The 72,089-nt window shown below is 39.7% G+C and overlaps 1 long non-coding RNA gene across 1 annotated transcript; it reads right to left on the reverse strand.

The window, feature by feature from the left end:
• Window positions 1–10,811: 10,811 nt before the first annotated feature.
• Window positions 10,812–55,867, reverse strand: LOC130866226 (uncharacterized). Its single transcript, XR_009056333.1, has 3 exons — window positions 55,815–55,867; window positions 44,037–44,098; window positions 10,812–11,165 (listed from the first exon to the last, which is right to left on the reverse strand). It is a non-coding gene; the product is annotated as an uncharacterized LOC130866226 (long non-coding RNA).
• Window positions 55,868–72,089: the final 16,222 nt, after the last annotated feature.

Consider the following 72,089-nt stretch of genomic DNA (forward strand, 5'->3'; position numbering starts at 1 on the left):
ACCAACTAACCAGTAACCAACTAACAAATAACCACCTAACCAGTAACCAAGTAACCAATAACCACCTAACCAGTAATCAGCAAACCAGCAACCAACTAACCATAAACCAAATAACCAGTAACCAGCTAACCAGTAACCATATAACCAGGAACCAACAAATCCAGTAACCAACAAATCCAGTAACCAAATAAGCAATAACCAACTAACCAGAAACCAAATAATCAGTAACCAAATAACCAGCTAACAAACTAACCAGTACCCAGTTAACCAGAAACCTACAAATCCAGTAACCAGCTAACCACCAACCAAATAACCAGTAACCAACAAATCGAGTAAGCACCTAAACAGTAACAAATTAACCAGTAATCAACTAACCAGAAACCAACTAACCAGGAACCAAGAAATCCAGTAACAAACCAACCAGTAACCAGCTAACCAGTAACCAGCTAACCAGCAACCGAATAACCAGTAACCAGCTAACCAGTAACCAACTAACCATAAACCGAATAACCAGTAACCAGCTAACCAGTAACCAACTAACCATAAACCGAATAACCAGTAACCAGCTAACCATTAACCATATAACCAGGAACCAACAAATCCAGTAACCAACAAATCCAGTAACCAACTAAGCAGTAACCAACTAACCAGTAACCAACTAATCAGTAAGCAAATAACCAGCTAACAAACTAACCAGTACCCAGTTAACCATAAACCTACAAATCCAGTAACCAGCTAACCAGCAGCCAAATAACCAGTAACCAACAAATCGAGTAAGCACCTAACCAGTAACCAACTAATCAGTAACCAAATAACCAGCTAACAAACTAATCAGTACCCAGTTAACCAGAAACCTACAAATCCAGTAACCAGCTAACCAGCAGCCAAATAACCAGTAACCAACAAATCGAGTAAGCACCTAACCAATAACCAATTGACCAGTAATCAACTAACCAGTAACCAACTAACCAGTAACGAAATAACCAGGAACCAACAAATCCAATAACCATCTAACCAGTAACCAACTAATCGCCTAACCAACTAACCAGTAACCAGCTAAATAGTAACCAGTTATCCAGTAACCAGCTGACCAGAAACCAGCTAACCAGTAACCAGCTAACGAGTAACCAGCTGACCAGGAACCAGATAACCTGGAACCAGCTAACCAGGAACCAACAAATCCGGTAACCAAGTAACGAATAACCAAGTAACGAGTAACCAACTAACGAGTAACCAACTAACGAGTAACCAACTAACGAGTAACCAACTAACGAGTAACCAACTAACCAGTAACCAACTAACCAGTAACCAACTAACCGGTAACCAAGTAACCGGCAACCAACTAACCGGCAACCAACTAACCAGGAACAAAAATCCATTAAGTAACCAGTAACCAACTAACCAATAAGCACCTAACCAGTAATCAGCAAAACAGAAACCAACTAACCAAAACCAAATAACCAGTAACCAACTAACCAGGAACCAACAAATCCAGTAAACAACAAATCCAGTAAACAACAAATCCAGTAAATTAGATCAATCTGTAAGAGCTAGTCAATAAGAGGGTGGAAATAAGGGGCCAGGCAGTGATTAAAAGAACAGTTTCCATGTTATTATTTTTGGTAAAGCCATGCGGACAGCCGGGTGCTGTTATCCCTGCAGTTATTGGCTGGAGGAGCAGAAGGACCTCCCTATACATCTCCTACATGGAATAATTTGAGGTGTCTGAATATTTCTGATAATAACATGTGGATAATAGGTAGCCAACAGTATTTCGAAATTATCCTTCATTTTCAGTGAGATTGCAGCACTACTTACACCTGATATTAAAATAGGCAAATCTCAGTCACCCTCAAAGACTCTAAGCATAGCCCATTACTGAAACTTGGGACAATGAAACTGGGACAATAAAACCACGTCTCTGTCCATGTGGTTTCCTCTTCTCTCAGTCGTTTTCAAATCTCCCTTGTAAGCGCAGTCCTTAAGCGGAGCAAAGCAGAGCATGCAGTTACCGGTTAACGAAAGCTGCAACCCCTTGGGACGACTCTGTCACGTGGAGGCCTACACGGCCTCCGGGTTACTCCTCTCTACCACTGGATTCTTGGTTTATGTTGCCGTGAACGGAACTGATTTAATTGCATTAACTTTGTTGAGCAACCTCAGTTCACAGTCTTTAACAAATACTTGGCGGACACTAAAACAGGACCCAGTATTCATCACGAATTGGCAACATCGCCACCTGCTGGATAATAACTAGGCGGACACTAAAACAGGACCCAGCTTTCATCACGAGCTGGCAACAGCGCCACCTACTGGATAACAGGTAATATATCAGTTTTCATTTCCCTCACGAATTTTATGGCTTTGCTTAACAAAACAATGGGTTCTGTCATGCAAGGTTTAGATAACTATGGTGATAACCTAATTTACTGATTACTAGGTTTCAGTATTCTTTTCAATATTCTATCATTTAGGAAAAATTTGGCACTCCTAAGAAACAAACAATCTTACTAGAAACACATTCAGGTCAGGATATTCAGGATTCAAAAGCTTGGGATTCAAAGGTGCAGACTGGGGACCAAAAAATTGACACCTAAGTAAAATCACTAGAAACACTTGTAGGTCAGGAGATTTTGGATTTAAGAGAGACAATGACAAAAAGTCTTGAAATGATTGCAGGAAGTATTGGACCTGGTGAACAGAGTAAGAAGGCACAAGGACAGGATACAAAGCTACACGACTACTTCTTGAATGTCTAGCTTTTGAGAATGAAACATAGAATGTAAAAAGGTAATTGGGCCTTTAAAGTTTAGATCAGCACCTATGGATGAATGGATGCAGCATACAATGAATGTTTAGCAATAATGATAAATCCTGGGTTGGAGAAGCGATTTCCAAAGCAATGAGGAGACATCAAACTGTCAGGTGATTTAATTGTGCTGAATTAGGAGATCTAAAAAGGGATTGCAGGCAAAGGATTTCTAGGAATATCATCCCTTCTGGGAATGACAAAAATAGGAGACCTCGCCCTTGAGGTATATGTAGGAGATGCAGTAAAGGCCTACATTGGTCGAACGAATGCAGGTCAACAACAGACAGACAAGGCAAACCGACACCGTCTGGAAACTCATTGAGGGGCCTCTCGCAGATCCCCAAGCCAAGCCAACAGTGGCCCAGTCATTCCCAGTCACAGTAGAGAACATGCCTCACCAAGAAAATTAAAAGCTCCAATTTCTGTTGTAAAAATTAATACTGGTCCAAATGATGAATTACGCATGGAGGATGAGTGAAAAAACCCAGTAGGAGAGAGTAAATGTATATTTTGGCAGACTTCTATTAATGATCAAAGACCAAAGCTAAGAGTCTGTATAAATGGCACTTTTATTGAAGGCTCATTAGACACAGGTGCGGATGTAAGTATCATTACTCCAGAATCTTGGCATGTGAATTGGCCTCTTCAAGAGGTAGATGTTCAGTTCCTGGGAAATGGAACCCTATCTCGTGAAAAACAAAGTACAAAAAGGGTTGAATGCATAGGGTCTGAAGGGCAAATAAGACCATATATTGCCAATATTGCAATAAATTTATGGGGCCATGACCTGCTACAGCAATGGAATAACCATATCAACATTCCCGTAGTTCCAGGAACACATAATTCTGGAAACGATATGATGAGATATTATGAGAAAAGGTCATCAGCCATTCAGGCTGTACAAGAACATACAGCAAATACAAAAACCTTTAGAGGTACCAACAGCCCTGCCTTTAAAATGGCTAACTGAGAAGCCACTATGGTTCAAACAGTGGCCTCTAGCTGAAGAAAAATTATAGGCATTGGAACAGCTGGTGCAAGAGCAACTAGATGATCACCATATTGAAGAATCGCCAGCCATTGGAATTCTCCTGTGTTTGTTGTAAAAAAGAAATCCGGTAAATGGAGAATGGTGGCAGATAAGAGCTGTTAACAAGGTAATTCAACCTATGGGCCAACTACAATCTGGAATTCCTTTGCCTTCTCTATAACGAATAGAATGGCATCTTATAGTTATTTATTTGAAAGATTGTTATTTAAACATACCGTTACAGGAAAAGGATAGAGAAAAATTTGCCTTCACAATGCATACTTATAATAATTTTCAGCCTAATAGGAGATATCAATGGACTGTACTCCCACAGGGTCTGCTCAATAGTCCAACATTGTGGCAATATTTTGTAAGTAGGCGGTTGGAAATAATTCGTAAACAATTCCCACTGGCCATAATTTATCATAACATGGATGATATCTTGTTATCTGATTCAAATAAAGATACTTTAGAAAGGATGTTTGAAGAAGTAAAGAAAGTCTTGCCTAGGTGAGGATTACAAATTGCCCCTGAAAAGTTTCAAAGAGGAAATTATATTAATTACCTAGGTTACAGAATAGGGTTAGAGAAAATTAAAACCCAAAAGGGACAAACTAGGAGAGACCGGTTAAAGACTCTTAACGAATTCCAAAGATAGTTAGGAGACATTTCCAGTCTATGACTAGCTGTTGGTATAACACCTGATCTAATAGTTCATTTAAACAAAACATTAGATGGTGGTAAAGATTTGAATAGTCCAAGAAACCAGCTGAAGCAGAAAAGGAACTGACAATGATTGATGAAAAATTACAGGAGGCACATGTGCATAAGGTGAACCCAAATCTTAGCTGCATCCTAGTCATATTGCCTTCCAGAATTTCTCATACAGGGATTCTAATGCAGAGGGAAGATATAATTTTAGAGTGGATATTCATACATAAGAAACCAAGTCAAAAATAAAAAACTTATGTTGAAAAATTCTCCTAATTATAAAAGGTAATCAGACTTCGTCAACTAGCAGGTATAGACCGAGCAGAAATTATATTACATTTTACCAATGAAGAAATAAAAAAGAAAAGGGAAATAAAAAAGTAAATGGCAAAGAGCTTGTGGTAATTTTTTGGGAGAAATTAATAGCAACTATCCCAAAAGTGGTAGACTTAACCTCATAAAGAGAACCTCTTGGATTCTTCCTAGAATTCTACGTGATGCTCCAATAACTGGAACACGTACGTTCTATACAGATGCAACTAAATCAGGGAAAGCAGGTTATAAGTCAGATGAATTGAGTAAGGTGGAACAAAGCACTTATAATTCTGTCCAGAAGGCAGAATTATATGCCATTCTTATGGTGCTAAGGGATTTTAAAGTACCTCTTAATATAGTTACAGATTCATAATATGAAGAAAGAGTTTTCTTGCACATTGAAACCGCTGGACTTATACCAGATGACACAGAGTTGACTTCATTGTTTATCCATGTACAAGACATAATCAGAAACAGGCTTTATCCGATGTACATAACAAGCATCACGTCCCATACTGGTATGCCTGGTCCTCTATGAAAAGGCAACGCTGAGATTGATCAATTATTGATTGGAAGCGTGTTGCAGGCCACAGAATTTCATAAGAAGCACCATGTCAATAGTAAAGACCTAAAGAAAGAATTTTCTACTACATGGCAATAAGCTAATGACATTATAAAGAGTTGTCCTACTTGTTCTTTCTATAATCAAACACCATTGCCTACAGGGAGTAACCCAAAGGGCACTAAGAGAAATGAATTCTGGCAGATGGATGTGTACCACTTTATGGAATTTGGTAAAATAAAATATGGACAACACACCATAGACACGTATACAGGTTGTCAATGGGCTACTGTCCTGAGCTCAAAAAAGGGTGATTGAGTAATCACACATCTATTGGAAGTTATGGACATCATGGGAATACCTGCACAAATAAAGACATACAATGGTCCAGCATATGTACCTCAAAAATGAAACGCTTTTTGGCTGATTATAATATAAAACACATTACAGGTATACCACATAATCCCACAGTCATAGAAAGATCAAAGGGTACTATAAAGGATATGCATAACAAACAGAAAGGGACCAAAAATACCCACAGAAATCAATTACATAATGTTTATTGACCTTGAATTTTATTAACGCTAATGAGAAAGCAGCAGAAAGACATTGGATAATGGAAAAGTATGCTGAACTAAATCCACCAATTTATTTCAAAGATGTGCTGACCTCTCAATGGAAACCAGTAGATGTGATACGTTGGGGAAGAGGTTTTGCTCTTGTTTCAACAGAAGAAAAATTGTGGATACGATAAAAATTAATAAAGGTTCAATTTGAAGAGGAGAAACCTCTTGGAAAGGAGAAATGACAACCCATCCACAATGATGATATTCATTTAGGTGTTAAGAAAAACATAAAATGGGAGCAGGGTTCTGTTCTTATCTTTAAGGGAAAAAAATAATGTTTGAAAAATTCAAGGGATCATGGATGTTTAGATGCTGACAGAGGGAAAAATATCTGCCCAATAGGAACTATCAAGAAAAATGAATAAGTTGTGTGATTAAAATATACTAAACAGTTTTTCTGAATTTATAGAGCTGGTTTTGAAGTTGGAATCTCGCTCAGTCACTCTCAGTCTTCTGGTAAGAGAAAAACCCAGAGTTTCTGGAGTTTCTGTCTCATGTCGAGAGCCATGATAGGGGAGTGAAACAAATATGAGATTAGAAAACATCCAAGCTTTTATTCAAATCTATCGTACTTTTAATATACGTATCATTCCTTTCATTGAGTATATCTATATACATATATATGTGTGTGTGTGTTTGTCTTTATATGTCTACATGATTAATGTTTAAGTTTTTCACAGTGAACAATGAGTTTTTCCTGAAGTGACATTTAAAGTTTCCAGGAAGAAGATGGGGACCCATAACATGGACTACTCCTGGTTCACATGGCGTCATGATACTGCTAGCATTACGACAAGACCTGTTTTGGGGACCAGCTGCACAAGACAATCCCAACTTGCGTAGTTATACAACACTCTGGACAGACCAGCACCAAATACTCAGAGGCTATTTGCAATTTTAAAAGACATTGATCTTGAAATTTAATGATCATTTTACTTTCACAGGTTCACCCAGAAAGAACGTCGCCAACATGACAGCTGGAAGTAACTCTAGAGGATGATGTGCCCTCTCCCAGTAAAGTTTGAACTTGGGTTTAGGGACATCATTTATGGTTTGATTATAATTGGTATATGGCTGAGGGCTGGGGAAGGGATTTTATAAGATCAGGGATCATTAAAAAAAAGGGGACAATTGTTTGGTACTTGTTGGTACATGTGAGTTATTGTTTTGAGACAAATGTTTTGGTATCGATTGTTATATATTGACACAAAGTGAAATTATATTGACTAATGTATGAATGCATGTTTCTGCCTCAGTGTAAAAACATTTTTTATGCATTGACATATATTGTATTTATACATATATATTGTATATACTTAACATATTGCAGTGTACATTTCTACCTCTGATTAAGATACTTACATATTGCTTGTATATTGATTTATATTTACCACACTACAATGTATTTGTACATTGCTTATACTTGGAGGTCATTGTCCTCATTTGTTTCACAGTTGTGAATTGTCTTACTCCTTAAGTTATATAGGTATTGAGAATTATATAGATCAATAGTATTCTAACCTTGTCATTTATAATTTGACTAATCAGGTTCTTCAGATACATAGAGATTATACTCAGTATCAATAAATAATGTTCAACATCTTCAAAGAGATATTGAAAATGTCCTTTAATCTACCTCAGAGTTTTGTGGCAGTGAAAAACAATTGCTCCTGGCAGCACAGCGACAATGTTGAGCACCAAAGACACTCTACCTAGAGCCTTTCTTCTTTGATGAAGTTGACTTTGGGTAAATAAATGCCCATACCTCAACCACTGACAGAAATACAGAGTCTCTGTGAATGGAAAAAACAGGACTGTCATATCCTGCAAAGACAGGGTACGATAGTTTTGAGAAGTTTCTTGACTTTGAAAATGGTATGTCAGTTAATTTAGGCCTTAGCCAAAGTTGGTTGCTTATACGCTGCAAACGTGACCTTGGGTGACTGGACAGATAGCTAGTTGTCTCTGTAATTTGTTGCATGTTTTCGAAGTTGTTTGATTGCACTTAATAATTACTCAGGTAGCATTATTTCCCTTCTCAAATCTTGGATGGGGTTGAAGACTACATAAATGTAGTTAATTTTGACTCATGACTTAGCCAAGCTAATAAATATATAAGACCTAAGCTAGTTAAAATAGGATATTTGAACTTATTGTATATAATTTCATAGTATGTATAGAACTCTCTTACTTAAACAAAAGGGGGAGGTGTTGTGGGGGGTACTTCTGCTCCTCCAGTCAATAGCCACTGAGATACCAGCCCATGGGGGCTTGGTCTATTTCCATTTTAAAAAGCGGCTACTTCCCAACTCGCTCTCTTTACTTCCTTCTCTGGTTCAAGAAACCAGACTTCTTCCTAATTTGGCAAAGGGCTGTTGTCAGGGACAGTGATCTGTAAGTTTATTCCCCTTTAAATAAATACCACTGGTGTTGGATTGTTTATGACTTGCGCCTTCATCTGTATGTCCAGATTTTACGTATTATAGCTTATAATATCAGTCATTTATAGGAAAAACTCGTTTGGGGAAATATGTAAAATATTAAAGAATAACTGGTCAATCTATTAACACTTGTTCTTAATGGTATATTAACTATGTGATATGGTTTATATTACCAGGATGAATCTAACAGAGAATGAAAAGATAAATGGAAGCAGTTTTCGGGCATGGGGATATGGAAGAATCAGTGATGATCGCAATGCGTTATTCACAGTCCCTACTGCATTACAGACGCATATTTCAAAAGTCATAGCTGCCTTATTAAAACCTGGTCATGTTTTTAATGGGTCATTACTTGAAACAGGAACAGAAGTATCCGCTTCTAATGATTGTGTGTCACTAACATATGTATTTTTATTTGGAAGAATCAATTTCACTAATGAAACTAGTTGATGTAGTTAATTGTAATCACGTATTAATTCATCTGTTATGTTTAATACTGAAAATCACTTAAGATTAAACAGAAAAGCACATATATTTGGCTGCCTATAAACCTAAGTCGTTATTTGCCTCCAGACTCTATAGCTGATATTGTTGTATCACTCTTCAATAAGATATTTGAAAAACTGAAGTTCATGTTAGGTTCAGCAATAGCTGTAATTCTTAACCTTATTGCTGTTGCTGCTACTGCCTATATGGCTGTTACTGCTTTACATACATCCTTGCAGACGAACATTTTGTAGAGCAATGTCATAAAGATTCTCATGAAATGTATTCAGCATGCTTAAACATATGCTCGACCTCATACACAGATTGATGTACTTTAGCAAACTGTGAGTAGGTTTGGAAATAAATTTACATTATTGCAAGAAATAATTACTTCGCATTATGATTATAATTTAAACACTTTCGGGAGTAGTGATATCTCTTAAAATGATTCTTTGCAGGAATGGAAGGTTATTCTAGGTTATCTTTTGGGCAATGCCTCTTTCAATGATCACTTACATGAAGATACAAAACTTTTGCTAAATCATTTCCTGAGTCAGATGGCTCTAACATTGAACATATTTTTGCCGACAAATTGACAGGATTAGAGTTTCTCACAAAGTAATAGCCATACCCCGGTGATATGTTTATTATAATCATGCTTTTAATATATATGGTGACGTATGTCTTATATTCAAACAAGACAAAATGTTAACATACTTTATGGTTAAAACTAATTTTTAGAAAAGTATGAAATTGTGGAGACACAAGCAATGGTCCAGAATTAAGGCAACTCCTGGGACAGATGAAATGAAGTTAGGAAACAATTGCTTGGGAAACCAAGAATAGACGAAAGCTAACTATGCACAATCCTAAAATGTTATGTGAGAATCTATACAATGGATAAAGAATTGGCTTGTGAGCTCAGTTCTTCACACTCTACCAGTTATAAAGGAGTACTTTGCTTCTGCATTCTTTTAGCCTGGTTTCTATGTACTTCATTTCGTTTTTATTGAGGTATTGTCTCTTGCAAAGAGAGTCAAAAGTTTCTCATGAACATGTATGTGAGTCAAGGGGGGTTTCAAAGTTGAAGCAATGCTTTTTAGTGAGTATACAAGTTCATAAGAAATCAATCTTATGCAGTTATTCATACACTTCATCCAGTGTCCTCACTTAAATGAAACCAATACCCAGGGACCAGAAAGCAATAAATGATAACCGATAAAACTAACTCTAGTTAAAGACATCTATGAAATTAACATAAAGCTTTTGTAGTAAAACACTGATGAATACAGCAGGAAATGGAAAGATCTCCCAATGTTCTTGAACAGAGGATTAACATGATATGAATGGTAATCATACCAAAAGCAATCTATATAATTGTAACCCACATCAAAATATCAATAAATTATTAATGTCAGTTTAGATAAAAACAATCACCTTCATCAATAATAAAAAAACCGAAGGTAGCAGACACAATCCTGTAAAGGAAAGGAACTTCCAGAGGCATGACAATCCATCAACCTCCACCACAGAGAGACAGTAATGGAAACAGCTTGGTAATGGTATAAAAACAGAGACTTGACTACTAGAATAAAATCCAAAACACACATAATAATCAACACTGATGAACAGCTCTTCTTTTACAAAGAAGGTAAAATTAGCCAAACAAACAAAGAAAGCATCTTCAACAAATGGTGCCAGCATAACTGGAATTCAACATTTAGAAAAATGAAAAAAGATGCATATCAATCAACAGGCACAAAACTCAATTACATAGATATACCAAAAATATAAACAACTCAAGAAATTAGACATAAAAAGGGCAAATTATAAAGTCAAATAACCAAAGTTAAAATTAAACACAAAAATAAACAGATCAATCAATGTAGGAATCACAAATGGCTGAAAACCACAATCTTGAGGAAGGAAACTAGGCAATCAGAATGTGGTTGAAAATGGTATGTCTGAGGCAAAATAAGGGGCCACTGGCAGTGTCACCGGAATTTAACTGTACTGCTTTTACTTGGTGTTAAGGAAGCTACTAGCTTTGAATGGACACCTTGTTCAATGGAAATATAGTAGAGCGGTCCTTGGACTGTCACAAAAGAAAGATGCCTTACCTTCTCTGACGACTGTATGGATGTGGTAGGGAAGCTGCTTGTTTGTTCACGGATGCTGATACCTAGGTAACAACACAGAAAACATATTATTTGTAACAGTGATTGGCAATTTGCTTAAGCATATGTCTGACTAAGTCATCATAAATGAACACATCAAAATTAATGTATACTATAACAAGGCTGTGGACTACATTGTGAATTTACTGCATCTGTCTCCAGCATAACTACAGTGTTTTCCTCTTAATCCACCTTCTCTCTGTCAGGATTAACTTCTATTTCCCAAATGACTATCACACAGCAAAGTTAATATCTGAAAGAGATTTCTCATTAAACAACGGAATTAACACCACACAGAGAGGACTCTGATATGACCTTAAACATGAGTGAAAGCAGCAAACAGAAATCAGGCACCCAAAAATCAGCTAAGTTTTCTGACCATTCAGAGGTGCTTCTCTCTGGCTAATAAATTTCTCTACCTACCCCATCACAGATAGAGTACAAGGATTCAGATGAACCTGCATGGTGCTGTGGACCATCAAATACTCCATGGTGGAGTGGATACAAGAGAATCAAGAGATAAAATAACTAAGAAAAGGAAGACCAAGAAAAAAATTACACAGGTTGCCACAGCAAAGACCGTAACACCAGCCAAGACTTAGCACAGATGTACATGCGTGTAAAACTCCCTCCGACAATCTGAAAGAGAGCTTAATAGCATGAGAATTCAGCAAACATACAACAGCAAGAAGGACACAACACCAGAAGCTTTTCCTGCTGCAGAAAATTCAGGACACAATGCGGTCACTGTGTCTCTTGCTCTCTCTGGGCAAACCTCTCCCCGCACTTGAGTAGGACTTGGAAAACCAAACACAGATTGACAGGTGGGCACTACCCTTAGCTCCACGCATATGCAAGCAGGGTACAATCATTGCGCGATAATAGCATAAGTCAGGACTAGCTGATATTAGGAGTTGATTATCACATAGAGCACTCGCTTTCATGATCACTGAAGGCAGGAGCCAGCACCATCTGGTGCAACTCCGCATAAGACTCTACACACAGACATCAGGTGTGACTCCACACGGCTCTCTACAGAGAATCTGAAAACGCTAATCGAAAGGATAAAGAAAGAAATGTACATTAAAGGTAATTTTATAAAAGAGATAGGGGCCATCAAACAATGAGAAAAAAAATTTTTAAAAATTGGATGACAAGAATCTCAAAAAATTAAGAAATGAAAAATCACTCAAAGATACCTTAGAAAAAGAAAACAAGAAAAAGGAATAAAACCAGAAATGGAAAGAGTACAAGACTTGAAAACTGAAATGGAGGAAATCTTTAAAAATAAAAAAGGAATGGCTGGATACATACAATATCGGCAAAAAAACAATGGATCCAGAGACAAGTATAAACAGTAGAATAGAAGAGATAGAAGAATCTCAGAAATCGAATATATTAGAGGAAATAAACACACTGATGAAAGAAAACAGCAAACAGAACAAATTCTTAAAGATAGAAATCCAAGAAATCTGGGACAACACGAAAAGAACAAAAATAACAATAAAGGTAAAAGGAGAAGAAATACAGCTCAAAGACCAAGAAAATAGATGGATAAAAATAAAAGTCTTTCCAAACATGAGGAAGGATATTCCTAATGAGGTACAAGCACATACGGAACACCTAATAGATCAGATTTTAAAAACCACCATAATTATTAATATCTAACAAGAATTACCTTAAACTTAAAGCATGCATAAGAGAATAAGATGGGCAGTTCATACTCATAGCATGAATCTTTCATCAGAATGAAATATCAATACCAAATATAAATTTCAGGAAAATAAAAACAAAAATATTACAAGATATCAGAGTATGTCTCAGAACACACTAATAGTAGGAGACACCGCAGCACTCCTCTCTCAACAATAGACAAAACAACCAGACAGAAAACTAACAGCAATTTCGAAGAATATACCTCCTGAGCATCTCACGGCACCTTATTATATATTGGCCCCATACCTGGTAACAAAGTAAACTTAACAGACAAAAAAAAGTTTTTGGCCGAGCCCGGTGGATCTCTGTGAATTCGTGACAGGGCTGGTATACAAGAGCTAGTCACCGAACAGGAACCAAAAGCAACAGAGAAACCCTGTCTAGAAAATAACTAAGGGGAGGGGGGGGAATACTGAGATGGCTCAGGTTAAGAGCCATTGACTGCTCTTCCGAAGGACCTGACTTAAATTCCCACAACCACAATGTGGCGCACAACCTACGGTAATCATCTCTGGCGCCCTCTTCTAGCCTACAGTCATACACACAGACTTTTGCAAACATAATCAGCAAATGAAGAAATATGTAAATAAATCCCTAAAATCTAAAGAAATTTTTGCCACCACATGAGCCTTATCAGATCACCATGGATCAAAGTTAGAATACAACAACAGTTCTAATACCAGGATACCGACAAACTTATGGAAACCGAACAGTAGACCACCCGTTGTTCTAAGAAGAATTAAAAAAAAAAAATAAAGTCTTCATGGAATTCAACTAAAATAAAGACACAACATAAACAAAATGAAAGCAGCTCTAAGAGGTTAGTTCATCGTACTAAGTGCACACATAACAAAAATAGAAGAAGCTCACATTAAACACTTAACAGCACTGCTAAAAGAGCTTGAGAAAAAGGAATCTCACACAGAAAATCATCAACTGAAGGAGTGAAACTAACAAAATTTAAACACAGAAAATACAAAGAAATCAATGAACCACAGAGCTGGTTAATCGAGGAAAAACAAGATTGACAAGAGGGTATCCAATTTAATAAACAGGCACAGTAAGAGAACATGGAAACTAACTAGATAATTAATGAAATGGGGGAAATAACAGACTCTAAGGAGACCATGAAATAATTTGATCTTGCTGGAAAGGCATATATGACACAAAATTGGACAATGTAAAAGAAATGGACCTGCTTGTAGAAAAATAACATATACCAATAATCAATAAGACGAGGGGAACAATGAAAATGGACTGAGAAGCAGTCAGGAAATATCAGGAGCCGTAAAAAACCTACAAACCAAGAAAAGCACAGGTCTAATTAGCTTTAATGAAGAACTTTAACAGAAATTCAAAGAAGAGGTGAAAATCCTTAAGCTGTTTCACATAATAGAAACAGAAGAGTCATTGAAAAGCTTTCTATGAAGCTACATCATTGTCCTCATATCAAAACCCCAAAAAAACTCAACATAGAGAAAATCACCAAACATGCATGCTCATAAACATAGATGCAAAAACAGTGAAACATCTAATACAAAAAAACACAAACAGAAAATATATAATGATATAAGAGGATTGAGATCATAGATGCAGGGCTGACCGAAAACATGAAAATCTATAAATCAAAGCTGTTATACAGATATAAGCACAATGCAATACATATAAATACACTGAAAGAAAAAGAAACCATACAATAATTTCATTAGTTGCTGGAAAAGCATTTGTTAAAGATAAACACTATGTAATGATAAATTGCTTGTAACCAAGTAACAAACTAACAAACTAACCAACTAACACTAACCCCCAACCCTGACCCCTAACCATAACCCCAATTGTCTAACCCTATAACCAAAATACTAACCACTTAACCAACTAACCCTAACCCCATAACCATAAACCACTAACCAGCTAACAAAATAACCAACTAACAAACTAACCAACCAGCCAACTAACCATAACCCACAACCCTGACCGCAACCCAAACCCAACCCCCTAACCCACTAACCAACTAACCAACTAAAACTAACCACATAACCCTTACGCAAAACCCCTAACCACCTAATCAACTAACCAAATAATCAACTAACCAAATAACCAAATAATCAACTTACAAAGTCACCCTAATGCCATAACAGTAACCCCATAACCCTAACCCCAACCACATAACCAACTAACCAAATAACCAATCATCCAACTAAACCTACCCCTAACCCTAAGCCTTTAAGCCTAACCCCAAACACCAAACCACATAACCACCTAACAAACTAACCACCTAAAAACTAACCAACTAAACAAATAGCCAACTACCCAAATAGACAACTAAACCTAACCCACAAACTTTACCACTAACCCTAAACACAAACCACAAACCTCATAAACAGTTAATAATCTAACCAACTAACCAACTAACCAATTTACCAACTAACCCTAATCCCCAACCCTATCCCCATAACCCTAACCACAACCCCATAACCACATAATATGACAGCCAAATAACCAACTAAGCAACAAAACAACTAATCAAATAACCAACTAAACAACTAAGCCTAACCCCATAACCCTAACCGCAACCCGCTAACTAACCAACTAACGCTAACCACATAACCCTAACGACATAACCGTAACCACATAACCCTAACCACCCTACCAAATAACCCCCTAACCATCTAACGAACTAATCGACTAACCAGGAACCAACTAACCAGAAACCAACTCACCAGTAACCAGCTTACCAGTAACCAGCTATCCAATAACTAGCAAATCGAGTAAGCACCTAACCAGTAACAAAATAACAAGTAACCAACAAACCAGTAACCAAACATCCAGTAAGCAAATAACCACAAAGCAACTAACCAGTAACCAACGAACCAGTATCCAAATAAACAGAAAACAACTAGCCATTAACATACTAACCATTAACCTGCTAACCAGTAACCAACTGACCAGTAACCAAATAATCAGAAACTTGCTAACCAGCAACCAACTAACCAGCAACCAACTAACCAGGAAACAATAAATCCAGTAAACAACCAACCAGTAACCAACTAAACAGTAACCAGCTAACCAGTAACCAAATAGCCACTAACCAAATAACCAGTAACCAAGTAACCAGTAACCAAATAACCAGGTAACCCACTAACCAGTAACCAGCTAACCATTAACCAGCTATCCAGTAAGCAACAAGTCCAGTAACCAACGAACCAGTAACCAGCAAACCAGTAACCAGCTAACCAGTAACCAGCTACCAAATAACCAACATATACATTAACCTCATAACTGGTAACTAACTAGCCAGTAGCCAAATAACGAGTTACCAACTAACCAGGAACCAACAAATACAATAACCAACTAAACAGCAACCAACTAACCAGAAACCAACAAATCCAGTAACCAAATAACCAGTAACAAACTAACCAGGAACCAACAAATGCAGTAACCAATTAAGAAGTAACCATACAAACCAGTAACCAACTAACAAGTAACCAGTTAACCAGTAACCAGCTAACGAGTAACCAACAAATCCAGTAAGCAACTATCTAGTAACCTATTACCCATTATTCAACTACTAGTAACCAACAAACCAGTAGCCAACTACTCAGTAACCAAATAACCAGCTAACAAACCAACTAAACAGTAAACAACAAATCAAATAACTAAACAAAAACCAAGTAACCAGGAACCAACAAATCCAGTAACCAACTGACCAGCAACCAACTAACCAGTAACCAACTAACCAGTAACCAACTAACCAGGAACAAAAAATCCATTAAGCAAGTAACCAGTAACCAACTAACCAATAACCACCTGACCAGTAACCAACTAACAAATAACCACCAAAACACTAACCAACTAACCAATAATTACTAAACAAATCCAGTAAACAACAAATTTAGTAACCAGATAACCAGTGACCTGCTAACCAGTAACCAACTGACCAGTAACCAACAAACCAGGAACCAAAAAATCCATTAACCAACTAACCAGTAACCAACTAACCAATAACGAACCAGTAACCAACTAACCAATAGCCACATAACCAGTAATCAGCTAACCATAAACCAACTAACCATAAAATAACAAACATCTAACCAGTAACCATCTAACCAGTAACCATCTAAGCAGTAACCATCTAACCAGGAACCATCTAACAAAGAACCAACTAATCCAGTAACCAAAAAATCCAGTAACCAGCTAACCAGTAACCATATAACCAGTAACCAACTAACCAGGAACCAACAAATCCAGTAACCGGCAAATTCAGTAATCAACAAACCAGAAACCAACAAATCCAGTGACCGGCAAATCCAGTAATCAACAAACCAGAAACCAACAAATCCAGTGACCACATAACCAGTAACAAACGAATAGTAACCAATTAATCGTTAACCAAATAAACAGTAAGCAACTAACCAATTAACCAACTAACCAGCTAACCAACTAACCAAATAATGATAACCGCACCCTAAATCAACCTACTACCCACTAACCAACTAACCAACTAACCACTAAACCTAACACCATTACCCTAACAACCACTTAAACAACTAACCAACTAACCAAACAACCCTAACCACAAACACCCTTAGCAACTTACGAGTAACCAGTTTACCAGCAACCAACTGACCAGTATCCAACTAACCAGTAACCAACTAATCAGCTAACCAACTAAACATATAACCACAATCCCAAACATGACCCCAAACCTTAACCAACTACACCTAACCCCATGACCCTATCACAAACCTACCAAGCCACTAAAATGATAAACTAACCAACTAATCAACTTTCTAAACTAACCTACTAAGCAACTAACCCTAAACCCGCAGCCATAACCTTAACACCATAACCCTAATCACAACCACTAAACCCCTAATCAACTAAGCAACTAACCAAATAACCAACTGACCCTAACCCCGTAACCCAAACCCCATTACCCTACCAACAACCCACAAACACCCTAACCAAATAACCAACTAACAAAGTAAACAACTAACAAACTAACAAACTAACCCAAACCACCAACCCTGACCCCTAAACATAACCCCAACCACCTAAACCCCTAAACAACTAATCAACTAACAGACAAACCATAACGCCATAACCCTAACCACAAAACCATAGCCCCATAACCCTAACCCCATAACCCGAACAACAAACAGCTAACCTGACAAGCAACTAAACAAGTAACCAACTAACCATTACCACCAACACTGACCACAACCATAACCCCAAACACATAACCAACTAACCAACTAACCAACTAAGCAACTAAGCAACTAACCCAAACCCCATAACCCTAACCCCAACCAACTAGCCCATTATGCAGCTAAACAACTAATCAACCAACCAACTAAACAACCCTTAACGCCCAAACACTAACCACATAACCCTAACCACAACCCATAAACCCATAAACAACGAAACTAACCAAGTAATCAACTAACAATAACCACATAACCCAAACTGCATAACCCTATCACCAACCCACAGATACCCTAATCAAATAACCAACTAACCAAATAATCAAAAACGAAATAACAAACGCCATAACCCTAACCCCAACCACCTAACCCGTTAATCAGCTAACCAACTAACCAACTAACCAACTAACCAACTAATTGTAACCCCCCAACCCTAACCCCTTAACGAACAAACCCAGAAACACCTAATCAACTAAACAACTATACAACTAACCATAACCCCCTTAGCCAAAACCCATAACACTATCCCCAACCCCCAAACGCCCTAAACGAATAACCAACTAACACAAACTCCAAACCCTGACACCTAAACCTAACCCCAACCCCGTAACCCCCTAACCAAATAACCAACTCACCAACAAACCCTAACATAACCATAACCACAAAACCCTAACACCATAAGCCTAATCCCATAACCCTAAGACCATAACGAACTAACCAGCTAACCAACTAACAAGCTAACCAAATAACCAACTAAACAACTAAACAACTAACCCTAACCCCCAAACATGATTCCTAACACTAACACCAACCCCCTAACCAACTAAGCAACTCACCAACTCACCAACTAACCAACTAACCATAAACAAATAATCCTAACCCCACCCCCTAACCACCTAATCATCTAACCAACTAACCAAATATCCAACCAATCAACTAATCAACTAACCAAGTAACCAAATAATCAACTAACCATAACCCCCTAACCCTAACAAAAAAACACTAAAACTATTATCAACTAAACTGAACAACTAACCACAACCCCATTACCCAAAACACATAAACCTATCCAAAACCACCAAACTCACTAACCGAACAACCAACTAAAAACTAACCCAAACCGCCAAACCTGACCCCTAACCCTAACCTTAACCCCCTAACCCCCTAACAAAACCACTAACCGACTAAACAACCAAACCTAATCCCATAACCATAACCACCGAACAGAACCCCATAACCCTAACCCAATAACCAGCTAAGCAGCTAACCAACTAACCAGCTAACCAAACAACCAACTAACCCTAACCCCCAAACATGACAAACACTAACCCCAACCCCATAACCCCCTAACCAACTAACCAACCAACTAACCCTAAACACATAATCATAACCCAAACACCCTAACCCCCATAATCAACTAACCAACTAGCTAACTAATCAACTAATAAACTATCCAACTAACCAACCAACCAACTAAACAACTAATCAACTAACCCTAACCCCATAACCCTAACCATAACCCCGTACCCCCCGAACCAACTAACCAACAAACAAACTAATCAAATAACCCTAATCCCCTAACCCTACCCCATAACCCTATCCCCAACACAATAACCAACACCCTAACCACAACACCCTAACCCCCTAACCAACTAACCAACTAACCATAACCACAGACCCTAACACATAAATCCTAACATCTAATACATAAACCAGAAAAACATAAACACAAGCAAAAATACACTAAGTGACACCCTAACAAAAATACTAAGAAAAAACAAAATACCGACAAGAAAACAACAAAACAGTAGATCAATACATGAACCCAAACCAAAACACGTCATTACTTCCACATCATGATCCCTAAACATACAACAGACCATAAGCAAAACTCAAATACAAGACAAAACACTATCCAAAACCATAACCCTAACCAAAACCTGAGACATAACTAGAATTAAAAAAATTAACCCCTAAACCCTAAAAATAAACCATAATTTTAACCCAATTCTAGCCCAGCACAAGCACAACTGTAACTCCCTAGGCAATAGCCATACACCCTAACCCTTAAAACTAGACTTAACCATAGAACTTAGCACCAAACCCTAGCCATAGAACCTTATCCTAAGCAAGGACCAAGAACGGAGTGTGCAGGTAACCGGTAGGACAACCAAACATCTAGGACATTCATTCTGGGTCTAATCCCCAGGCCCCTTCCCAAATGGCTTTTCTTCTCTAGCTACCTAACAGGAGAGAGTTGCCTGAATGCACTCTGACCTAATACCCAAAAAAATCACAGTACCCTGGAAGCTGCTAATCACATGGGACACAAAAAGCTCACCGTTTCTCGTGTCACAGCGATGTGTTACAATACAGAGAGAAACAAGCGGTGCATGACCAGCAACAAAGTACAACACCACACACTGTAGGACATCAAAACCCCCCACTCTCTCTGACATCCACAGTAGGAAAATTATTTGGGGTCCTACCCAACATGCCTCAGGTAAGAAAAAAAAGAGAGGAACTCAAAAACCAAGCCATTAACTCACAGAGTAGACCAAAAGAGCAACTCAATAAAATAAAACAAGAAGACAAGCTAAATGACACCTCTGAGACACAGAGCAGATCAAGAACAGTTGCAAAATGACAGATAGCCACGTTAAGAATCGGAACAAGATACAAAGAAGCTGCCAGGATCAAATGAAAACAAAACATGGGCATACTCCAATGAAAGAATTTATCAAAAAACCTAAAAAGCATGACAGTAACATCAGAATCAGGTGATCACAGACCAGGCAGACATCATAACCAAGAATAATCAGACTAAAGTCATTTTAAAAAAAAATTATAAAGAGTATAGAGATCTTTAAAGTGAAAACGGCCCATTAAAATTAAAAAAAAGCAACAGCAAAAAACTGAAAGACATTAATGAACCACTGACAGAAAAACCCAGAATATCAAGAAAAAAATTCAAACTTTTGAAGGAAATGTTTAAGACTTAAGGCTGAAATACATGCAATAAAGAAAGACTGGATATGAAAAACAAGGGAAAATTGACAGGAATTATAAAGGGAATTTTAACACACATAAGAGATGGAAGAGAGAATCTCAGGGTTTGAAGATAACTAGATCAGTTCATGAAGAAAATAAACAGTAAACCTAACAAATTAACAAAACGTACAGGAAAAATAGAAAAGACGAACCCTAAGAAAATTTTGGATAAAAGACACAAAAAATATAATGACGAATATTAAAGAAAACTTTCCCAACTTAAAGGATATCCCTGTGGAGATAGAAAAAGCATAAAGAACAAATAGATTTAAACCATAACGCTAACCCAAAAGCCCCTAGTCCCCTAACCAACTAACCAACAAACCCTAACCGCATAACCCTAACACCTAACCAGCTAAACAGCTAATCATCCAACTGACCATATAACAAACTAACAAAATAAACCTAATACACAATAACCTGATCACCCTAACCCCCCTAAACTGCTAAGCAGCTACCGAACTAACGAAATAACCACTAAACCACTAACCAGAGAACCATAACCCCAATCCTCTAACCCCCTAACAAACTAACAATCTTAACAATTAACCTACGAACCCTAACACCAACACCCTAACCACCTAACCAACTAACCAGGTAACAAAATAACCAACTTTTCCTAACCCACAATCCTAACCCTATAACCCTCACCAAAACACCCCAATCCACTAACCAGGTAACCGAATAACAAACTATCCAACTAACCAACTTACCCTAACACAATAACCATAAACCCCATAACCCTAACCCCCTAACCAACTAACCAACTAACAAACTAACCAAATTACCCTAACACCCTAACCCTATAACCCTAACCCCTACCACCGTAACCCACTAACCAACTAACCAACTAACCAACAATCTCTAACGCACTAACCCTAACCAACAACCTAACCCGCTAACCAGCTAACCAACTAACCAACTAACCAACTAAAGCTAAACCAATAACAGTAACAACATAACCCTAAACAAAAACACGTAACCCCCTAACAAACTAAGCAAATAACCATTTAACCAACTAACGCTAACCCACTAACCCTATAACCCTAACACCAACACCCTAACTCACTAACAAGGTAAACAACTAGCCAAATAATCCTAACCCACTAACCCTTACGCCAAATCCCTAACCCCCTAACTAACCAACTAACCAACAAACACGAACCCCATAACCCTAATACCATAACCCTAACACCTAACCATCTAAAAAGCAAATCAAAAACTGACCAAATAATTAACTAACCAATTAACCCTAACCCACCCTAAAACCATAACCATAACCCACTTACCTGCTAACCAACTAACCAACTAAACAAATAACCAACTAACTAACGAACCCTAATCCTCAACCCTGACCCCTAGCAATAACACCAACCCTATAACACCCTAACCAACCAACAAACTAACCAATTTACCAACTAATCCTACAGCATGACCATAAACCCCTAACCAACCAACTAATCTAAGCAATTAACCAACGTACCCTAACACCATCACCCTAACCACCTAACCAACTAAACAACTAACCACCTAACCAAATAACCAACTTAGCCTAACCCACTAACACTAACCCTATAACCATAACCCAGTAACCAGCTAACCCACTAACCAACCAACTATCCAACTAACCAACTAAACCTAACCCACTAACCCTAACACCATAAGCCTAACCCAAACCACCTAACCCACTAACCAACAAACACGAACCCCGTAACCCTAACACCTAACCAGCTAAACAGCTAACCATCAAACTAAATAACTGACCATATAATGAAATAACCAAATAACACAAACCCATTATAACCCCATTACCCTAACCACCCAACCTGCTAACCAGTTAAAGACCAAACGAAATAATCATCTAAAATAATAATCAAGTAACCGATGAACACTAACCCTCAACCCTGACCTCTATCCATAAGCAAACCTCTACCCCCCCAAACAAGTAACAAACTAACCAATTAACCAACTAACCCTAACCACATAACCCTAACACCATAACCAACTAACCCCCTAACCAGCTAACCGAATAAACTTACCCTAACCCCCTAACCCCAAACACACTAAACAGCTAGCCAAATAAGCAACAGTACACCTAACCAACTAACAGTAACACATTAAACCTAAACCCCTAACCCTATAATCAAACAACTAACCAACTAACCAACTACTCATCCCTAATCCCCTAACACTACCCTATAAGCACAACCCCTTACTGACTAACCAACCAACTAACCCTAACCCACTAACCCTAACCCCAACACCCCAAACCCCTAACCCCATAACCAAATAACCAACTAACCAACAAACACTAACCCCATAACCCTAACCCCCTGACAAACTCGCAACAAACCAACTAACCAAATTACCCGAACCACCTAACCAAATATCCAGCTAACCATGGAACCAACTAACGGAGCAAATTACGAACTACCCAATTAACTGCCCAACCAACTAACAAATTAACCAACTAACCAGCTAACCAAACAATCAACTTACACTAATCACCTAACCCTAACCCTATAACCCTAACCCCAACCCCCTAACCGACTAACCAGCTAACTAACCAACTATACAACTAACCAACTAGCACTAAGCTGCTAACAATAACCAAAGCCCCTAACCCCCTCAGCAACTAACCAACAAACACTAACCCCATAAACCTAACCCAATAACCCTAAAAACCAAACCAATTAACCAACTAACCAACTTACCCTAACCCCCTAACCCTACCACTAAAACACTAACCACCTAACCCACTAACCCACTAACAAGCAAAACAACCAACCAAATAAGCAACTTACCCTAACACCTTATCCTTAACTGTATAACCTTATCCACGACCCCCTAAAACACTAACAAGCTAAACAAAGAACCAAATATCAAACTAACCAACTATCCAACTAACCAACTAACCGCAAACCACCAACCATACCCACTAACCTCAAACCCATAACCCTAACCCGCAACAACTAACAAACTCAACTAAGAAAGTAACATACTGACTAACTTACCTAACCCCCTAACCATAACCCTATAACCCTAACAAACCCATAACCCACTAACCAGCTAACCAACTAAACTATACAACTAACGAACTAACACTAACCCACTAACCCCAACCCCATAACCCTAACCCAAACCCCCTAACCCCTAAACAACTAAGCAACTAACCAACAAACATGAACCCCATTACCCTAACCCCATAACCATAACCCACTAACCAACTAACCAACCAAATAACCTACTTACTCTAACTCCCTACCCTTAATCCTATAAGCCTAACACCAACCCCATAAACCACTAAGGAACTAACAAACTAAACAACTATCCAATAACTAACCCAAACCACTAACCACAACCAATTAACCTAACCCAAACCACCTAACCCCATAACCAAGCAACTAACCAAATAACCAACTTACCCTAACACCCATCACTAACCCTATAACCCTGACCACAACCCCGTAACACACTAACCAGGTAACCAACCAACTATCAAACTAAAACTAACCCTGACATACTAACCCGAACCAAACAATTAACCAACAAACCTTAACACCTTAACCATAACCCCAAAACCCAAAACCCCAACCAGCTAACCATGGAAATAACCAAATAACTAACTACCCAATTAACCATAACCCACCCTAATCCCCCCTAACCTGCTAACCAGCTAACCAACTAATGAACTAACCAACTTAACCAACCAACCCTAAACCCCAACCCTAACACCCAAATATAAACATAACAAACATAACATAAAAAAACAAAACAAACTCCTAACCCCCTAAACATATAACTAACCAAACAACTAACCAACAAACCCGAACCGCATAACCCTAACCCCATAACCCTAACCTCCTAACCAGCTAACCATCCAACTAACAAAATAACAAACTAAGCAATTAACACTAAGACATCCTAACCCCATAACTCTAACCCCCTAACCTGCTAACCAGATAACAAACTAATCAACGACACAACTAAAAAAAAAAACCAACTAACCAACTAACCCTAACCCCAAACCCTGACCCCTAACCATAAACCCAAAGCTCTAACGCCCTAACCAACTAAAAAACTAACCACTTAACCAACTAACCCTAACCCCCAATGAGATAACAAACTAACCAGCTAACCAACTAACCAACTAGCCAACTAAATATAACCACATAGCCCTAATAAAACCATAACTTGCTAAGCAACTAACCAACTAACCAACTAACAATAACACCCAAACCCTAACCCATTAACCCTAACCACAACCCCCCATAAACCCCTAATCAACTAAACAACTAACCAACTAACCATAACCCCATAACAAAAACCCATCCCTATCCACAACCCCCAACCCCACTAAACAAACCTACTAACCAAATAACCATAACCCCCAACCCAGACCCCTAACCGTAACACCAACCCCTAAAACCCTAACCCCTAACCAAATAACAAACTAACCAACAAACCCTAACCCCATAACACTAACCACAAAACACTAACCCCATAAACATAACACCCATCCAGATAACCATCTAACCAGCTAATGAAATAACTAGCCAACTATACTTAACCACCAACCCTGAACCGAACTCTAACCACAACCCCGAACCGCCTAACTAACCAACTAACAAACTACCCGACTAACCAACTACACCTAACCCCATAACCCTAACCCCAACCCACTAAGCCCTAATAAATGAACCATGAACCAACTAACCAACTATCCAACTAACAAAATAAACAACTAACCATAACCCCATGATCCTAACCCCAACCCCCAAACCCCCTAATCAAATAAACTAACCACCTAACCAACCAACCGACTAATCGACTAAGGAATAACCAACTAACCAACTAACAAGTTAACCAAGTAACAAACTAACAATAACCACATAAGCCTATCCTAAACACCCAAACCCGCTAACCAACCAAATAACCAATTTAAAAACTAACCAAATCACCCAAGCATGATCCCTAACCCTAACCACAAACCCCAAACCCCCTAACCAACAAACCAACTAACCAACAAATTCTAACCCCATATTCCTAAACAAAAAGCCATATCTGCCTAACCTGCTAATCAGTTTGCAAGCTACACAACTGAACAACTAAAACAACCAACCAACTAACCAACCAACCAACTAAAACTAACCACATAAAACTACCCAACCCAGTAATCCCCTAATCAATTAACCAATTAAAAAACTAACCCTAACCCCATAATGCTAAACAACCCACAAACCCCCTAATCAGCTAACAAACTAACCAAATAGCAAACTAATCAAGCAATCAACTAACCAACTAATTGACTAACTGACTAACCAACTAACCAACACTAACCACATAACCCTAACCACAACCCCATAACCCCCTAATCAGCTAATCAGCTAACCAACTAACCAACTAATCAACTAAACAATTAACAACAAACCCATTACCCTAACCCCCTAAAACTAACCACAAACCCCTAACCCTCTAACCAACTAATAAAATAACTAACAAACTAACCAATCAACCCATAACCTAACCCATAACCCTAACACCAGCCCCCTAACCAGATAACCAGATAACCAACTAAAAACCAACCTTGACTCCTAACCCTAGCCCCAACCCCCTAACCGCCTAACCGCCTAACCCCATAAGCAACTAACCAACTAACCAACTCACCCTAACCCCATAAGCCTAACCACAAAACCCAAAATACATAACCCTAATCACATAACACTAACCACATAACACTAACCAAATAACCAGCTTACGAACTAACTGACCCTAACACCATCACCCTAACCAGAAAACCCTAAACACATAACCTAATCACATAACACTAAGCATATAACACTAACCAACTAACCAGCTAACGAAATAACCAATTAACCCTAAACCCATAAACCTAATCCCAAACCCTTAAACCCCAAACCAACTACCTAACTAACAAACCTACCCTATCCCCTTAAACTTAACCACAACCCCCTAACCCCCTACCGAACTAATCAACTAACGAACAAACTCTAACCCGACCCTAACCAATAAAGCCTAACCCCTAACCATTTAACACCGTAACCCTATACATCACCATACACATCACCGTAAAACATTACACTTTCCTAAACCATGACCATGACAACCTAACAGTAACACACTAACTAACCAAATAACCAGCTAAACATAACACCCTAACCCTAGCCACAACCCCATAATCAGCTATCCAACTAACCAATTATCCAACAAAGCAACTAACCAACTAACCAACAAACCCTAACCCTACTAATCCTAAGCCCAACCCACAAACCACCAAACCACCTAACTAACCAAGTAACAAAAATAACTAAGCAACTAACCCTAATTCCCAACCTTGACCCCTAACCCTAACCCCAACCAACACCTTAAACAGCTAACCAATTAACCAACTAACAAACTAACAAACTAATAAACTAACCAACCATCCCTAACACCATAACCCTAACCCCAACCCCCCAACCCCCTAATCAACTAACCAACTAACCACCTAACCAACTAACACTAACCCCAACCCACTAATCACCTAAGCAACTAAACAAATAACCAAGTAACCAACTAACCAGCTGAACAAATAATTAACCTTAACCAACAACACTAACCCCATAACCCTAACCACAACCCACTAACCCCCTAATCGGCTAACCAACTAACCATAATCCCATAACCCTAACCTGAACTCCCTAATCAGCTAACCAACTAACCAAATAGCCAACTAACCAACTAGCCCTAACTCCCAACATTTACCCATAACACTAACTCCAAACCAATAACCACATTAACAGCTAACAAGCTAACCAACTAAACAACTAACCAACTAACCCTAACCCCCAACCCTATCCCCATAACCCTAACCACAACCCCGTAACCCAATAATCGGATAACCAACTAACCAATTAACCCACAAACCAAATACCCAATTAACCAACAAAACAACTAACCAACTAACAAACTAACCAACTAACCCTAACCCCAACCCTCTAATCAGCTACACAACTAACCAATTTGCCAAACGAACTAAGAAACTAATCAACTAACCCTAACCCCCTAACCCTAACCCCAACCCCATAAACATGTAACCAAATAACCAACTATCAAATTAACCCCAACCACTTAACCCTAACCCCATAACCCTAACCGCCATAACCAACAAACCAACTAACCAAATAACCAACTAACAAAATAACCAACCAACTAACCAGTTGGCCAAAACCCCATAACCCTAACCCAAACCCCCTAAACCCATAATCAACTAACAAACTAACCAACTAATCAACTGACCAACTAACAAACTAACCAACTAAACCTAACGCCATAACCCTAACCACAACCCTGTAACCACAACCCCCTAACCCCCTAACAACTAACCAACTAACCCTAACCCCATAACCCTAACCCCAATCCCTAACCAAAACCCCAAACCCTAGCCCTAAAACATAAACCAGAAAAACCTAAACACAAGTAAAAAAAACCCTCAGTGACAACCTAACAAAAACCCAAGCAACAAAACTCAAGATCAATACATGAACCCAAACCAAAGCACATCATGAACCATAAACCTACAACAGACCCTAAGCCCAATCCAAACACAAAACAAAACGCTACCCAAAACCGGAACCCTAACCAAAACCTGAGACATAACTAGAATTAAAACCTAAACACCTAAACCCTAAAACTAAAACCTAACTCTAACCAAAATTTTGCCCAGCAAAAGCACAACTGTAACTCCCTAGGCACTAGCCATAAACACTAACCCTTAAACCTGGCCTTAACCCTAAAACTTAGCACAAAACCCTAGCCATAAAACCTGGTCTAATCCCAAGGCCCATTCCCAAATGGCTTTTCTTCTCTAGCTAACTAACAGGAGAGAGTTGCCTGAATGCACTCTAACCTAATACCAAAATAAATCACTGTACCCTGAAAGCTGCTAGTCCCATCGGACCCAAAACACTCACCGTTTCTCGTGCCACAGCGCTGAATCAAAGAAAGCAATGTGTTACAAAACAGAGAGAAACAAGAGATGCATGATCAGCAACACAGCACAACACCCCACTCTCTAGAACATCCATAGTAGGACAAATATTTGGGGTCCTACCCAACCTGCCTCAGGTTAGAAAAAAAAGAGAGGTACTCGGAAAAAAAGCCATGACCTCACAGAGTAGACCAAAAGAGCAACTCAATCAAATAAAACAAGAAAGCAAGCTAAATGACACCTCTGAGACACAGAGCAGACCAAGAACAGTTGCAAAATGACAGATAGCCACGGTAACAATCGGAACAAGATACAAAGACGCTGCCAGGATCAAATGAAAAGAAAACATGGGCATACTCCAATGAAAGGATTTATCAAAAAAACCTAAAAAGCATCAGAGACATCAGAATCAGGTGATCACAGACCAGGCAGACATCATAACCAAGAATAATCAGACTAAAGTCATTTAAAAAAAATTCTGGAGAGTATAGAGATCTTTAAAGTGAAAACGGCCCATTAAAATTAAAAAAAAGCAACAACAAAAAACTGAAAGAAATTAATGAACCACTCACAGAAAAACCCAGATTATCAAGAAAAAAACTCAAACTTTTGAAGGAAACGGTTTAAGACTTAAGACCGAAATATATGCAATAAAGAAAACACAAAATATAGAAAGACTGGATATGAAAAACAAGGGAAAATTGACGGGAATTATAAAGGGAATTTTAACACACATAAGAAAAGAGATGGAAGAGAGAATCTCAGGGTTTGAAGATAACTAGATCAGTTCATGAAGTAAATAAACAGTAAAACTAACAAATTAACAAAGCGTACAGGAAAACTTGAAAACAAAAGACGAACCCTAAGAAAATTTGGGATAGAAGACACAGAAAATATAATGACGAATATTAAAGAAAACTTTCCCAAATTAAAGGATATCCCTGTGGAGATATAAAAAGCATAAAGAACAAATATATTTAAAACATAACTCTAACCCAAAACCCCCTAATCCCCTAACTAACCAACAAACCCTAACCGCATAACCCTAACACCTAACCAGCTAAACAGCTAATCATCCAACTGACCATAACGAACTAACAAAATAAACCTAACACACCCTACCCCCTAACCTGCTAACCAGCCCACGAACTAACGAAATAACTAAGTAAACCAACTAACCAACTAACCAAAGAACCTTAACCCCCAACCCTGACGCCTAATCGTAACCACAATCCTCTAACCCCCTAACCAACAATCTAACCAATTAACCAACGAACCCTAACACAATCACCCTAACCAACTAACCAACTAACCAACTAACCAGGCAACAAAATAACCAACTTTTCCTAACCCCCTAATCCTAACCCCCTAATCCACTAACCAGAAAACCAAACAACTATACAACTAACCAACTAAACCTAATCCACTAACCATAACCCCATAACCCTAACCCAAACCCACTAACCCCCTAACAAACTAACCAACTAACCAAATTACCATAACCCCCTAAACCTATAACCCTAACCCCCACCCCCGTAACCCACTAACCAGCTCACCAACTAACCAACAATCACTAACGCACTAACCCTAACCCCAACCCACTAACCCACTAACCAGCTAACCAACTAACCAATTAAAGCCAAACCAATAACCCTAACACCATAACCCTAAACCAAAACCCCTAACAAACTAACAAATAACAATCTAACCAACTAACCCTAACCCACTAACCTAACCCCCTAACAAACTAACCAACTACCCAACTAACCCTAAACCACTAACCCTATAACCCTAACACCAACCCCCTAACCCACTAACCAGGTGAACAACTAGCAAACAGTAAAACTAAAAAAATAACCCTAACCCAGTAACCCTAACCCCAAATCCCTAACCCCCTAACTAACCAACTAACCAACACTTACCCCATAACCCTAACCCCATAACCCTAACACCTAACCAGCTAAAAAGCTAACCATCAAAAACTGACCAAATAATAAACTAAACAATTAACCCTAACCAACTCTAAACCCATCACCCTAACACACTAACCTGTTAACCAACTAACCAACTGACGAACTAACCAACAACCAACTAACCAACGAACCCTAACCCCCAACCCTGACGCCGAGCCATAACACCAACCCTATCATACCCTATCCAAATAACAAACTAAGCAATTTACCAACTAATCCTAACCCCATCACCCTAACCCCCTAACCAACTAACAATATAACCAATTAACCATGAGCCCTAACACCATCACCCTAACCACCTAATCAACTAAACAACTAGTCAGCTAACCCACTAACCAACCATCCAACTAACCCTAACCAACTAACCCTAACACCATAAGCCTAACCAAAACCACCTACCCACTAACCCCCTAAACAACTAACCAACAAACACGAACGCCATAACCCTAGCCCCATAACCCTAACACCTAACCAGGTAAACAGCTAATAATCAAAATAAATAACTGACCGTATAATGAACTAACCAAATAACCCAAACCGATTCTAACCCCATTACCCTAACCACCCAACCTGCTAACCACTTAACGAACTAACGAAATAATGAACTAAACTAATAACCAAATAGCCAACGAACCCTAACCCTCAACCCTGACCCTAACCATAACCAACCCTCTATCCCCCCTAACCAAGTAACAAACTAACCAATTAACCAACTAACCCTAACCCCATAACCAATGAACCAGCTAACCAGCTAACCAAATAAACAACGTACCCTAATGGCCTAACCCTAAAAACCTAACCCCAACCCCCTAACCCACTAACCAGCTAACCAAATAACCAACCATACAAATAACCAAGTAACAATAACACACTAGCCCTAAACCACTAACCCTCTAACAAACCAAACAACTAACCAACTAACCAACTAAACAACTAACCAACTATCCCTAACCCCCTAACCCTAACCCCATAACCCTAACCACAACCCCTTACCCGTTAACCAGCTAACTAACAAACAATCCAACTAACCAACTAACCCTAATCCACTACCCCTAACCACAACAACCCAAACCCCTAATCCCACAACCAAATAACCAACTAACCAACAAACACTAACCCCATAACCCTAACCCCATGACTAACTAGCAACTAACCAACTAACCAAATTACCCTAACAACCTAACCAAATATCCAGCTAACGAAGGAACCAACTAACTGAACAAATAAGAACTGCCCAATTAACTACCCAACCAACTAACAAATTAACCAACTAACAAACAAAATAAACAAGTTAAAATAACCAACTATACAACTAACCAACTATCCCTAAGCCCCTAACCCTAACCCAAAGCCATAACCACATTACCAACACTAACCCCATAAAACTAACACAATAACCCTAACAACCTAACCAAATAACCCACTAACCAACTTACCCTAACCCCCTAACCATACCACTAAAACCCTAACCACCTAACCCACTAACCAGCTAACCAACTAACCAAATAACCAACTTAGCCTAACACCCTATCCTTAACTCTATAACCTTAACTAAGACCCCATAAAACAATAACCATCTAACCAACTAACCAGCTAACCAACTACCAAACTATCCAACTGTCCAACTAACCCACTAACCCCAAACCCATAACCATAACCTGAACTAACTAACAACCTCAACTAAGCGAGTAACAAACTGACCAACTTACCCTAACACCCTAACCCTAACAATATAACCCTAACCACAACCCCATAACCCACTAACCAGCTAACAAACTAAACTATACAACTAAACAAATAACCCTAACCCACTAACCCCAACCCCATAACCCTAACCCAAACCCCCTAACCCCCTAAACAACTAAGAAACTAACCAACAAACATGAACCACATTACCCTAACCCCTTAACCCTAACCAACTAACCAACTAACCAACCAAATAATAACTTACTCTAACCCCCTAACCTTAATCCTATAAACCAAACACCAACCCCCTAACCCCCTAACCACATGACCACCTAACCAACTAACAAACAACCTTGACCCCTAACCTTAGCCCCAACCACCTAATCCCCTAACCCCATAAGCAACTAACCAAATAACCAACTTACCCTAAGCCCCTATCCCTAACACTATAACCCTGACAACAACCACGTAACACTAACCAGCTAACCAACTAACCAACTATCCAAATAACCAACTAACCCTAACATACTAACCCTAACCAAACAACCAACAAACACTAACACCATAACCCTAACCCCATAACCCTAACCCCTAACCAGCTAACCAACTAACGAACTAACCAACTAAACAACCAACCAACCCTAAACACCAACCCTGACACCTAAACATAAACATAACAGAAACATAAACCCAAACAAACCCCTAACACCCTAACCAAACAACTAACCAACAAACACGAACCACATAACCTTAACCCCATAACCCTAACCTCCTAACCAGCTAACCATCCAACCAACGAACAAAATAACGAACTAAGCAATTAACCCTAAGACAAACGAAACCCATAACTCTAACCCCCTAACCTGATAACCAACTAACCAACTAATCAACGACGCAAATAACCACTAACCAACTAACCCTAACCCCAAACCCTGACCCCTAACCATAAAACCAAACCTCTAACGCACTAACCAACTAAAAAACTAACTACTTAACCAACTAACCCTAACCCCAACGAGTTAACCAACTAACCAGCTAACCAACAAACCAACTAGCCAAATAAATCTAACCACATAGCACTAACAAAACCATAACCCGCTAAACAGCTAACCAACTAACCAACTAACCATAACCCCCAAACCCTAACACCATAACCCTAACCACAACCCCATAAAGCCCTAATCAACTAAACAACTAACCAACTAACCATTAGCCTATATCAAAAAACCCCATAACCCTATCCACAACCCCCAAACACCCTAAGCAAACCTACTAACCCCACAACCAAATAACCAACTAACAAACCAAATTACCCTAACCACCTAACCAACTATCCACCTAACCATGGAACCAACTAACTAAGCAAATAACAAACTACCAAATTAACTACCCAACCAGCTAACAAAGTAACAAATTAACCAACTAACCAAATAACCAACTTATCCTAACCACCTAAACCTAACCATATAACCCTAACCCCAACCCCCTAAACAACTAACCAGCTAACCAACTAACCAACTATACAAATAACCAACTAACCCTAATCCCCTAACCCTAACCCAAAGCCATAACCACATTACCAACCAACTTACCAACACTAACCCCATAAACCTAACACAATAACCCTAACAATCTAACCAATTAACCAACTAACCAACTTACCCTAACCCCCTAACCATACCACTAAAACCATAACCACCTAACCCACTAACCAGCTAACCAAGTAACCAAATAACCAACTTACCCTAACACCCTATCCTTTAACTCTATAACCTTAACCACGACCCCCTAAAACACTAACCAGCTAACCAACTAGATAACCAGATAACCAAATAACCAACTATCCAACTAACCAACTATCCAACTAACCCACTAACCCCAACCCACTAACTGTAACCCACTAACCTCAACCCCATAACCATAACCCGAACCACCTAACCCACTAACTAGCTAACAAACTAAACAACTATACAACTAACCAACTAACCCTAACCCAATAACCCCAACCCCATAACCCTAACACAAACCCACTAACCACCTAACGAACTAAGCAACTAACCAACAAACATGAACCCCATAACCATAACCCCAAAACCCTAACCCACAAACAAACCAACCCTAATCAGCTAACCAACTAGCCAACTATCAAGCAATCAACTAATCAACTAAAAAAATAAACAGTAAACCTAACAAATAAACAAAACGTACAGGAAAAATAGAAAAAACAAAAGACAAACCCTAAGAAAATTTGGGATAGAAGACACAGAAAATATAATGACGAATATTAAAGAAAAGTTTCCCAAATTAAAGGATATACCTGTGGAGATATAAGAACCATAAAGAACAAATAGATTTAAAAGATCCCGTCGTCACATCATAAAACATTAAACACCAAAGCCTACAGAATAAAGAAAGAATATTAGGAACCAAAAAAGACTAAAGCCAAGTAACATTTATGGAAACCTAAGAATTACTCCAAACTTCTCAATGGAAAACATGACAGCCAAAAGATCTTGGTTACATATGCAGCACACAATGCGACTTTGGACATAAATACACACTACTAAAACCAGCCAGGCTTTATTTCACCATTGGAGAAAACAAGATTTCACATGACAAGAAATAAACCTTTTTAAAATATGCATCAAAATACCCAGACTAACCAGAAAGAAAACCCAAACAAGTAAGCCAATTTCAACAAAAATTCCAAAGCAACAAGCAAACTCACATCAGCAAAACTCAAGAAAGGTAAACACACAGCCGCTATGTTTAAAAAAATATATATATATATATATATCAACTACTCGTCATTAATATCTCTTAATATACATGAACTAAATGCTCAAATAATGACAAAAGCTAAGAAAACAGGAAAACAAGAATCAGCCATCTGTTGTATACAGGAAACACACCCACCTCAACCTCAAAAACAGACAGTACCTCAGAGTAAAGGGTAGTGAAAAGGACCCAAGAAACAAGCAGGTGTGGCTATCTTACAATATAAAATTTGATTTTATCAAAACACATGGAGGAGGACACTATGTTAATAACAAAGTCAGTCTATCACGATCAATTCTCAATCGTCATCTATGCCCATAATACAAGAGCACTAACACATATAAAAGAAACTAACTAGAACTCAAAATACTCATCAAACCACACACAGTAATGGTAGGGAATCTCAGTACTCCTCTCTAGAAAACGGACAAGTCAAACAGGCAAAAATTTATCAGATAAATAAGAGAACAGATGTAATGAATAAAATTGGCTTATCAAACTTCTATGGAATACTCAACCCAAACCAGAAAGAATACGGCATATTCGCAGCATATCATGAGACCTTCTATAGCACTGACCAAACACTGTGTAATACAGCAAAAATTCAGACACAAAAAATTTGAACAACTACATTGTGTCTTATGAGATCACACAGTTTAAGGTTAGAACTTGACAACAACAGTACTCTCAGAAATCCTACAAATTAATGTAAACATAAAACTATTGAACCAGCACAGAGTCAAGTAAGTAATGGAGGTGGGTCTTGTATTTATCTGTTGCTTTCATTTAGGTGGGTGGAGTAAACAGAACAGAATGCTGGGGGAAAGAAGCCAAATTTGGGACTCACCCTGACAGACGCAGGTTAAGATCTTTCCTTGTAAGCCACCTCGTGGTAATACACAAAATATTAGAATGGGTTAGATAATTATGTAAGAGATAGCCACTAAGAGGCTGGAACTCATGGGCCATGCAGTGTTTAAAAGAATACACTTTCTGTGTAATTATTTCGAGTAAAGCCATGCATGCGGGATGGTGCCGGGGACGCAGCCCTGCCGCTCTTAATTCAACAGTGGCACCCACCGAGATAATGAACTACACATAAAACCTGAGGGCTTAAAAAGGAGAGAGAGAAAATTTAAGACAGCTTGTTGCTGTTTCTGTGTTGATTGCCACAAAGAAATTATCCTGACTCAGCAGCAGGAAAATACTGGCAGCTTTAAAATTAACGGAATTAACAACACACAGAGGGGACTGTCATATGACCTTAAGCATGAGTGAAAGCATCAAACAGAGAACAGGCACTAAAAATCTGCTAAGTTTTCTGACCATTCAGAGGTGCTTCTCCCTGGCTACTAAAATTATCTACCTACCATCCCAGATAGACTCCAAACACTCATATGAATCTGCATGGTCCTGTGGTCCATCACCTACTCTATGGTGGAGTGGATACAAGAGAATACAGAAATAAAATAACTAAGAAAAGGCAGACCAAGAAAAAAACACAGGTTGCCACAGCAAAGATCGTAACACCAGCCAAGACTTAGCACAGATGTGTAAAAATACCTCCGACAATCTGAAAGACAGCATATTAGCATGAGAATCCAGCAAACATACAACAGGAGAACTATGACGGACCACCTCGTACAGCAAGAAGGAAGCAACACCAGAGCTTTTCCTGCTGCAGTTTATTCAGGACTTTATTCACAATGCGGTCTCTGTGTCTCTTGCTCTCTCTGGGCAAACCTCTCCACGCACTTAAGTAGAACTTGGAAAACAAAACACAGATTGACAGGTGGGCACTACCCTTAGGTCCACGCATATGCAAGCAGCGGACAATCATTGCGCGATAATAGCATAAGTCAGGACTAGCTGATATTAGGAGTTGAGTATCACAGAGAGCACTAGCTTTAGGGATCGTGGAGGGTGGGAGCCAACACCATCAAGTGCAATTCCACGTAGCTCTCTACACATAGCCATCAGGTGTGACTCTACGCAGCTCTCTACTGAGATTTTGAAAACGCTAATCCAAAGGATAAAAAAGAAATGTACATTAAAGGTAATTTTATAAAAGAGATAGGTGCCATCAAACAATGTGAAAAAAAATTTAAAAAAAAATAGATAAGAAGAATATCAAAAACTTAAGAAATGAAAAATCACTCAAAGATACCTTAGAAAAGGAAAACAAGAAAAAGGAATCAAACATGAAATGAAAAGAGTACAAGTCTTGAAAACTGAAATGGAGGAAATCTTCAAAAAAGAAAAGGAATGGCTGCATAAAGACAATATCGGCAAAAAACCAGTGGATACAGAGACAAGTATAAAGAGTAGAATAGAAGAGATAGAAGAATCTCAGACGTTGAAGATAATAGAGGAAATAAACACACTGATGAAAGAAAACAACACACATAACAAAATCTTTACACTAAAAAATCCAAGAAATCTGAGACACCATGAAAAGAGAGAAGAAATACAGCTCAAAAATCAAGAAAATAGATCCATAAAAATAAGTCTTTCGAAACATGAGGAAGGATATTCCTATTAAGGTACAAGCACATACGGAACACCTAATAGACCAGATTTTTAAAAACACCCAAAATATAATAACAAAAACATAAAGCATGCGGAATTAAGAAAGAGTATTAATAGCTGCAAAGGAAAAAGCTCTATTACGCATCACTAATACCTAACACAAATTACCTTAAACTTAAAGCAGGCATAAGAGAATAAGATGGACACTTTATACTCATAGCAGGAATCTTTCATCAGAATGAAATATAAATACAAAATATAAATTTCAGAAAAATAAAAACAATATTACTAGATATCAGAGTATGCATCAAACCACAATAACAATAGGACACCGCAGCACTCCTGTCTCAACAATGGACAGGACAACAAGACAGAAACCAAACAGAGATTTAAGAGAAATAATGGAGATAATGAAACAAATGGACTTAACAGAAATCTATATTACATTCGAAGAATATACCTCCTCAGCATCTCACGATACCTTCTTAAATATTGACGACATACCTGGTAACAAAGTAAACTTAACAAGCCAAAAAAAGTTTTTGGCAGAGACAGGTGGATCTCTGTGAATTCGAGACTGGCCTGGTATACAAGAGCCAGACACAGAACAGGAACAAAAAGCAACAGAGAAACCCTGTCTTGATAACGACAAAGTGGACGGGGGAATACTGAGATGGTTCAGGCTAAGAGCATTGACTGCTCTTCCAAAGGTCCTGACTTCAATTCCCGGGAACCACAAGGTGGCGCACAACCTGCTGTTATTACCATTGGCGCCCTCTTCTGGCCTACAGCCATACACACTGACAGACTTTTGCAAACATAATAAGTAAATGAATAAATAAACTCTAAAAGAATTTCTGCAACAACATGAGCCTTATCAGATCACCGTGGATCAAAGTTAGAATATAACAACAGTTCTAAGCACAAAAAACTGACAAACTTATGGAAACCAAACAGTGGACGAATAAACTAACCATGGGTCAGGGAAGAATTAAAAAAAGGAAAATAAAGTCTTCATGGAATTCAACGAAAATAAAGACACAACATAAACAAAATGAAAGCAGCTCTAAGAGGTAAGTTCATCGTGCTAAGTGCCCACATAACAAAAATGGAGGAAGCTCACAATAAACACTTAACAGCACAGCTAAAAGACCTTGAAAAAAAATGAATCTCAAAAAGGAGAAGGCTGGAAATCATCAAATGAAGGAGTGAAACTAACAAAATGTAAACACAGAAAACAATCCAAAGAAATCAATGAATCAGAGAGCTGGTTGTTCATGGAAAAACAAGGTTGACAAGCGGCTATCCACTTTTAATCCACTGTGATAAAAAGGCACAGAAAGAGAACATGGAAACTAACAAGATAAGAAAATAAATGGGGGAAATAACAGACTCTAAGGATACCCAGAAATAATTTGATATTGCTAGAAAGGCCTATATGGCACGAAGTTGGACAATGAAAAAGAAATGGAACTGTTTGTAGAAAAACAGCATATACCAGTAATCAATAAGACGAGGGGAACAATGAAAATCCCCAATCCTCTAACCCCCTAACCAACTAACAATCTAAACAATTAACCAACGAACCCTAATACCACCACCCTAACCACCTAACCACCTAACCAACTAACCAACTAACCACCTAACCACCTAACCAACTGACCAAGCAACAAAATAATCAACTTTTCCTAACCCCCTAATCCTAACCATATAACCATAACCAAAACACCCTAATCCACTAACCAGCTAACCGAATAACAAACTATCCAACTAACCAACTAACCCTAACACACTAACCATAAACCCCACAACCCTAACCCAAAACCCCTAACCCCCTAAACAACTAACCAACTAACGAACTAACCAAATTACCGTAACTCCCTAACCCTATAACCCTAACCCCTACCCCCGTAACCCACTTACCAACTAACCAACTAACCAACAATCCCTAACGCACTAACCCTAACCCCAACCCCCTAACCCACTAACCAGCTAAACAACTAACCAACTAACCAACTAAAGCTAAACCGATAACCGTAACCACATAACCCTAAACCAAAACCCCTAACCCCCTAACAAACTAAGCAAATAACCATCTAACCAACTAACGCTAACCCACTAACCCTATAATCCTAACACCAACCCCCTAACCCACTAACCAGGTAAACAACTAGCCAACAATCAAACTAACCAAATAACCCTAACCCACTAACCCTAACCCCAAATCCCTAACCCGCTAACTAACCAACTAACCAACAAACATGAACCCCATAACCCTAACCCCATAACCCTAACAGCCAACCAGCTAAAAAGCTAACCATCAGAAACTGACCAAATAATTAACTAACCAATTAACCCTAACCCACCCTAAACCCATCACCATAATCCACAAACCTGCTAACCAACTAAACAAATAACCAACTAACCAACTAACCCTAACCCCCAACCCTGACCCCTAGCCATAACACCAACCCTAGAACACCCTAACCAACAAACTAACCAATTTACCAACTAATCCTAACCCCATCACCCTAATCCCCTAAACAACTAACCAACTAACAATCTAAGCAGTTAACCAACGAAACATAACACCATCACCCTAACCACCTAACCAACTAAACAACTAACCAGCTAACCAAATAACCAACTTACCCTAAACCACTAACACAAACCCTATAACCATAACCCACTAACCAGCTAACCCACTAACCAACTATCCAACTAACCAACTAACCCTAACCCACTAACCCTAACACCATAAGCCTAACCCAAACCACCTAACACACTAACCAACAAACACGAACCCCATAACCCTAACCCCATAAACCCAACAGCTAAACAGCTAATCATCCAACTAAATAACTGACCATATAATGAACTAACCGAATAACCCAAACCCATTCTAACCACATTACCCTAACCACCAAACCTGCTAAACAGTTAATGAACTAACGAAAAAATCAACTAAACTAATAACCAACTAACCACGAACCCTAACACTCAACCCTGACACCTAACCATAACCAACCCTCAACCCCCCCAACCAAGTAACAAACTGAATTAAACAACTAACCCTAACCCCATAACCAACTAACCAGCTAACCAGCTAACCAAATAAACAACTTACCGTAACCCCCTAACCCTAGAACCCTAACCCCAAGGCCCCAACCCACTAACCAGATAACCAACTAACCAACCATACAACTAACCAACTAACACACTAACGCTTAATCCCTAGCCCTCTAACTAACCAAACTAACCACCAACTATCCCTAACCCCCTATCCCTACCCTAACCCCATAACCCTAACCACAACCCCCTTACCCACTAACCAGCTAACCAACTAACCAACAATCCAACTAACCAACTAACCGTTACCCACTAACCCTAACCCCAAAACCCAAAATCACTAACACCACAACCAAATAACCTACTAACCAACAACACCCCATAACACCCCCTGACCAACTCGGAACTAACCAACTAACCAAATTACCATAACCACCTAACCAACTATCCAGCTAACCATGGAACAAACTAACTGAGCAAATAACGAACTACCCAATTAACTACCCAACTAACTAACAAATTAACCAACTAACCAGCTAACCAAATAACCAACTTACCCTAAACACATAACACTAACCCTATAACCTTAACCACAACCCCCTAACCAACTAACCAGCTAACCAACAAACTATCCAACTAACCAACTAACCCTAAGCCCCTAACCCCATAACCAACTAACCAACAAACACTAACCCCATAAACCTAATCCAATAACCATAACAACCTAACCAATTAACCAACTAACCAACTTACCCTAACCCCCTAACCCTACCACTAAAACCCTAAAGACCTAACCCAATAACCAGCTAACCAACTAACCAAATAACCAATTTACCCTAACACCCTATCCTTAACTCTATAAATTTAACCACGACCACCTAAAACAATAACCAGCAAACCAACTAACCAACTATCAAACTAAACTATCCAACTAACCAACTATCCAACTAACCCACTAACCAACTAACCCACTAACCCCAACCCACTAACCATAACCCACTAACCTCAACCGCATAACCCTAACCCGAACCACCTAACAACCTCAACTAAGCAAGTAACAAACTGACAAACTTACCCTAACCCCCTAACCATAACCCTATAACCCTAACTACAACCCCTAACCCAATAACCAGCTAACCAACTAACCAAATAACCAATTTACCCTAAGAGCCTATCCTTAACTCTAACTTTAACCACGACCACCTAAAACAATAACCAGTTAACCAACTAACCAACTATCAAACTAAACTATCCAACTAACCAACTATCCAACTAACCCACTAACCAACTAACCCACTAACCCCAACCCACTAACCATAACCCACTAACCTCAACCGCATAACCCTAACCCGAACCACCTAACAACCTCAACTAAGCAAGTAACAAACTGACAAACTTACCCTAACCCCCTAACCATAACCCTATAACCCTAACTACAACCCCTAACCCACTAACCAGCTAACCAACTAAACAACTATACAACTAACCAACTAACCCTAACCCACTTAACCCCAACCCCATAACCCTAACCCAAACCCCCTAACCCTGTAACCAACTAAGCAACTAACCAACAAGCATGAACACCCCATTACCCTAACCCCATAACCATAACCCACTAACCAACTAACCAACCAAATAAACAACTTACTCTAACCCCCTAAACTTAGTCCTATAAACCTAACACCAACACCCTAACCCAATAACCAGCTAACAAAGTAAACAACTATCCACTAACCAACTAACCATAAACCACTAACCCCAACCCAATAACCTACCCGAAACCACCTAAACCCCTAGCCAAGCAACTAACAAAATAACAAACTTACCCTAACCCCCTATCCCTAACCCTATAACCCTGACCACAACCCTGTAACACACTAACCAGATAACCAACTATCCAACTATCTAACTAACCAACTAACCCTAACCTACTAACCCTAACCAAACAATTAACCAACAAACCCCAACACCATAACCCTAACCCCATAACCCTAACCAACAAACAGCTACCAGCTAAACATCGAACTAACCAAATAACAAACTACTCAATTAACCATAATACACCCTAACCCCCTAACCTGCTAACCAGCTAAACAACTAACAAACTAACCAACTAAACAACCAACCAACCAGAAACCCCAACCCTGACACCTAAACATAAACATAAACATAACATAAACATAAACCCAAACAAACCCCTAACTAACTAACCAAACAACTAACCAACAAACCGGAACCACATAACCCTAACCCCATAACCATAACCTACTAACTAGCTAACCATCCAACTAACTAAGCAAATAACTAAGCAATTAACCCTAAGACACCCTAACTCCATAACACTAACCCCATAACCTGCTAACCAGATAACCAACTAATCAACGACGCAACTACAATAATAAACAACTAACCAACTAACCCTAACCCCAAACCCTGACCCTAACCATAACCCCAAACCTCTAACGCCCTAACCAACTAAAAAACTAACCACTTAACCAACTAACCCTAACCCCCAACGAGCTAACTAACTAACCAACTAACCAACTAGCCAACTAAAACAAACCACATAGCCCTAACAAAACCATAACCCACTAAGCAGCTAACCAACTAACCCTAACCCCCAAACCGTAACCCTATAACCCTAACCACAGCACCATAAACCCCCTAATCAACTAAACAACTAACAAACTAACCATAACCTCCTAACACAAACCCCAAAACCCTATCTACAACCCCGAAACCCCCCTGGCAGTGTCACCAGAATTTATCTCTACTGCTTGTACTTGCTGTTACGTAAGCTACTAGCTTTGAATGGACACCTTGTTCAATGGAGATATAGTAGAGCGGTCCTTGGACTGTACCTAAAGAAAGATGCCTTACCTTCTCTGACGACTGTATGGATGTGGTAGGGAAGCTGCTTGTTTGTTCACGGATGGTGATACCTAGGTAACAACACAGAAACCATATTATTTGTAGCAGTGATTGGCAATTAGCTTAAGCATATGTCTGACTAAGTCCTCATAAATGAACCCATCAAAATTAATGTATACTATAACAAGGCTGTGGACTACATTGTGAATTTCCTGCATCTCTCTCCGGCATAACTACATTGTTTTTCTCTTAATACACCATCTCTCAGTCAGGACTGACTTCTATTTACCGAATGACTATCACACAGCAAAGTTAATATTTGAAAGAGATTGCTCACTAAACAACGGAATTAACACCACACAGAGAGGACTCTGATATGACCTTAAGCATGAGTGAAAGGAGCAAACAGAAATCAGGCACCCAAAAATCTGCAAAGTTTTCGGACCATTCAGAGGTGCTTCTCCCTGCCTAATAAATTTCTCTACCTACCCCATCCCAGATAGAGTACAAGGATTCAGAAGAATCTGCATGGTGCTGTGGACCATCAACTACTCCATGGTGGAGTGGATATAAGAGAATCCAGAGGTAAAATAACTAAGAAAAGGAAGACCAAGAAAAAAACACAAGTACACATGTTGCCACAGCAAAGTAAGTAACACCAGCCAAGACTTAGCACAGATGTACATGCGTGTAAAAATGACTGACAATCTGAAAGACAGCATAATAGCCTGAGAATCCAGCAAACATACAAGAGCAAGAAACACCAGAAGCTTTTCCTGCTGCAGAAAATTCAGGACACAATGCGGTCTCTGTCTCTCTTGCTCTCTCTGTGCAAACCTCTCCACGCATTTAAGTAGAACTTGGAAAACCAAACACAGATTGCCAGGTGGGCACTACCCTTAGGTCCACGCATATGCAAGCAGCGGACAATCATTGCGCGAGAATAGCACAAGTCAGGAATAGCTGATATTAGGAGTTGAGTATCACAGAGAGCACTCACAGAGAGCACTCGCTTTCGTGACCACTGAAGGCGGGAGACAGCACCATCTGTTGCAACTACACATAGGACTATACACATAACCATCAGGTGTGACTGCACGCGGCTCTCTACAGAGATTTTGAAAACGCTAATCCAAAGGATAAAAAAGAAATGTACATTAAAGGTAATTTTATAAAAGAGATAAGGGGCATCAAACAATGTGAAAAAATTTTTAAAAAAATAGATGAGAAGAATCTCAAAAACTTAAGAAATGAAAAATCACTCAAAGATACCTGAGAAAAGTAAAACAAGAAAAAGGAATCAAACCGGAAATGGAAAGAATCTTTAAAAATAAAAGAGGAATTGCTGGATATAGACAATATTGGCAAAAAGACAATGGATCCAGAGACAAGTATAAACAGTAGAAGACATAGAAGAATCTCAGAAATCGAAGATAATAGAGGAAATAAACGAAATGATGAAAGAAAACAGCAAACATAACAAATTCTTAAAGATACAAATCCAAGAAATCTGGGACACCACGAAAAGAACGAAAATAACAATAAAGGTAAAAGGAGAAGAAATACAGCTCAAAGACCAAGAAAATAGATCGATAAAAATAAAAGTCTTTCCAAACATGAGGAAGGATATTCCTGTTAAGGTACAAGCACATACGGAAAACCTAATTGATCAGATTTTAAAAACCAAACTAATCACTAATATCTAACAAGAATTACCTTAAACTTAAAGCAGGCATAAAAAAATAAGATGGACAGTTCATACTCATAGCAGGAATCTTTCATCAGAATGAAATATCAATACCAAATATAAATTTCAGTAAAATAAAAACAAAAATATTACAAGATATCAGAGTATGCCTCAGAACACACTAATAGTAAGACACCACAGCACTCCTCTCTCAACAATGGAAAGAACAACCAGACAGAAACCTAACAGCGAATTTGAAGAATATACCTCCTGAGCATCTCACGGTACCTTCTTAAATATTGACACCATACCTGGCAACAAAGTAAACTTAACAGAACAAAAAGAGTTTTGGGCCGAGCAAGGTGGATCTCTGTGAATTCGAGACTGGCCTGGTATACAAGAGCTAGTCGCCGAACAGGATCCAAGAGCAACACAGAAACCCTGCATAGAAAATGACAGAGGGGAGGGGGGAATACAGAGATGGCTCAGGTTAAGAGCCATTGGCTGCTCTTCCAAAGGTCCTGACTTCAATTCCCAGCAACCACAAGGTGGCGCACGACCAACGGTAATTATCTCTGGTGCCCTGTTCTGGCCCACAGTCATAAACACAGACAGACTTTTGCAAAGCAGCTCTAAGAGGTAAGTTCATCACACTAAGTTCACACATAACAAAAATAGAAGAAGCTCACATTAAACACTTAACAGCACTGCTAAAAGATCTTAAAAAAAAGAAATCTCACACAGGAGTCGAAGGAAGAAAATCATCAACTGAAGGAGTGAAACTAACAAAATTTAAACACAGAAAATACAAAGAAATCAATGAACCAGATCTGGTTATTCGAGGAAAAACAAGATTGACAAGCGGCTATCCAATTTAATAAACAGGCACAGAAAGAGAACATGGAAACTAACTAGATAAGAAATGAAATGGGGGAAATAACAGACTCTAAGGAGACGCAGAAATAATTTAATCTTGCTAGAAAGGCCTATATGACACTAAGTTGGACAATGTAAAAGAAATGGACCTGTTTGTAGATAAATATCATTTACCAATAATCAAAAAGACAAGGGGAACAATGAAATAGACTGAGAAGCAGTGAGGAAATATAAGGAGCCGTAAAAAAATTACAAACCAAGAAAAGGACAGGACTAATTAGTTTTAAAGAATAATTTTACCAGAAATTTCAAGAGCTGATACTTATACTCCTTAAGGTGTTTCACATAATAGAAACAGAAGAGTCATTGCAAAGCTTTCTATGAAGCTACAACATTGCCCTGATATCAAAACCTAAAAAAAAAAAATAAATGGACATAGAGAAAACTAAAAAACCTTCTTGCTTATAAACATAGATGCAAAAACAGTGAAAAACCTAATCAAAGAAAATACAAAGTGAAACTATATCACGATATAAGAGGCTTGATAACAGAGATGCATGGCTGACAGGAAACATGAAAACCTATAAATCAAAGCTATTATACATATATACATACAATACAATACATATAAATACACTGAAAGAAAAAGAAACAATTCAATAATTTCTTTAGTTTCTGGAAAACCATTTGACACAGTTAAACAGTACGTATTGATAAATTGCTGGGAGAGGGTATGTATACAATGATGACATCTAAATATAAAAAAGCTATATAAAGCAAACCAACAGCTGATATAAATTAAATGGAGAGCAACTCAAATCCATTACACTAAAATTAGTAAAAAGACAAATCTGTCGACTCATACTATGTCATAAACATAATGTGTAAAGTTATAACAACAACAAGTAGACGAAATACAGAGATCAAGGGTATTAGAATAGGTAAGGAAAAAGTAAAACTTACTAACTAAAAAAATTGTATGATCTCATACATCAGTATCTGCAGTGATGTGGCTGGACACAAGATGAAATCAATAGAAATCAGAACAAGGAAATAAGAGAAAATTCATATTTCACAGCAGCAAAAGAGAGCATAAAGTATCCTGCAGTTACAGTATTCAAAAATTGAAGGTCTATTTGATAAGACTTTAAGGCTTTGAATGAATAGGATCAACACAGTAAAAATGGGAGTTAAAGCAAAGGCAATAAATAAATTTAATGCATTACCAATTAAAATCTCAACAAAATTCTTTAAGAACCTTGAGAAAACTTTCTTAAACTCAATATAAAAAACCAAAAAGCAAGGATAGCAAAGAAATCATGTAATATTGTGGGCTGGCTATTCGTTGTCACTGTGTCACCCGGTAACCCAAAACAAAAATGCCACAGAGAAAATCAGAGATGTCACTAGGTCGTGAGACTAACTCGCCAACTACCTCATTCTTATCTCCTGTAGCTTAAACTCATTACTCTCAGAACCTTAAACTGTGGGACAGATCAAATATTGCTTCTTCAGAGTCTGTGCTGGAGTGGGGGAGTGTGCTTTCTCCTTTCCAACATGATCCAGTTATCATCACCATGCATCTACTTCCTGTGTGCTTTAAATGCATTTTCCTCCTGCCTAGACAATCAGCGTTTTACTGAAACACATGATTGACAGAATACAGATAATCCCATAGCACAAATTTAATTATTTTGGTTAAACAGAGGAAAATACAGAGTGCATTTTTGGGAAATGTTTGCATAGCAATACTGGCTAATTCCTTATCGTTTACGGGCACTGATAATCCTTTAAGGAAAAAAAACTGTACAGTAATTTCTTTAACATCAGAATGAATCCATAATCTCTCATTTCATGTGAAAAAAGAAGAAAATTCTATTCTCCAAACTAACTATCTATCTTAGGATTTACTTAGCAGCATTTGTCAACAAATATCTTTTCGCAGAGATAGATACTCCACATGAGTAAAAAAAATTCAAAGATCGAAAAATAACAAAGAGGATAAAGATTCTCTGTGTATTTTCCCTCTTTGAGCGGCTTGATTTTAAATTCTAATTCCTTTATTTTCAATTTTAATTTTTGAGAGAGGCTCTCTGTATATCTTTGGGAAGGAATAACACTGTGGACCATGCTGTCCTTGAACTCACAAAGATCCTGGAACCCCCAAGGTTTGGGATAAAAGGCGTATACCACCAAACCAGAAGTAGGCAAGTCCCTGCCTGCCAGACATTGGGATTAAAGGCCTGTGGTACCACATGTACCTTGAAGTCACTGGTGTTAATCTACCTGTGACCCTCGACGTCACAAGGTCAATCTACATCAGACTGCCAAGTGTTGGAATTAAAGGTGTGTCCCACCGCACACAAATATTTTTAAGAACTTTAAGATCTGCTTCTCTATCACAATCACACATGTTTTTATAAAACAGTCACCACTTAGGGATTTTGAGGAACACAGTGAGTCTGGTTGCCATCAAAGAGATCGTAGTACTTTACTCCAAATACACAGGAGATAGACAGAAAGCAAGATTGCAAAATTACCCTGAAAATGGTACATAAAAAAAGCTACAAACTGGAAGACCTGATCATGCTGCCTACTCAAGCAGGCATAGCCGAGCAATGGGCATGGTCTCAGCTAATTTATCCATTAAATGATAAGAAACGAGGCGCAACCGGAATTTGAACCAGTGGCAGGTACAAGAAAGCATAGCGTTATCTCTCCTTTTCTGAATAATTGATTTTCTACAGAGATAGTTCAAGATGTTGCTCTGTAAGCAGGATCAAGCACATTACTTAGCTTTACAACCTCATGTCAGAGTTACATGCTGTGGACATTTTCATGGGCACAACTCTGTGCCATTTAAAACTCAATGCCAGTAAGCAAGGTGAAATATAACAATCACAGACCACGCTCTTTGGGACTGCCTGCCCATTAGCATGCATTTGCCATAATAGAATATCACAGAAAGCAGTCATTGTAAAACAAAACACACAACTGAAAAAATACAGAAAAATCTCAGGCACAACTTCCCTTTTGTTAAGAAAAGGAAAATACCCATAATACAATTTTTGGGATTATGGGCGTATTCCATTATATTTCCTGCTTGATAGGAGCACAGATAATAGGTTTACTCTGTCTTACTGGGTTTTTTGACCCCTCCACCTTGCGTAATTCATATGACCTTTTTCAGCAGAAAATGGAGCTGTTAATTTTCTTGGTCAGTAACGCTCTCCATTGTGAATAAAAATGACTGGGCCAATGTAGGCTTGGGAGCATGGGAGAAGCCACTCAAGGAGTTTCCAGAAGGTATCGGGTTGCCTTGGCTGTCTGTTGTCGACCTGCATTGGTTGGGCCAATGTCAGCAAGAAAAGAGCAAACAAAGCTGGAAGTGACTATGTGGGCCTGTGTAGTTTCAATCCACGTGGGGAGGCAAACGGTAGGGTGATTGAGGAATAGAAGTCAATATGAGGTGTCTAAAGGGATAATACGAAGAACTGAAGGAAGAAAAGCCACAGCGTGATAATTAATATTAAACTGCAAGCTCGATGCACAAGGCACAGGATACAAAGCACAGGCCAAAGCTAAGATAGGGAGGGAGGGGTCTGGCAGACAGCCACCAGGGGAAAGGAGGGATCATAAAACCAAATGTTTTATGAGGGGGGAAATACTGAGATGGCTCAGGTTAAGAGCCATTGACTGCTCTTCCAAAGGTCCTGACTTCAATTACAGGCAACCACAAGGTGGCGCACAACCTACGGTAATTATCTCTGGCGCCCTCTTCTGGCCTACAGTCATACACACTGACAGACTTTTGCAAACATAATCAGTAAATGAAGAAATAAGTACATAAATAAATTAAATCTAAAAGAATTTTTGCCACCCACCACATGAAGCCTTATGAGACCACCATGGATCAAAGTTAGAATATAACAACAGTTCTAATCCCTTGAAAACGACAAACTTATAGAAACCGAACAGTCAACAACTAAACTACCCGTGGATCAGGGAAAAATTAAAAAAAGAAAAAGTCTTCATGGAATTCAACTAAAATAAAGACACAACATAAACAAACTGAAAACAGCTCTAAGAGGTAAGTTCATAGCAATAAATGGCCACATTACAAAAATTGAGGAAGTGTGCTTTCTCCCTTCAAACATGCTCCAGTTATCCTCACCATGCATCTATTTCCTGTGCGGTTTAACCGCATTTTCCTCCTGCCTAGACAATCAGAGTTGTACTGAAACACATGATGGTGGAGCCATGATTGCCGCAAGGGAAGTGAAGTGCCCATGGGGGGGGGCAGCATAGGGAGGAGGCGGAGCTCTGGGTACCAGCTGAAGCAGCCCTTCGAGACACTACCAGGATCAGGGAAACCAGGATGGGGCGAGCGGCGGGGAGGAGGGGTGAAGGGGGCTTCGAGGAGCTAGCCAAGAGGATTCCTGGTACTGGGTGCTCTCAGGGCCAAATGCCTGCTGGCACATGACCTGCCACCACTGCTCAGGCCACCACTCTGGGACCAGCAGCTCACAGGGCCTGCTGTCTACAGAGGCATGCCCACTACCAACATTTTGGGACCTAAAGCATTTCTGCTCCCTACTGCCGCCAGGGATGCTGAATCAGTTTTTAAAAAATTATTTTAAAAAGGGGGGCTGCATAACTTTTAAAGGTACTGGAGAGACCAGTAGTCTCCGAGTTTGGCAAGTTTGGTGATATATCTCAACATGCGACAACATAAGCACTAGAGGCACCACCATTTGCGGCTACAAGCACACTGCACCATGCAGACACAGCCCAGGCAGTGAAGTTATTCAGAGGCCTACAGGAGAATGTTGCAAGGATCACTTAGGACTTCTTGGAAACTACATCACTAAACTTTATGATTGTCCACAGGCTCCCGCCCAGCCAGGGAAGGACACACCACACCAGCCACAAGTCTCAGGAAACCACTCCACCGAGTTTGGGAACAGGGAAGCCCCACCTCACCCACCAAGCACAGCCACTCCTCTACACATGGAGATAGCAGCAAAATGCACCAAGGCAGGCCACTCATCCCCACTTGGTGACTTTGGCCCCTCACTCACCTTAGCCCACCACTCCTCCCATCTATGGAGAGCAAACGCTAATCATGGTGCAGCTGCCGAGCTGATAACTCTCTTACAAGAGGCATTGCTAAACTGAAAGCATGGCTCCCGGAAGAACACTACTAGAGGCTATGATTTAGTAGTGAGGTAAGAGTGACAGAACCAGTTGAGCAGAAAGGGACATAGCACAGCATTCCCAGCACTGTCTGCTAATCTAAAGACAGACCTATCACAGATTGAATGGAGGTTTCAGGCAAATACAACAGAAAGGGTCTTGCTAATGTAAAACTGTATTAGGTTTTAAAAGGAAGCATACAAATTCAGAAAGGAGCTAATCAGACAATGTTGTACAAGAGGAATATTGGGTAAATCAAGAACATTCTAAACAAAGTCTACATTGGAATTGGAAATAATAACCATAGTTTACAACCTTCTGTGAAAAGTCTTGGGTTGAGAATCTGAAACAACCCTCACTATTCATTTTTACCAGCTCTCTCAAGATTATTCCTGATTGCTCTATACATCAGGGCCTTAGAAAAACCTCCCAAAGCATGGGCAGATAATCCAACATCATACAAGAAAAAGTTCCAAACTTAAAGGATAGCCCTCCAAAGATAGAAGAAGCTTACATAACACAAAATTACTTCAATGTGAACCTTAAACAGTTGTTTCAGACCTTCCAGCTACTGTTATTTCTTCCAGAGAGCCCTCATGCTCTAGAGCCCTCGCTGCAAAAAGAGATGATCTACTGCTATGGTTATGCAGCCCATTAGACCTCCTTTTATTTTCAGGTAAACCCAGACACACTGATGCCCAATCACAAAACAATAGAGAATAGCTTCTGCTTCCTGACAAATGGATTGTAGCAAAATATATAGATTCTGCTCTATCGACCTGCCAAATACCATAAAAACCTAAGAAACATCTGTAGCGCAGAAACTCCCTTTGTCCCCTGGAACTAAACATCAATGAATTACACCATTGCAGCTAGCTAGTGGTAGCAGAAAGTTAGAAACATTTTAATCATGTATTGCTAAAAGACAATCAACATCACCGTAGTTCTACTAGCTTTTAAACTATTTGAGACATTTATCAGACAAACTTGAAAGTAGACTGTAATATTCATAACTTATAGAAATCAGATCATTTTAAATTTGTCTTTCCACTGCACACCAAAAGCATGGCTCTGTATGTACACTGGACAGTGATATTACAAGCACAATATCACACCATGCCAGGGCTGCAGAGTCTCCCTCTCCACGGGAAATCCATACACAGGGAAGCTCAAAAGACAAACATGGGTCACATTTATAACTGTTGTTAAAGAAAAATAGGCCATGAATTAGAAGATAATAAGGGGTCATGGTAAAGATTGGGGACAGGAATTAGAATGTGAATATGATAGTTATAATCTCAAAGAAATATTTTGAAAAGTTGAAACAGGATTCATGGCCATGTGCTTCAGAAACCAGAGATTTATATTAGAGCACATCAAAGATTTCTCAAACCTTTCATTTCCAGATATATATTTAAAACCAGTACAATATAAATCATGTTGGGCAAGGCCACATATTACTCAGATCTATTTTGGTGGAACTACTATAATTATAGTAATTTGGTTTCATGAGAAGATTAGTTCTTTGTTCAGATTCTTGATTGTCCTGGCCTGTGGTCAACAAGAAATGGCCACCAGGACATTTATGGAGCATCTAAAATTGGATTACCGAATCCCTAATTAGGTAATTAGTAAATAGCTAAGCATTGTTAATCTCAAATACTATTGAAGTAGGAAAGTTCTCAACCACTAAAAGACTGAGATACTGGAGGTCACTCACTAGATGGTCTATTTTTCCTTCTCACAGACCAGTCAAATCCCTGTCCTAAAGGAGTTTCCGGACTATCTACCCAGGACTGGGCAGCAGAGGCAGGATTGAGTATTTAAAGAAATTTTCAATTAAACAGGATGAGGCAACAATATTATAAGCTCATAGTCTCCCACACCAATATGGCAGAGCCTCCCCTTCACCCAGGGAATACACACTCAACAAAGCTCAGAGGCCAAGGGCAACTACACGGATCACCACACAAAATAACAGAACCTGTCCGGATTATGGTCCATTCCTTTCCAAGCAGCTAATAGCTCAGCGAACCTGCTCTTCCTGGGCTGGGGACAGTGGCCACTACATTTAACATTGCATGGCTTTGTGGTCCTCCTTACAGCTCCCTTCAGCAGAACAAGAGAATCCTGAAAAGAACCTGTGAACTACCTCCTACTGATGCTCCTGACTGCCAAGTACAGTCTTTCATTAGCTAGAACCACCCATTGTGCTTCAAGACAATAGCAGATCAAATGTCTCAGAGAGCAAAAACCCTCCAGGTTTGCCTTTTCACAATATGGTGAGACAATATGGTGAGACAATCTGGTGAGAAAAGACCCTAATTTGTAGTTTAATAAAATCTTCTACTCTGCCAGAGCACTTCCTGTTCCTCCTCCAAGGAAAATAGCCCTATGTGTACACATTCCATTACACAATGTCCAGTGTAGCCAACCCTTTACTTCATAGCTGGGAGGTCCTGCAACCAAACACAGGTCACATTCAAGCAGTAATTGTTAAAAAGAGGCAATGGATTAGAAAACAATAAAGGGTCCATGGGAACAAATGGAAGCAAGAAACAGAGAGTGAAAATAATGTAATTACAATAACAAAAGAATACGGTTAAAAGGTTCGATCAAGCTTCATAGTCATGTGCTCCAGAGACTAGGGATCTGTATTAGAGCACACCAAGTACAACTCACATCATTTCTCTCAGGATATACAGTCATGTTAGGCAGGACCACACCCTTTTACCTAGTTCTTCAAGTTTGCTTGAACTACTGTAACTACAGTAATTTGGTTTAATCATAAGTTTTTATAGAGATTGTTGAATGCAAAGTTTGTAGTGAGTCACTACTCATTGCTAATGTCAAATACTGTCCCAGCAGGAAATCTTTCACACTCTTTCCTGCCTTTCCATTTTTCCATTGTGACTATGTTTGCTTTACAGTTGGTCAGTGAACTACATTATTCCATCGATCCTACTTCACTCGTAAATTGACAATAAAATCTAGAGAAGTTGGAGGGTACTCATTCACTGATCTATTTCTCCTTTCCACAGACCAGTCAAGGTCCATCCTGGTTGGAGTTGCAGGACTATCTTTCCAGAACTGGGTAACAGAGTTAGGATTAGGTGTTCAAAGAAATTGCCAATTACATAGTGCGAAGTAAGCATGAGCTACAGGCGACACTGCTATAAACCAGTTGTTGTCGATCTTCCTAATGTTTTGACCATTTACAACAGTTCCTCATGATGTGTTGAACCCCAACTAAAAAATTATTTTCACTGCTACTTCATAACTATTTTTTTGCTACTGCTATGAATTATAAAATATCTGTGCTTTCTGATGGTCTTAGGCAAGTCCTGTGATAGGATCATTTGATCCCACATAGGAAGCTGTGGCCACAAAAGTTAAGAAACCCTGCTCTAAACTGATATAAATACACAAACAGCACTTAAGAAAAAAATGGAATGAAATTCTTAAACTAGAAATCATTGAAAAATATAGCAATAATGCACCTAAATAAAATGAATGTTAAAAATGAGAGCAATAATTGATGCTTTAAAATGATAAAAGAAATAGTAGAACACTTATCTATCCAAAATTTGAAATGGAGTAGTTCCTTCCCTGAGAGAAATAATGACATTAATAAGAGACTGTATGACTTTGTTCCACTAAACAGCACTGAATCATGCATGTCATTGTGGCTGGTGATAGCAAAAAATTAGAAGCGTTCTAATTATGTATTGCTAAAAGACAATAAACATCACCATAATACTACCAGCTTTGAAACTATTTGAAACATTTATAAGACAAAGTTAAAACTGAAGGGAATATTCAAAAATTATAAAAACCACAACATCAATTTTCAAATCTCTCTTCCAACTGCTCACAAAGAGCATGACTCTGTTTGTACACTGTACTGTTGTATTAAAATCATAATATCCTACCATGCCAGGCCTGCAGTCTTCCCTTCCGCTCCCCACAGGAAGCCAGGACACCATGGACTTGTGCTATATCCCCCACCCTGCACCATCAGCACGTACCTGAAGCCTCTCTGGCCAGGGCCCAGGCCCCAGGTGGAGTCATGGTCGCTGTCTGGGCAGCGTCTGTGGACACTGGGGCGCACTGTGGCCCTCTGTGCCCTCTAAGCATCTTCCTGCAGCCTCTAGCGCAGCATCTCGGGGTCCTGGGGCGTCCTGAGTCCGGTCAGGGGCTTGCGGAGGGGACGGGGGAGACGTGGGGTCAGCGTCTGGGCCGGGCAGAGGGGCCTGGCGGACTCTGGCCAGAGTATGGAGCCTGCCGAGTGTCCTGTGTCCGCCATGGGTGGGCGGGGAGCAAGAGCCGGAGACCGCGGAAGTCTGTCTGGACCTCGGCCGCGCGGCTGGCTCAATCCCTCCCCCCTCCCTCCTCGCTCCCCTGCATGCCCGCCAGCCCTGGTTCCTCCGGGAAGCCGCGCGGCTCGCTCCTCCTCCCTGCACCACCCACGCCCCACTCACAACCACCCACCCACCCACCACACCGCGCACCAGCACAGGAACCCCGGTTCCGGTCACTCCCGGGAACCAGCGGGAAGCGGCCACAGAGCTCCACACCCTCCCCCTCTCCCATGCTCTGAACCGGACCCTCGGATACACCCGCCGCTATCGCGGCTCCACAAGCTGCAGATGCAGGCTATCGCGGCTCCACAAGCGGCAGATGCAGGCGGCAAGGGGAGGGGGGAGAGCGGAAGTTTTTCTTTTTTTCTCCTTTCTCTGCTTCTCCCGCGCAGCTGGAAAGCAGGAAGAAAGGAAGGAAGGAGCCCGGGATTCCAGCCGGGGGATCCTGGGAGACCGAGTCCGTCCCAGGCTGGCAAAATGGCCGCCGCGAGGATTCATGGGAGATGTAGTCCAGGACCGGGAACCAGAGACCCGCGGGTAACCCACGATAGGCCCCAGACCAACCAGGCACACCGAGTCCCCAAGGACCCCGTGTGCTGAGTCACCGCGGCCCCACCCCGGCCCTGGCAACGCCACACCCCCGGCGCCGAACAACGCATCCATGCACGTGGAGAGTAGTGCATCTGCCCACCAGATTTAAAAGACCACATTTACCAGAATCACGCAGAGTTCCATGAAAAGAACACGAATGCGCAGTAGACCTCACTCTGCAAGTCGTGTCTATCCCTGTCTCTATCTTTGGCCAGCTGGCCACGTGTCTCCCTGCCTGAGACCAGCCACTACTAGGGGATCAAGATCAAGATCAAATATCTCAGAGAGCAAAAGTCCTCCAGGTTTGTCCTTCCACACTATGGTGAGATAAGACGCTACTTTGTAGCCTAATAAAATCTTCTATTCTCAAAGAACACTTCCTGTTCTTCATCCAAGGCACAGGGTCCTATGCATATACACACTATTATACACTCAATGTACAGTGTAGCGAACCCTTTAATTCATAGCTGGGAGGTACTACAACCAAACACAGGTCACATTCAAACAATAACGGTTAAAAAGAGGCCATGGAGTAGTTCTCTCTATTTCGGAGTGCACACAGGTTTTGTCTCTCCTCTCTTCTCTCTGCACCTCTCTCCTGTAATAAATAATTTCTCAGTATATATATAACATATCAGCATATATAGCACAATATCCTACCATATCAGGACTGAAGAGTCTCCCTCTCCCAAGGAAATGCGTACAGAGGGAAGCTCAAAGTATGATGTAGTTATAATCTCAAGAAATTATTGTGAAATTTGAAGCAGGCTTTATAACCATGTGTTACAGAAAATATGGGAAATTCTTATACCATTTATTTTATTATCAATCATGAAATATTAATTCACAGTTTAACCGTGGAGTGCAACTCTACAAAGGAGAAACCATTTACGAGCTCCACAAAGTTAACTACAGAGGCAACATAAACCTGAATGATAAAAGTGTTATGGTATTCAACCTCACTCTGCAAGTCACGTCTGTTTTCCTTCTGGGGCACTACATCTCCCAGAAGGCCGCTGTGCGTACAGGCCATAATGTTCCGCCTAACCTGGGAAGACCACATTTCCCAGAATGACACAGCGTTTGTGAAAAGGGCCAAGCATGTGCAGAGTAGAGCGTCTGCCAGCCTGATCTAAAAGACCACATTTCCCAGAAGCACCCAGAGTTAGACAAAGAGGCCATGCGTGTGGAAGGTAGTGCATCTTCCCGCCAGATTTAAAAGACCACATTTCCCAGAATCACGCAGATTTACAGGAAAAGGCCATGCATGGGCAGACTCTACTAGTCGTGTCTATCCCTTTCTCTATCTTTGGCCAACCGGCCACATGTCTCCCTGCCTGAGACCAGCCACTACTAGAGAACCAGCAACCATTCATAGTGGAAACACTTAAAGTAATCAATAAGATTATAAAAAATCAGTACACAAACCGACTTATGGCGGGAAAGTGGTGGTGTACATCTTTAATCCCATCATTTGGGAGGCAGACACAGGCAGATCTCTGTGGGGTCAAAGACAGAGAAGCCCAAAACTTAAAAAAAAAACGTACATCAAAGGTATAACAATCATGAATGTGAAAAATATTTAAGATAGATATTTAGAAAATTATTTAGAAAACTAGAATACTTAAATTCTACTTTGTGTTAGGAATATTTCCTAAGTGAGTTCTTTGAAGACGCAAAGATTCGCAATAAAGCAAAATGTAAAAGATTTTTTGTAAGAGGCTTACAAGGGCAAACACAGGCCTGGCTTTGAACTGTAAGTGCCCATTTAGAGTATTTGACGAACCACGTGGCCTAAGTCCGTTACAGAGCATCCTCAAAAGCGGCGATAAGGTAAAAAAAAGATCTCGGAGATTGAAAGCCCAGCATCACGATTCAAACAGATCTCCACCTCAGCCAACCCAGATCCTATAGGATTGACCACAACCTGAATGGAATTCCCAGCGCTAGCTCACAACTTCAAATGGAAATCCGAAAACTACAAAAATAATTATGAATGTGTCCCCCCAAACCCTATAGCACAGACAAGAAAAGGAACTCACCCAGACTAAGCCGCTGTAGCCCAGAAGCCGGTATTGAACATGGCATACACAGCTGAAATTGCAGGCTAGGGGCCTTTCAACACGAGGCCTGCCACGTGGAAAGGACTTGCCCTAGCTTGGTGGGAAACTCCAAATATTAGGAATATTTCCTAAATGACACAAAAACTCCCCATCAAGCCAAACCAAAACCATACAAATTAAGAAATTTCCAGGCTTAAAGGTAGATATGGGCTCTCAAGTGTCCCTGAGGGGGAAACAGGAAGCCTCAGGAATGAGGCCCAGTAGGAAAGAAAGGGAGACCACGTGTTTCCGTTCGAGGGGAGGGGGTGGAATGGGGGAATGACTTAAGTAACCTAGGGAGGAGTTAGGACCTGGCATTCTGGGATTTGAAGTACATAAAAAACGTGGTGGCTGGGATAGATGCTAAGGACTGGGGCCTAGGCTCCCAACATAACACTTTGGGTGACTTATTGTCTCCTAAGAACTAGTAAATCATTACATCATTAATTTTATTATCAATTCTACTCTTCCACATCACAGTTTAGGAGCGGAGTGCTACTCTACACAGGGGAAACCTTTTACAAGCCACACAAAATTAACTACACATGAATCCTAAACATAAATGTTAAAAGTGCAGAACTTCTTAAGACCCGGGAGAGACCGCAAGTCTCCGAGTTTGGCTATGTGTATGTCTTTTTTTTTTTTATTTGGTTTTTCAAGACAGGGTTTCTCTGAGGCTTTGGAGCCTGTCCTGAAACCAGCTCTGTAGACCAGGCTGGTCTCGAACTCACAGAGATCCGCCTGCGTCTGCCTCCCGAGTGCTGGGATTAAAGGCGTGCTCTACCATCGCACGGCAATTATTTATTTATTTATTATGTGTGCAATATTCTGTATGTGTGTATGCCTGCAGGCCAGCAGAGGGCACCAGACCCCATTACAGATGGTTGTGAGCCACCATGTGGTTGCTGGGAATTGAACTCAGGACATTTGGATGAGCAGGCAATACTCTTAACCTATGAGCCATCTCTCCAGCCCATGTGTGTCATTTTTTTAAGAGTCGGGTGGAGGCCCCACAAAAAGAAAAAACAACAACAGGTTTTATACTCACAGCTTCATGGCATGAAATCTCACGATCTCTTCACTGGGTTTCTGACTCTGCCAATCATGGATAACAGTAAAATACTGACTTGTAACCACAAACTAAGAGCCCAATACCTTAAATTTTGATGTTTTCTTGTTTCCAGGACCAGCCCATGATGAGTGTGGTCCTGAAAAGTTTAACTTCTTAATTGATAGACAATAACACACTTGCACCACAGGCATAGCAGGTTTTGTATAAAGTCCCTTCCTAGGACTAGGAAGCACTGTGCTTACTCCTTACATAAATTGAAGGTTTATGTGGATAGAGTCTTTCTCCTGGAGCATCTTGCCAGACTTCCATTCCATGGCAAGGGCCTTCTCTATAATAGTAATAAACTCCTTGAAAATCCCTGCTTATCCTAGTAATTGTTTGCCAACTGAAACTAACTTTTCATTTTCACTTATTTCTTTTTACTGTAGACCTGAATGAATCATCAGTAATAAACATCCAATAAATCCAATATTTCAATAGGAAGGAGAATGTGGATATGACATAATATCAAAAAAATTTTTTTGAGAAAAAATTATATTTTTGAGAAAAAGTTCAGGCATGAGCAGAGTAGAGCTTCTGCCCGCCTGATCTAAAAGACCACATTTCCCAGAAGCACCCAGAGTTAGACAAAGAGGCCATGCATGTGGAGAGTAGTGCATCTGACCACCTGATTTAAGGGACCACATTTCCAAGAATCACCCAGAGTTACTCTAAAAGGACACACATGCGCAGTAGACCTCATTAGGCAAGTCAGGTCTATCCCTGTCTCTATCTTTAGCCAGCCTGCCATGTGTATCCCTGCCTGGGACCAGCCAATACCAGGGAACCAGCAGCCATCTATGCCTGAGAATGGCTGCTATCAGGGCCCACTGCCTGACACCACATGGCCTGACACCACCACTCAGGGACTGTCAGCCATTTTTTCCTGGGACTGGATGCTCCCAAGGACCTCTGCCTTCCACCACATGTCCTGCCACAACCGCTCAGGCCACCACTCTGGGAGCAGCAGCCATTTCTGCCTATGACTGGCTGTCATAGGGCCCGCTGTCTGCCACCACATGGCCTGCTACCACCATTTTGGGAACTACAGCTGCACACTGCCGCCAGGAATCTTGCAAAATTTTTTTAAAAATTATTAAAAAAGCAAAGAACTTCTGAAAATACTGAAGGGACCAGTAGTCTCTGAGTCTGGCAAATTTGGTAATAGCTCTCCCCGTACGACAACAGAAGCGTGACAACATAAGGCACCACCGTTCATGTATCTTAGAATAGCCTTATTCTTGCCAGTCAGACAATAATTGGGGATTGATGAGATGGAGACTAAAGAGCTTTACATTCCTGGGGAGACTGCAAAATGGGGGCTGTAGAATACTGTCACTGACAGTTAGTTACATGAGAAGTATAGACCCAGCAAACATTCAATCACCATCAATGGAAAAGATGAGATATTCCATGACAAAACCACATTTAAACAACATATAGCCACAAACACAGACTTACAGAAAAAACTAGAAGGAAAACCCAAAACCAAGAAAGCTAACAAAACCCACAAAATCTCATAAAACAGATAAACTCGCATCAGCAAAACCAACCTGCAAAGACATTGTGTCCTAAAAACAAAAAGTTTTTCAAAGATTAACAGCAACAAAAAAAATAAAAATAAGTAAATAAAGAAGCATATAATTAATTTTGGGAAACGTAATAACTCAAAACAAATATGCTGTGTAAAGTTGAAGAATAAAATGAAAACAATTCAATCACAATTTCCATAAATTTGTAACAGAAAAGCTGATTGCAAAGCTACATTCATAGTGGAAACAATAAGAGTGATCAATAAGATTATAAAAAAGAAGTAAACAAACTGACATAATATGACTTATGGCAGGAAAGTAGCGGTGTACATCTTTAATCACAGTGTTAGTGAGACAGACACAGGCAGAAACAGAGAAACCCAAACATCAAACAACAAATTATAACAAGGCTATAATAATCGGGAATGTGAATAATATTTAAGATAAATACTTAGAAAAATATTTAGAAAAAAATACTTAAATTCTACTTTCTGTTAGGAATATTTACCAAGTGAGCTCTTTGACGAAGCAAAAATTACCAATCAAGCCCAATGTAAAAGATTTTTTTTTGTAAGAGGTTTACAGAGGAAAAAACAGACCTGGATTTTTTTTTGGTAAGTGCCCAGTGTCCAGATAGGAACAGAACTCAGCCTCAGCCAACCTCTATCCCGCCAGACTAAACACAACCTGACTCGAATTCCCAGCATGAGCTCACGACTTCAATTAGAAAATCTAAAACGGAAAAAATAAGTACAAATGGGTCCCCCAAAACCCTATAGCATAGACAAGAAAAGGGACTCACCAAGAAGCCGGTTTTAAGCATGGTGTAGAGACCTCAAAATGCAGACTAGGGGCCTTTCAACACGAGGCCTGCCACGTGGAAAAGACCTGCCCTAGCTAAGTGGGAACCTCCAAATGTTAGGAACATTTCCTGAACAAGCTTTCTGACGACGCAAATTTCCCAATGAAGCAAAATAAAAACAATAAAAATTAAGAAATATCCAGGTTTAATGGGAGATCTATGCTCTCGGGTAGTCTCAAGAAAAGTGCCTAAAAGCCAGGAAGCCACATGGAAGACAAACCCAGGTAAGAAGAAAGGGAAACCACGTGCTTCTCTTTTGGGGCATCAATTAAGTGCCGGAGGGAGGAGTCAGGACCTGGCATGCTGGGATTGGAAGTCCAGACCAAGCATGGTGGCTAGGATAGAAGCAAAAGAATTGGGGAATGAATGTAGCTCAAACGAAAGAGGTAGGGAGTGTAGGCACGAGGTGGTAAGGGAGGGGCCAAAGCCTCATGGAATATTGTGATGACACTGGCTAAGGTGGGGGTGGACCTAGAGAACAAGAGACCAAAACACCGTGGAAAACCATATATATGTAAGTTTGGATCATTTGTATCAGGCAGGCTCAATTTAAATGATTTTTTTAAGAGCCTTACAAGGGCAAAAAAAGGACCTGGCTTTGAACTGTAGGTGGCCATTTAGAGAATTTGAACAACCACGTGGCCTAAGTTCATTTCAGAGCATCCTCCAAAGTTGCTCTTAGGTAAAGAAGGGGTCGCAGAGATTGAATAACCGGCGTCCCAATACAAACAGATCTCCGCCTCAGCAAACCCAGATCCCGCAGGATTGGCCGCAACCTGACTCTAATTCCCAGCATGAGCACATGATTACAAATGGAAATCAGAAAACGACAAAAATAAGTACGAATGGGTCCCCACAAACACTATAGCATAGAAAAGAAAAGGGACTCACCAGGACACAGCAGCTGTAGCCCAGAAGCCGTTTTTAAGCTTGGCATAGAGAGCTGAAACTGAAGACTAGGGGCCTTTCAACATGAGGCCTGCCACGTGGAAAGGACCTGCCCTAGCTAGGTGGGAACCTCCAAATGTTAGAAATATTTCCTAAGCGAGCTCTCTGAGGAAGCAAAAATTGACAATCAAGCCAAATCAAAACCATACAAATTAACAAATATACAGGTTTAAAGGGAGATCTGTGCTCTCAGGTGGCCACAAGAGGGAAATGGGAAACCTCAGGAATGCAACACCTGGGAGGAAAAAAGGAAGACCACATGTTTCTCTTTGGGGAGTGGGGGGTTGACTTAAGTATCCAGGGGAGGGGTCAGGACCTGGCATGCTGGGATTTGAAGTCAAGAACAGGCCTGTAACTGGGATAGATGCTAAGGTCTTGGGCCTAAGCTCCCAACCTAAATCTTTCTGTGTCTTAATGTCTCCTAAGAACTGGTACATCCTTATACCATTAATTCTATTATCAATTATACTCTTCTACATCACTGTTTAGCAGTGGAGTGCTACTCTACACAGGAGAAACATTTTACAGGCCCATGTAATAAATATTTTCTCAGCATATATATCACATATCAGCATATATAGCACAATATGCTACCATAACAGGACTGCAGAGTCTCCCTCTCCCCAGGAAATACATACACAGGGAGGCTCAACGAATGATAGTTATAATCTCAAGAAATTATTGTGAAAAGTTGAAGCAAGCTTTATGGCCATGTGTTACTATGGGAAATGCTTATACCATTAATTCTACTAGAAAATCATGAAATCTTAATTCACAGTTTAGCAGTAGACTGCTACTCTACACAGAAAAAAAAATTTACGAGCTACACCAAAATAACTACAGAGGCAACGTAAACATAAATGATAAAAGTATTATGGTATTTAACCTCACTCTGCAAGTCATGTCTGTTTTTCTTCTAGGGGACTACATCTCCCAGAAGGCAGCTGTGCGTATAGGCCATAATGTTCCGCCTAACTTGGGAAAACCACATTTCCCAGAATCCCACAGTGTTTGAGAAAAGGGCCGCGCATGAGCAGAGTAGAGCGTCTGCCTGCCTGATCTAAAAGACCACACTTCCCAGAATCACACAGCATTTAAGAAAAGGACCGAGCATGTGCAGAGTAGAGTGTCTGCCCGCCTGATTTAAAAGACCACATTTCCCAGAATAACCCAGAGTTCCACGAAAAGGCCATGCATGTGCAGTAGACCTCACTGTGCAAGTCTTGTCTATCCCTGTCTCTATCTTTGGCCCGCCTGGCATGTGTCTCCCTGCCTGGGACCAGGCACTACTAGGGAACCAGCAGCCATCTATGCCTGAGAATGGCTGCTCTCATGGCCCACTGCCTGACACCACATGCCCTGCCACCCCCACTCAGGCCACCAATCTGGGACTGGCAGCCAATTCTGCCTGGGACTCACTGCTACCAGGGACCTCTGCCTGCAACCACATGTCCTGCCACAACAGCACAGGCCACCACCCCGGGAGAAACAGCCTTTTCTGCCTATGACTGGCTGCTGCAAGGGCCTGCTGTCTGCCACCACATGGCCCGATACCACCATTTTGGGACCTACAGCTGCATACTGCCGCCAGGAATCTTGCAACTTTTTTTAAAAAATTATAGAAAAAGTGAGGAACTTCTGAAGATGCTGGAGAGACCAGTAGTCTTCTAAGTTTGGCAAATTTGGTGATAGATCTCCCCGAATGTGGTCACCATCATTCAAAACTCCTAACTAGAGATATTCTAGGCATCAGGGAAGCACAATATGATTCCATTCAAAGAAGTCAGACGATATGACTGCAAGTTCCTTTTCTTTACTTAATAGGAAGTAAAAACTCAACCTGGGGTCCATCTGACATGCGAGCTTATGGGTTGCAATAGATGTCTATTAACCAAAACATTATTTTGACTCTGGTTAAATGGTCAAACATCTTTTAAAGTATTTTATTGTCAGTCTCCATCCTGATTATTTTTATACTTTACCAGCATGTAATGGAGGTTTTGGGCGATCAGAATTACACCTGACTTCTAAATCGAAACCTAGAAAGCCAGAAGGCCCTGGTCAGATGTGCTGCAGACACTAAGAGATCACAGATGCAAGCACAGATATCTAGACCCAGCAAAACTTTCAATCACCATCAATGGAGGAAATGAGATATTCCATGACAAAACCACATTTAAACAACACATAGACACAAACACAGCCTTAGAGAAAGTACTAGAAGGAAAACAAAAAAAAAAAAGAAAGCAAACAGAACACACAAAAACTCAAACAGATAACCTCACATTAGCAAAACCCACCTGCAAAGACATTGCATCCAATAAACCAAATGTATTTCAAAGATTAACAGGAACAAGAAAGATAAAACCAAAGAAAATAAAGAAGCATATCATTAATTTTGGGGAACTTAATACCTCAAAACAAATATGCTGTGTCTAGTAAAGTTGCAGAATAAAATGAGTACAATTCAATGACGATTTCCAAAAATTTATAACACAAAAGCTGATTACAAAGCTACATTCATAGTAGAAACACTCAGAGTGATCAATAAGATTATAAAAAAATAGTACACAGACTGACATAATATGACTTCTGGCGGGAAAGTGGTGGTGTACATCTTTAATCACAGCAATTGGGAGGCAGACACAGTCAGATCTCTATGAGTTGAAAGAGAGAGAAACCCAAACAACAACAAAAAAAAATTACATCGAAGCTATAACAATCGGAAATGTGAACAATATTTAAGATAAATATTTAGGAAAATATTTAGAAAAAGAGAATACTTAATTTCTAATTTGGGTTAGGAAAAATTACCAGTCAAGCCCAATTTATATGATTTTTTTTTGTAAAGGCTTACAAGTGCAAAAACTGACCTGGCTTTTTTTATTAAAAAAGTGTCCAGATACAAACAGAACTCTGCCTCAGCCAACACCTATCCCACATGAATGACCACAAGATGACTCGAATTCCCAGCGTGAGCTCACAACTTCAATTAGAAATCAGAAAATGACAAAAATAAGTACGAATGGGTCCCCCCAAACCATATAGCATAGACAGGAAAAGGTACTCACCAAGACCCAGCCGCTGTACCCCTGAAGCCAGTTTTAAGCATGGTGTAGAGAGCTCAAAATGTAGACTAGGGGGCTTTCGAAACGAAGATTGACATGTGGAAATTACCTGCCTTAGCTAGGAGGAAACCTCCAAATGTTAGGAACATTTCAAGAACGATCTCTCTGACAACGCTAAAATCCCAATCAAGCCAAATCAAAACAATCAAAATTAAGAAATAACCAGGGTTAATGGGAGATGTACACTCTCCGGTGGCCTCAAGGAGAAAACCAGGAAGCCATAAGGAAGGCAAACCCAGGGAAGAAGAAAGGGTAACCACGTGCTTCTCTTTTGGGACATCAATTAAGCACCCGAGGGAGGGGTCAGGACATGCTAGGGTTGGAAATCCAAACCAAGCATGGTGGCTGGGATAGGAGCAAAGGACTAGGGAATGAATGTAGCTCAACTGGAAGAGGTAGGGCGTGTAGGGTTGAGGGGTAGGGGAGGGGCAAGTGCCTCAGGCAGCATGGTGATGAGACTGGCTAAGTTGGGGGTGCACCGAGAAAACAGAGATCAAAAAACCATGGACAGAAAACCATATATATGTAAGTTTTGCTCATTTGTATTAGACAGGCTCAATTTAATAGATTTTTTATGAGGCTTACAGAGGCAAAAACAGACCTGGCATTGAACTGTATGTGCCCATTTAGAGAATTTGAACAACCACGTGGCCTAAATCCATTTCAAAGCATCCACACTCTGCAAGTCTCATCTGTTTTTTTTTTTTTTCTGGGGCACTACATCTCCCAGAAGGCCGCTGTGCGTAGAGGCCATAATGTTGCACCTAAACTGGGAAGACCACATTTCCCAGAATCACACAGCGTTTGAGAAAAGGACCGCGCATGTGCAGAGTAGAGCGTCTGCCCGACTGATCTAAAAGACCACATTTCCCAGAAACACCGAGAGTTAGACAAAGAGGCCATACATGGAGAGTAGTGCATCTGCCCACCAGATTTAAAAGACCACATTTCCCAGAATCACGCAGAGTTCCAAGAAAAGGCCACGCATGCGCAGTCGACATCACTCTGCAAGTAGTGTCTATCCCTGTCTCTATCTTTGGCCAGCTGGCCACGTGTCTCCCTGCCTGAGACCTGCCACTACTAGGGAACCAGCAACCATTCATAGTGGAAACACTCAAAGTGATCAATAAGATTATAAAAAATAGTGGGCTTCTGGAAGGAAAGTGGTGGTGTACTTCTTTAATCCCAGCATTTGGGAGGCAGACACAGGCAGATCTCTGTGATTTCAAAGACAGAGAAACCCAAAACTGAAAAAAAAAAGAAAAGCGTACTTCAAAGGTATAACAATCATGAATGTGAATGATATTTAAGATAAATATTTAGAAAAATATTTAGAAAAGTAGAATACTTAAATTCTACTTTGTGTTAGGAATAGTTCCAAAGTGAACTCTTTGAAGACGCAACGATTCGCAATAAAGCCAAATTTAAAAGATTCTTTTTTTTGTAACAAGCTTACAGGGGCAAAAACAGACCTGGCTTTGAACTATAAGTGACCATTTAGAGTATTTGACCAACCACGTGGCCTAAGTCCATTTAAGAGCGTCCTCCAAAGTGGCTCTTAGGTCAAAAAGGGATCTTGGAGATTGAAAGCCCGGCATCACGACTCAAACAGATCTCCCCCTGAGCCAACCCCGATCCTGTAAGATTGACCACAACTTGACTGGAATTCCCAGCGTTAGCACACAACTTCAAATGGAAATCAGAAAACAACAAAAATAAGTACGAATGTGCCCCCCCAAACCCTATAGCAGAAACAAGAAAAGGTACTCACCAAGACGAAGCCGCTGTAGCACAGAAGCAGGTTTTAAGCTTGTCATAGACAGCTCAAACTGCAGGCTAGGGGCCTTTCAAAATGAGGCCTGCCACGTGGAAAGGACCTGCCCTAGCTTGGTGGGAACCTCCAAATATTAGGACTATTTCCTAAATGAGCTCTCTGACAACGCAGAAATTACCCATCAAGCCAAATCAAAACCGCACCTGTGTCTATTCACACAGACTCTGATCTCTGGTCTTTGATCGGTAATAGAAGTCTGCAGAAAAATAGGTTTACTCTGTCTTACTGGGTTTTTTGACTCATCCACCTTGCGTAATTCGTATGGCCTTTTTCAGCAGAAAATGGAGCTGTTAATTTTCTTAGGCAGTAACGCTCTCCATTGTGAATAAAAATGACTGGGCCAATGTAGGCTTGGGAGCATGGGAGAAGCCACTCAAGGAGTTTCCAGAAGGTATCGGGTTGCCTTGGCTGTCTGTTGTCGACCTGCATTGGTTGGGCCAATGTCAGCAAGAAAAGAGCAAACAAAGCTGGAAGTGACTATGTGGGCCTGTGTAGTTTCAATCCACGTGGGGAGGCAAACGGTAGGGTGATTGAGGAATAGAAGTCAATATGAGGTGTCTAAAGGGATAATACGAAGAACTGAAGGAAGAAAAGCCACAGCGTGATAATTAATATTAAACTTCAAGCTCGATGCACAAGGCACAGGATACAAAGCACAGACCAAAGCTAAGATAGGGAGGGAGGGGTCTCGCAGACAGCCACCAGGGGAAAGGAGGGATCATAAAACCAAACGTGTTATGAGGGGGGGAATACTGAGATGGCTCAGGTTAAGAGCCATTGACTGCTCTTCCAAAGGTCCTGACTTCAATTCCCAGCAACCACAAGGTGGCGCACGACCAACGGTAATTATCTCTGGCGCCCTCTTCTGGCCCACAGTCATAAACACTGACAGACTTTTGCAAACATAATCAGTAAATGAAAAAATAAGTAAATAAGCTCTAAGAGGTAAGTTCATAGTAATAAATGACCACATAACAAAAATTGAGGAACTGTGCTTTCTCCCTTGCAACATGCTCCAGTTATCCTCACCATGCATCTACTTCCTGTGTGGTTTAAACGCATTTTCCTCCTGCCTAGACAATCAGAGTTGTACTGAAATACATGATTGACAGAATACAGATAATTCCATAGCACAAACATCCTTATTTTGTTCAAACAGAGGAAAATACAGACTGCAGTTTTGGGAAATGAGTGCATAGCACTACTGGATAATTCCTTATTTTTTACAGGCACTGATAATCCTTTAAGGAAAAAAATTGCAGAGTCATTTTGTTAACCTAAGAATGAATCAACAATCTCTCATTTCAGGTGAAAACAGAAGAAAATTCTACTCTCCAAACTAACATGCTTTCTGCATTCCAAGTTAGTTGAAAATATCTATCTTAGGATCAACTTAGCAGCACTTGCAAACAAATATCTTTTTGCAGAGGTTGCTACGTCTCAGGAATAAAACAAGTCAAACATCAAAAAATAGCAAAGAGGATAAAGATTCTCTGTGTATTTTCCCTCTTTGAGCTGCTTGATTTTAATTTCTAATTCCTTTATTTTCAATAGAAAATTTTTAGAGAGGCTCTCTGTATATCTTTGTAAAGGAATAACACTGTGCTAATAATGCTGTCCTTGAACTCACAGAGATCCTGGAATGCCCCAAGGTTTGGGAAAAAAGGCGTGTGCTACCAGACCTAGAACTCAGAAATAGACATTTGGATTAAAGGCGTGTGCTACCACACATACCTTGAAGTCACAGGTGTTAATCTACCTCTGACCCTAGATGTCACAAGGTCAATCTACTTCTGACTCCCAAGTGTTGTAATTAAAGGTGTGTACCACCACACACAAATATTTTTGAGAGCTTTAAGATCTGCTTATCTCTCCCAATCAAACATATGTTTTAAAAAGAGAGTAACCATTTTTGGATTTTGAGGAACACAGTGAGTCTGGTTGCCAAAGATACCATAGTACTTTAACCAAAAATACAATAAGGTTAAAAAGAAAAGAAATACAGCTCAAAGAAAATAGATCCATAAAAATAAAAGTCTTTCCAAACATGAGAAAGGATATTCCTATTAAGGTTAAAAACCACCCTCAACATATAATTACCAAAACATAAAGCATGCAGAATTAAGAAAGAATATTAAGAGCTGCAAAGGAAAAAGGTCTAATACGAACCACAAACATGTAGCAAAAATTACCTCAAACCTAAAGCAGGCATAAGAGAATAAGATTGACACATTATACTCATAGCAGGAATATTTCAGCAGAATGAAATATAAATACAAAACATAAATCTCAGAAAAATAAAGACAACAATCTCAATAGGTATCAGAGTATGCCTCAAACCACACTAATAGTAGTACACTGCAGCACTCCTCTCTCAACAATGGACAGGACTACCATAAAGCAACCTATCAGAGAATTTAGAGAAATAATGGAGATAAAGAAACAAATGGACTTAACAGAAATCTAAATAACATTGCAAGAATATACATCCTCAGCATCTCATGGTACCTTCATAAATATTGACGACATACCTGGTAACAAAGTAAACTTAACAGGCCCAAAAAAGATTTTGGCAGAGCCAGGTTGATCTCTGTGAAATCGAGACTGGCCTGGTATGCAAGAGCTAGTCACAGAACAGGATCAAAGAGAGAAACCCTGTCTGGAAAATGAAAGGGGAGGGGGGGAATACTGAGATGGCTGAGGATAAGATCATTGACTGCTCTTCCAAAGGTACCAACTTCAATTCCTGGCAACCACAAGGTGGCGCAAAACCCACGGGAATTATTTCAGGCGCACTCTTCTGGCAAACCATCTTAGACACTGATAGACTTTTGAAAACATAGTAAGTAAATGAATAAATAAATAACTAAATAAACAAATCTTAAACTCATTTTTGCAACAAAATGAGCCTTATCATATCACCATGGATCAAAATCAGAATATAACAGTTCAATGCTTAGAAAACTGACAAACTTAAGGAAACTGAACAGTCAACAACTAAACTACACATGGTTCAGCGTGAAACAAAGGAAAAGGGAAACAAAGAACAAATTCTTCATGGAATTCTTTGAAAATGAAAACACAACATAAAAAAACTGACAAGACTTTAAGTCTTTAAAGAAAAAAACTGAAGAAGACACAGAGAAAATTTAATTGAAATACAGCCAGGCTCTTGAATGAATAGGATCAACACAGCAAAAATGATAGTTAAAACAAAAGCAATATATAAATTTAATGCATTCCCATTTAAACTCTCAAAAAGAATCTTTAAGAACCCTAAGAAAACTATCTTCAGCTCTATTAAAAAAATCCAAAAAGTAAGGATAGCAAAGAAAACATATACAGTAATAGCACGGAATGGCGAGTTGATGTCGCTGTGCCACCTAGCAAGCAAAAAACAAAAAGCCACAGAGAAAAATCAGAGATATCACTAAGTCGTAAGAATGACTCGCAAACTAGCTCAGTCATATTATCTCCTGTATCTTAAACCCATAACTGTCATCACCGTAAACTGTGGAACAAGTCTAATATTGCCTCCCCAAAGTATGTGCTGGAGTGGGAGAATGTGCTTTCTCCTTTGCAACATGTTCCAGTTATCCTCACCATGCATCTAGGCAGGAGGAAACTGCCCTAGACAATCAGCTTTTTACTGAAATACATGATTGACAGAATACAGATAACTCTCTAGCCTTATTTTGGGTAAACAGAGGGAAATAATCAGAGTGTATTTGGGGAATGTGTGCATAGCACTACTGGCAAACTACTAATGGTTATGGGCACTGATAATCTTATAAGCTAAAAAAAGGTAGTATTTTCTTTAACCTCAGAAAAAAT

The sequence above is a fragment of the Chionomys nivalis genome, chromosome 25 (genome assembly GCF_950005125.1).
Source record: "Chionomys nivalis chromosome 25, mChiNiv1.1, whole genome shotgun sequence".
Classification (NCBI taxonomy): Eukaryota; Metazoa; Chordata; class Mammalia; order Rodentia; family Cricetidae; genus Chionomys; species Chionomys nivalis.